At 43.8% G+C, this 72,089-nt stretch overlaps 2 protein-coding genes across 3 annotated transcripts; one reads left to right on the top strand and one right to left on the bottom strand.

The window, feature by feature from the left end:
* The first annotated feature begins 1,768 nt into the window (after nucleotides 1–1,768).
* On the top strand, nucleotides 1,769–3,205 carry LOC123184913 (peroxidase 2). Its single transcript, XM_044596949.1, has 2 exons — nucleotides 1,769–2,106; nucleotides 2,212–3,205. Exons 1-2 carry the CDS (start codon nucleotides 1,834–1,836, stop codon nucleotides 2,965–2,967), a joined length of 1,029 nt encoding a protein of 342 aa, XP_044452884.1. The 5' UTR covers nucleotides 1,769–1,833; the 3' UTR covers nucleotides 2,968–3,205.
* A 1,807-nt stretch (nucleotides 3,206–5,012) lies between these two features.
* Nucleotides 5,013–6,344, bottom strand: LOC123184914 (uncharacterized). 2 transcript variants are annotated; one of them, XM_044596951.1, is made up of 3 exons: nucleotides 5,796–6,344; nucleotides 5,604–5,689; nucleotides 5,013–5,510 (listed from the first exon to the last, which is right to left on the bottom strand). In XM_044596951.1, exons 1-3 carry the CDS (start codon nucleotides 6,100–6,102, stop codon nucleotides 5,148–5,150), a joined length of 756 nt encoding a protein of 251 aa, XP_044452886.1. In that variant the 5' UTR covers nucleotides 6,103–6,344; the 3' UTR covers nucleotides 5,013–5,147. The 2 variants fall into 2 exon arrangements, with proteins under 2 accessions (XP_044452886.1, XP_044452885.1); XM_044596950.1 differs by having other exon boundaries at nucleotides 5,013–5,689.
* Between the last annotated feature and the right edge of the window lie 65,745 nt (nucleotides 6,345–72,089).

Here is a 72,089-nt window from a genome sequence, read left to right on the forward strand (position 1 = left end):
TGAGCAGTCGAGTCGGATCTCCCGGCAACTACTTTGTCTTCTTCTTCGCGGGGACGCGTCAGCTCACCCGCCGGGTGTAGCCCCCGAGATTCGGGCCGACTGATGAGCAGTCGGACCGGGTCTCCCGGCAACTACTTTGTCTTCTCCTTTTTCTACTTCAGTCGGCTGGGCGGGCGGACCCCGACTGCAGTCGGGCTCTTTGCAGCCGGCCAGGCAGCCAGCTGTCGGACGCACATCTAGCAGTCGGACGCACATTTCTTTTTTTTTTGGCATCGGGCAGTCGGCCCTTTTCTTCTCTTCTCTTTTTGTCGGGCTCCACGTGGGAAGTCGGACCCTTCATTTTTTCTTTTGCTTCTTGGGCAGCCGGCTTGACTTTTCTTTGGGCAGCCGGCCCACCTCTTTTTCTTTCTTCTAGCACCCGACATCTCTTTTCTTCCAGCCGGACGCGGCTTTCTCTTTTTTCAGCCGGCCGTAGTAGCCGGCCTCTTCTTCTTTCCCACCAGCCGGGTCTTTCTTTTACTTGTTTCCTCTTTCCAGAACAGAAGGGAAGCGGCAGCAGCCGGCAGGCGCAGGGGAGCCGTCCCGAGCGCGGAGCCGGCACACGCGGACGTTGCGAGCCGGACTGCTGGGCGGCGCGGGGTGGACAGGCGGCAGGCCGGCCCTACGCGCGAGCCGGCCAGCGCGGGGCGGAGACCCGGCAGGCGCGCGGGGGCCTGGAGCCAGCGAGGCGGATGCTGGGGAGGCCGGAGCAGGCCGCGGCGCGGGCAGAGCCGGGCGGGCCCGGGTGCCGGAGAGGCCGGAGCCGTGTGCGCGAGGTGGAGTGGTGCATGAAGCGGGGAGCCGGCAAGGGGGTAGAGCACCCAGGTTCGTGGAGGAGGCGGGGGCGGCGCAGCCGGCCGTCTGGCGCGAAGCGCGGGGATGGGTGGAGCCGGACCCAGCAGCGCCGACGAGCTAGACGCGGGAGAGGCATGTGTAATAAGGGGGCGGGGGTGGGGGGGGGGAGGGGGGGGGACCTGGGTAAAACCTTCACTGCTTGAAATCTCATACCTGGATCATACCCGTGTGCCTGGTCTTCACTTGGAATTGGTTTTGAATTTTTCGTGTTTGCTCTTCTTTGGAGGCTTGTAAAAAATTCCCACGAAATTACGTCTCTTGGCTACAGAATTTTGAGTAAGGTGGTGTATTTGGCTCAACTTGTCACACGCAAGAAATTCTGATTTTCATGATTCTTGTATAGACTAGTTTTTCACATGCAAGAAATTCTGATTTTCACTGATTCTTGTATAAACTAGTTGAGACTAGAGACAAAACTGTCAACTATATTCGGGGGCAAAAAAATTTAACCCAACGACCAGAAAACCAATTTCCTGAACCACGCAAGAGAAGCAGGACATTACCCTCGGTCTCTGTCCCCAGCAAAAGAACAGAATTGCATCCTTCCCTTGGATGAGGCACACGAAACAATTATCAAAACCTATCGTAACTACTTGATGCCACCCGACACCCACATCAACGGGGAAATGGGCACGGAATGTCAACTGTGCGAGCTGTGACCAGTGAGGTTATGCTCGCCATGCATGTTCCCTGTTGACTTAAACGCCACAGCTTAACATGCATGCTCAAAGGATTAATCAAAATTCCATGCATGCATAATATCCATCTCATGGTGGTTGGCTCGTCGAGGACACAGGCTCATCAGCTTTGATTAAGCTATCCAGCTATAAATAGACCTGCACAACACCAAGTTTCCTTCACCCATGCATCCATCTTCGTCCTCTCTCCAGATATAAGCCGGCCTCTAGGCTCTAGCTAGCTGTAGAGCTCATTGCAACCATGGATAATGATAAGCTTGCTGCCTTGGTTGTGGTAGCATTGCTCGGTTGTATGGCGCATACATGCCAAGCGAGCTATGGGTATCCCAACCCAATGCCGCCCATCCCAAGCCCGACACCACCTACGGCACCGGCGCTCACCCTGAACTACTACAGCTATTCCTGCCCTAATGCGGAGGCAATTGTGAGGGAGGCCGTAAAGAACGCCACAGACAACAATCGCGGCATCGGTGCCGGTCTCATCCGGCTCTTCTTCCACGACTGTTTCGTCAGGGTACGTGCCAGCTTATGGTAAAATTCATGCTACGCCCATACGTGTGCAGTATAAGATATATGTGTTTGTGAGGTCCTAACGGGCGAGAGGTCCTTTTTGTTATAGGGTTGCGATGCCTCGGTTCTCCTAGACGCGACGACGGCCAACCCGGAGCCGGAGAAGCTTGGCATTCCAAACTTCCCCAGCCTCCGCGGCTTCGAGGTGATCGACGCCGCAAAGGCGAAGCTTGAGAAGGAGTGCGGTGGGGTTGTCTCGTGCGCTGACATCGTCGCTTTCGCTGGACGCGACGCCAGCTTCTTCCTCAGCAACGGCGTGGTAGACATCAAAATGCCGGCTGGCCGGTACGACGGGCATGTGTCTTTCGCCAACGAGACCCTCCGCGACCTGCCCCCTCCCTTCGCCAACGTCACGGTGCTGGAGGCAATGTTCAAAGCCAAGGGGCTCGACCTCGACGACATGGTCACCCTCTCAGGCGCGCACACCGTCGGAATCTCTCACTGCTCGTCCTTCGCTGACCGCCTCCCAGCCGACCCCTCGGACCCCACGTCCATGGAACCCGTGTTGGCTAGCTCGCTACAGCAGAAGTGCAGCCGCGGCGGTGACCCCGTGGTGGTGCAGGACGACGTTACCCCCCGTGACCTGGACAAACAGTACTATCAGAACGTACTTGACCGTAAAGTGTTGTTCAAATCGGACGCGGCGCTGCTGTCGCCGCAGACACTCAAGGCTGTGGAACACAACGCCAAGAACCCCGGGAAGTGGGAGCGAAAGTTCACGGACGCAATGGTTAAGATGGGCAACATCGAGGTGAAGACCAAGGCCAACGGGGAGATCAGAAAGCAGTGCCGGTTCGTCAATTAGCGACCTGTTGATGAGACAAAACCATACTTCATCTTGACTCCTGAAGCCGGAGACTGATCGAAATAAGCTCGTGCTTTTGTTCGTACTATGTGTTAGCTTAATTTCCGTTGCTGTTTATTTGCTACCAAAATTTGTATTATTGGTCCAATTTTGCCTCATATCTGATCTGTATCGAAAATATTTGGTGTACTTTATTATGAGATGTGACTGTCAAAGTATATTTAGTTTGCTGAAGAAACGAACCCATAACAAATACGTTTTTTTTTTCGTGAATACACAAAAGACTTGTGTATCATTGCATTGATAGATAGAAATAGTAGTAAGAGCAATTACAGGGAACCTTTGATGAGCACGAACACGCGGCGCGGCATGAGTCAAGAGGTGTATCATAACATAACAAACATGTTGACTGCCTTCCCGTAAAAAAAATGTTGACTGCCTTTTCGGCCATCTACATCTCACATTCTCGCTTCCTTTAGGTTTTGTGTTGAAACATACTTGCCTTGTGCATACGTTGTCTTATCGGCGTCTATAACACTTTCATAAGTCATCTGGTGCAGGACCATCATGCATGGACGATTGGATGGTGACTCTTGATTTTCCTTTCGCCCATGCACCATTAGCAATCCGGGAGGGAATTTGGGGCACGCAAGTACTTTGTTTTTTGGCTTCTGACTTTTAAACATTTATATCATTTGAACGAACAGTCTAGATTAAGTTTTGTTTTCATATATATATATATATATATATATATATATGGCGTCATATCTAGTGCATCCGGGATAGGTCGTGCATCCGTGTATCCGTCGACTCTCAGCCGGCCGATCCACATCCCACGTATGGGATCAAAACAACAGAATTTTGCAGAAACATGCCCGCCGCTGCTCCTAGTCCAGTATGCTAACTTGCTAATAACCCCCTCGTCAATCACACTTCCTAAATCCCCATTCTCTGTTCATCTCCCTCTCAATCTGGATCTCCTGCCCCAATCACTCCATGGCGGCGGCTTAGGTGAATCCTTCCACGGCAGCTGCACTTGGCCCGTCCGCCTCGAACGGCTCCAAGGTCCTGCTGATCGCTTCGACAGTGTTCGCGCTTCACCAGCATCTGCGTCTGTCCGCCTCAAATCGCTCCACGGCCTTGGTGATCCTTACGACGGCCGCGGCCAGATCCGCCATGTCTAGCCTACCTCCGTGCCCGTCCGCCTTCTTGTCGGTTCCCAACGCCAAGTTGGCCACCGGCCACAACCTGCGCACCATCCAGTCCACTGCGCCCACATGCAGCAGTTGCTCCTCTGCCTGACGATGTTGTCTGCCTGCAGCAAGAGGCTCGACAGACGCAGAGCCCGGCAACACTCCATAGCAAACAAGGACCACGTTTCCAGATTTTCTTGTTCATGTATATGTATCTAGTACTTAGCTATGTGCAGATTGTAGCTTGCGAGCTCATCCATTGATTTTTTCTTTGTTAAATGTGCATGTAGCTTCAGACATCAGAATGTAAATTGTACATTGCCGTTGAGTATTGTTTTTCAGAGACATGTGAATTTAGCTTGTTCCTGCTGATTTGAGGTCTTCTGCAATACATGATGTAATACAGCTCATCGAGGGCAACAATATCAGCTGGTGCTTGGATATTCCTGGTGATTCTGCATTCCTATGTTTCTTTGACATATTCAGTTATTCACAAACAAGAACATGTTGCTGCTACAAGCTTACAAACAAACCACTGTTTATTTTGAGTTCGTGAATAATATTGTTGAGGCTGATGTGGGTTTGCAAGCTGAGTTGTTCCCTGGACGCTACTGGCTAAATATTACACTTGATGGTACTGCTTGTAGTAATTAAGCAACTAGCCAAAATTGTTGATGAATCAAACGAGCTCAATGGTTATACTCTTGTAGAAGTAAATAAAGGGATGATGGCTCAGAGGCTGACAAAGATTCTTATACATGTATTCTCCTATATGGTAGATGATGATCTTTGTACAAAAAAACAGAGCATGCTTAAGGTTTATGTGAACATAATGTAACATGGTGCCCCTGCTGCTTCATACACTCTATTCAATATGCATCAATTCAGAGAAAATAAGAGGAAGACAGTTCAAGAAACTCAAATTTCCATCCATCAAAGAATTCAATACATTTTTTGCCCTCTCATTAACTTTACGATTTGATCTGATCAAGTGACGTTTATCAGGTGATACAAGGCCATGGCTATGGTACTCAACCCATGACTGTATCTTGTAGGTGTTGTCGCCACACAACTTGACGAAGATATGTGCATCACAACCGCATCGTGTGGTTGTATCTTACGGCTTTTCATTGATTGGTTTGATGGGTCTTTAATCTCCTTGTTCTTCTCAGTCCTAAATCCTCCTCTACTGCACATGAAACGCTTTGTCTGAACCACTTCTTTGTTCAACATTTTCTGTTGTCCGACACGAACTCCAAAACCCACATAATGTGCATACGACTTGTAGAAATCCTCCACAGCCTCAAGCCCTTCAAAATTTTCGTCGCAACTTGGCGTAAAAGACGAGCACTGAAACATCAATAATGAATCACAATAATCATCATTATGCATAAATCTCTGAACTGATAAGAAGCATGGTGAATCATAGTTTATTAAACTCACAAATAGGGGAATGCTTTCTTTCTTTCTTGGCGTCCTAAATTCTCCCTCGCTCATTTGAGTTTGCAAGCTTTTACCTGATTCTGTAGCTGCACATGCATCAACACGGTTATTCTCTACACAAGTACGCATGTACACCATAGACAAGTACTCATCAGGGTCATACACAGCATGGTTGAATTTTATGGATGTTACCTGAAGCTCCATCCACCATACTCAAGTTTGATTCATATTCTGCAGTACTAGTATTTTCAGCAGACGTAGCAGGGCACGTGAGATCGGCCGTACGATGGCTAGATGCAGAGGCATGCCGAGGGTCAACACTTGAATTATGGATCACCGCTGATACATGTTCAACATCTTTAACAGTAGAAGCCGCCGTCACGATCTGTTGCAGCTTATCACGCGATGAGAAATTTTCCACCAAGCTGATGGGGAGTTCGGAGATGCATCCCGTCAGGGCAGACGAAATCCGTCGTGGGGATTGTGCCTGCGGATGCATGCTGCCGCGGCCGATGCCCTCGTTGGGATGGAGGTTGCGACCGTGATTAGGGATTGAGAGAGAGACGAGATTTAGGAAGTGTAATTGACAGAGGGGGTTATTAGCAAATTAGCATACTGGACTAGGAGCAGCGGCGGGCATGTTTCTGCAAAATTCTGTTGTTTTGATCCCATACGTGAGATGTGGATCGGCTGGTTGAGAGTCGACGGATACAGAGATGCACGACCTATCCCGGATGCACTAGATATGACGCCTATATATATATATATATATATATATATATATATATATATATATATATATATATATATATATATATTTTCTCGAGAAGGCATGGTCAGCTAGTTTGTAAGGCTATTGTGCATGTTTCTGGCGGACAGCGGCAAAACAAAAAAAACTATTTGCACTAATAGAGTAATAAAATACCAAATACCAATGATGCACCATGATGACTTTCGGCACGTGCTAGATAGCATTATCTACTATGGACTCCACCCGACACCAACATTAACGTACACAGGGAATAAGCGCACGCAGTGTCAACCTATTCGAGCTGTAAGATTATGCCCTTTGTGCATGTTCTTGCTTGACTTTACTCTCCAAGATAGTGCAAAGAAACATTCTTCCACGGAAGAACATTTGTCGTGCTCCTCACACATTGTCCTCCCTTCTTTAGGGCATCTCTAACACGGACACACAAATAGCCCGCGGTCGTTTGGACCAACAGCTGTTCGGACATAGTTTACTATCCAATTGAACCCGTATTTGTTCACGGACGCGTCCGTGTGTCCGAATTCTTGCAACCCAGAGGAAGGTTTGCAGCGTCCGGATGGCCTCCATGTACATGTCCAAAAATGCGGTCCTACTCAAAACCATCTCCCATGCTTGCACCATCTCCCACGCGATCATACCTCCACTCCCCGACCCGCATTCATGCCGGCCTAGAGCGGACAGGGCCGGTTGCTGGAGCCGGCATTGAAGCAGTGCATTGGCCAAGAGCACCTCACGCGCCACGTCGGCTTGGTCTCCACGCTTGTTCAATGTCGGAGCGGCGGGACCAGACAGGACGACTTCTACCGCATTTAAGCCAGCTACCCGTCGGATCGTCCAGTTCCTATAGAACCTATCACTAAAATACCCGATTGGGCGTCTGTCTGCCGACATTAAACATGTGCAGCGGCCAAGAAACCGACATCGGCGCCCGCTTTGAAATAGCTTGCTGCTTAGCCTGGTTGGTGCCCGATATTTAAATGTGGCAGCGCATGACACAATCCACCTCACCGCCTCTGCTTCCCTTCCTCCTCCATGCACCTCCAACGAAATGCCATCGAGCTCTAGTGCATTGTTGGACAAGCTCTTGACAGAGCAGAAGATCGAGTTGACTAGCCTTGCGGCCGGCTGGCAGGCCCATTGTGCGCGATGGATAGAGGCCAAACTGCCTGCGAGCTCGCCGGAGAAGAGCGCATAGGATGACGGCTGGACGATGGAGTAGGCGTCCTACAATGAGCCCGCGCCCACGCAGGTTGCCGGCTTCACCATGGCGCAGGTGCACTACAAGGTCATCATGGCGGAGGAGCACCTGACGCAACCAGCGCTGTCAGTCAATTTCCGCGTTTCGGATGTTATAGGAGGAGCATAGGTAAAACCCGCGTCTCCTCGAGCAGCACCGGCTCATAGAGGGATAGATCCGCTGCGAGCTGGCAAGTGAGGATGCCATCATGGGCATGGCCGTGGAGAATCCGACCTTCGTGATGAGCGGTTGATGTACAAATCCTTGTGTAGCGCCCGCAGACAGCCGCCACAAGTGATGGAGGTGGCGAGTCATGGAGGAAGAGTACGACGCCTTGCTGGTGGAGATCAAGGCAAAGGCGAACGCGGAGGTGGCGCAGGCGGTCACAGACAGGAAAGTTGTTGCCGACGTCAATAGCTCGGCATCGCTCGCGCGGTTCGCTCCGAACTGTAACGACCATGAGGCTAGGCTATCCACGTTGATCGTCGACCTCACCTCGACCGGTGATGTCCACAGCCAAGTAGCGGACTCCGGCGAGGAAGACTTGGACATTGGAGACGGGCGTGGGCAGGTCCGTGTCCCATGTCCCATGTCTTGTCCTAACCGAACATGGGGAAGAAAAGGATGTGGAACACGGATGCCTCCACGGTCGGTGAAGATTTTAAATATGAACTTTTGCTAAGTTAAAATGTATCATGTCCGCTTTTGTTTAATAAAGTATGTCGAACTTTTCATGAATTTTCACTAGTGCAGAACCGGGCTATAGCACCGGTTCGTAAGGCCCTTTAGTGCCGGTTCGGTAACCGACACTAAAGTGTGGGCACTAAAGCCCCCCCCCCCTTTAGTACCGGTTCAGCACGAACCGGTGCTAAAGGGCAACCACGTGGCACGAGCCAGCTCCGGGGGCAGGGAGCCCTTTAGTACCGGTTGGTGACACCAACCGGTATTAAAAGGTTGGGGGTTTGGGGTTTATGATTTCTTTTTCATTTAATTTTGTGTTTTCTATTTAATTCCTTTTCGATTGCTGGTATTTTACGATACTACATATTATACACGTTATGCATATATAGCAATTTGGGACACCTAGGTGCCCAGGCACCTTGACTAGATACCGTTGGATCATATCTTGATCTGCTGTTGTGATGATTGCATGCACACCTCTAATGGAAACAAAAAGACTTTCCATGCATTGTATGCTCACGTACATGCACTGATGAGATTCGGAAAAAACGATGCATGTTAATTGTTTACCTTCCAAACATTGCTGCATGCATGATGCTATGGAAAGGGTCAAATCTAGTAACGGGTGCATGCCATTAATTGTGTCTTTCATGAGAGAGTAACAATTAATTAATTTTTCATACCCGTTGCCTTCTATGATAGCCACTGGTTAATAAATTAATGGAAAAAAGTGAGCACAGGTTTAGGTATGTCACGATTGTCTCACAATATCACGAAATAATATATTCATCTGCGGTATGCACATCACAAAGTAAAAAATAATTAAGATACATACCCTTTTGTTTCATTAGGTATATATATAGTGGGTATTATTTTGTTTAGGTATTAAGATCACAAAGTAAAAAGTGAGCACGGGTTTAGGTATGTCTGGATCGTATTATTTTGCCATACCTAATACCTTAAAAAATTAGAGGGTATATACATACCCTTTTGTTTCATTTGGTATATACATACTCTTGGGTATCTTGGAATGCAGCTATGATCAAAATGTTAGAAACATAAAGGATGCATGAATAACCAGAAATGTCATGGGTATACATATACGCACCATCTTTTTTCTAGAAGTCAATGGAGGTATGAGCAAAATATTTGTAATGAACGTATAATAGAGTGCACTATTATAGAAAAATACTATGCGGTTTTAGTTTGGAAAGGTAAATTTTTAGGGAACCAACAGTAAATCATCGACGATTAATGATTGGATACATGCAAACAAAACATGGAAAGTCATTATATCGTAGATTGTACACATGCATGAACAAATATGACTTGCCATAACGGGTCTACGTGCCCAGGCACCTAGGTGCCCCAGATAATTTACCTATATATATATAAACACTATTCTGATCACGGGATCAGAATAATATTCTGATCACAACCTGACCTGCCCCGCTAGTAGTACGTTGAACTTCCTTGTGAACTAGGTTGAACTTCCGCCAACATTGCCGAAATGGGGCTTACCATATACCGTTGGAAAGCTATGTACATTAGTATCATGACCCAACTTAAATTTATGGCAAAATATAAGTGGTTTAAGAGCAGCTTTGAAAACCGTTTTTTCTTCGCATAAAAAACGTGAATCGTATTTTCGATCGCATTTCTAAACCGTTTATCGGAATGAGGCATATAATATGGCGTCGGAAAGCTGCTGCAAAAACGCTCCTTCCACATGTTGAAAGTTTTCTCTAATTCCCTATGGTTAAAGAGTAATTTGAAAAAACGTAAAATTTTGTAAACCGAACAGCGGAGTTCGTTTTTTGATGTCATTTCTAAACGGCTAATCCAATGGAGGCATATGATACGGCATTGGAAAGCTTATGAAAATGCGCTACTTTTTCATCTTGAAAGTTTTTTTTTCTAATTTTGAATGGTTTAAGAGTAATTTAGAAAATGGTCCAAGTCCTACCGAGTTCGTATTTTCGAGCTAATTTTTTAACCGTTTGTCCGAATGCAGCAAATGATATGGCATTGGAAAGCATGAACAAGTGCGAAACTTTTTGGTATGTATTGTTTCACCCAATTCTTTAAGGTTTTAAGTCCGTTTCAAAAATGATGAAAAACGTATTTTCGCCGTAATTTCTACAAACTTTATCGGAATGGGGCAAATAATATACCACTGAAAAGCTATGGAAAATGCGAAACTTTTTCATGTTGATGGTTTTCCCTGATTCCTAGCCGTTTTCAAGTAATTTCAAAAACGGCGGGATCATGTGTTCTGCCTATATCGCGAAACAGATTCTTCGAAAATGCACCGCGTGAAGAACCTGAACTTCTCGGCCCGTGTACCTGAACTTTACTCTGTTTTTCACGCGATTTTTTTGCTCGTAGGTCTCCATCCACTGCTTGTAACTCTCCATCCACTCATCGAAATTGAGCAAGTGATATACCAGTGGAAAGCTGCTGTAAGCACTTAACTTTCCCGTGTTGATCGTTTTTTCATATTCGCGACAATTTTAAAAGTTTTTTATCTGAAATTCATCCATTGTAGTAATTGAACTTCCTGCTATTTTCAGTTGAACTTCTGTGACGTATTTTCTTTTGTAATTTTCTCATCCATCGTCAGTGTTACACAAATGATATTCCTTTTGTACAAACCCCGCTCACAATAATTTTTTTAACTTTCTTCGACCGAGGACTTGAAACTTATACAAATGATATTCCTGTAGTTTTTAGGTAAATTAGAAAATGGCGAGATCATGATTTCTGCGTTCATCGCAAACGAAATGCACTGCGTGAAGTAGTTGAACTTCACGGGCATGTCTGTTTGAACCTCACTCTGTTTTTGACGTGTTGTTTTTTGCATTGTGTGAAGTAGTTGAACTTCTGGGGCATGTCTGTTTGAACTTCACTCTGTTTTACTTTATTGTATTTTTATTATACGAAACACAGACCATGCAGTACGTGAACTTCTGGTTATTATCATTTTGAACTTCTCTCTGGTTTGAGAGAATTATTTTAAAACCCAAAAAACAACATATTTTTTACGTATTTTGGACATCTAAATACACGATGAACCTCTCTCACAATAATTTTTTGAACTTTTCTTCGCCGAGCACTTGAACTTCTAGCAACCATTTTTTCGTTTATGAGTTGTTTTTAAAAATGCAAAAAATGGCGTTGTGTTTTTTTAATTTTTTGAACAGGTAAATCCTAGGTTTTAATAAACTCCGAACTTCCGTGTTATTTCAATTTGAACTTCACCTTTTTATATTTTGATTAAAGCATGGAAATACATGGTGAACCTCTCTCGCAAGAATTTTTAAACTTCCCCGGACAGAGCACTTGAACTTCTTTCAACAAAAATTTTAAGCCTTTATTTTTCAATACTTCTATTCTCACCTGAAATGCATTGCTTGCAGTATTTGAAAGTTGTTTTCACTACGAACTTCTGTCACATTTTTGTGTGTACGTCGAATTACATACAATTGAAGGTCCGACGTCATTTTTTGTCATTTTTAAAACATGTAATTGGAGGTCGGACATGCCGCGATATAAATTATGAACCATGCACGGGGGTGCACGTAAACTTTTTGCAACAAATCTGAGTTTTTTATATTCTTCGAACTTCTATGTTATTTCGAATTGAACTTCTTAATCTTATTCTTACAAAATATATGTTTTCAAATAAACATCAAACACTTTTTTAAATTGAACCTCATACTTTTTTTCCTAGAAATGGAAAGAATTTGAGTTTTCTGTAAACATCAAACTACTCTTTTTATTTTAATTTGAACTTCTTTAATTTTATTCTTTACTAACAAAGGAAACCTATATTTTTTTATAAATATTGAACTTGTTTTTTATAATTTGAACTTCTTGGTTTATTTGAAATACTTTATTTTTCCATTTTTTGAAACCGTAAAACAATGTTCTTTTTATAAAAAACATAAGCATCAAAGTCATGTGTTATGTTATTTTGAACTTCTTGCTTTTCTTTAGATATAAAAAATTCTAATTTTCTTATAAACATTGACCCTGCTATGTATCTTAAATTTGAACTTCTTGGTTTAGTTTCAGAGACGGAAAAAATTGTCTATTGTTTTGTCTTTTAACTTGTAGGCTTTTCGGGGTTTTGTGAACTTCTAGAGTTTATTTTTGTGCAAAAGTTACACACACACACACACAGAGACATAATAGAACAACACCCACACACTGATGCTCACATGTTGTTCCCCCCTTCTTTTAGTATACACATTGAACGACCCCCAGTAGCTAGGATGAACTTCTCTCTTTCTGCCCGAGAGAAACACACGTACGCAAGAGAAAATTTATGTATCTGGGAGCACCCATTTTTTGACAGTGATGGAGTGTGTTGCATCCACCGCTCGGCCGACGGAAGAACCAGTATCTTCAGGTTCCATTTTTTCAAAATGCGTGTCTTGAAGAAATATTAAAGGCAGAGGATTGACCGCGATGATGGCCAGAAGCCGTGGGTCAAGCATGGCCACAACGGGGGTGGGAGGGCTTGTTCATAAATAACGAAGTGCCATTTTTTATTTAGAAACGATGAAAATCCTTTTTTATGATTTTTGAACGGCTCTATTTTTAGAATTTGAACTTCTTGTTTTTTTATTTTAGAAACGGTGAAATATTCACTTCAAAGTGCATTGTTATCTTTTGAACTTCTGTATTTTTCTGTTTGAACTTCTTATGATCTTCCCGTTAGCAGATTTGGATTTTCTATTTTTTATAGATCAAACTACTACGTTATTTAAATTTTTGAACTTCTTGTTTCCATTCTTTAATAACAAGAAAAATCCAAGTTTCCTATAATCATTGAATAGCTCCATCTTGTTAATTTGGACTTCTTGTTTTGCTATTTTTAATTTGAAGTTCCTGTTTTTTAAGAAGCAAGGTCGTTCAATTTTTCTATAAACATTGAACTCCTTGATTATTATATTTTGAACTTCTTGGTTGAAAATCTTTTTGACACGTGAAAAATCACAATTTTTAAATAGACATCAAATTCTTCTTTTTTACTTGAACTTCTTGGTCTTTATTTTAAGAATATGAGAATTTTCATGGATAACATTTTTTCATTATTACATTTTTTAACTAATTGCTTATCTCATATATGAGACTTTTTTCCTTTTTACATATGAATAAAATAGAAGGACACACCCATCACACAACCACACACAGAAACACGCGCGCGGGCACACGCACACACAACTACCACATACTTTTGACGTAGAAACCATCTTTCCTACAACCATAAATACATAACATCATACTAGTTTTTAACGACCATATACTAGCTTGATCGATGCCCTCAATATTGTGAAAGGAACATCTAAATTCTCAGCTCACTTCCCTGAAAAACACACATCATTTGTCATTGTTTCTTGCTCTTTTTTATCAAGTTTAAGCATTGACTGAAATTCCAAATTCAGTGGTGGAGCTATGCAATGACATGCACCAAAAACATGCACACAAATTCAGAGAGGTCAGAAGCTATGAAGTACAAGTATACGAGTACATGTGTATCCGTGTATCTGCGGTTGATTGTGTGGAAGAGGTGCTCACGGACAGACAAAGTCGACGCTCGACGGACGCATGGCCGTCACAGTTCTGACAGAGGCAGAATGGATACAGGCCAGGTCCGGGCAACCGTCCTGATGTGCCTTGTGCCCTGCTGCTGACCTTCAACAGGAAATAACAGAGAACTTGAGTCGCGGTGTATCAAGCATCATGTGTTCGATTTTTAGAGCATCCTTGCTTGTAAGGTGGAGTACTAATCAAATATCAAAGGGAACTTAATATTTGGAAATATAATTCTAAGTATCCGTAGGGAGAACTCAACTAGGACTGCTCATCCAGCCAGACCATTCCTTCCTTTTCATAATTTTTCATACAGAAAAAATAAGAAATAGATGCCATGACCTCTGCTTAGTGTGGACCAAAGGAAATTACTCTAGCATCTGCAAGAACAAGTAACTAAATTACCCTATGCTACTGACGGACTGTCGGGAGGATTTTTTTAGTGCGTACGACCATTTTTGCATCTCCATCCAGCCGCAATTGACGCTGCGACCGCCAGCGATGGGAAATTTGAGCGGCTGTGTCAGGAGGCTTGCAGGCAGCGGTGGTGCGTAGGCATAAACATGTACGTACATTTATAATGGAAAGTCAATCACTGTATGAACAACATTCTTCTGAATTTATATGCAAGAGCTATCTGAAGTTTTCTTCCTCTGTTGTACCTGAACTTCAATTCCAAAAAAATGGAAAGTGGTCACCGGCGAGTAAAGGGCGATGAAGGATCTTGCCAGATCCGATGACCACCGACGTGCTCCGGGAGGTGGTGCGGCGATGTCTCCCGATCTGTTGGAGGCGGGGTGTGGTGTGTCGCCGGTTGGGGTCGGGGTTGCAGCGCGTCTGTGGCTAGGGCCGGGCCGGACGCGGAGGCGCCTGCTTGGGGATGGGCGGCGGCGGTGTCACCGGCTGAGGGAGGAGCGGCGGCGGGGTCGCCTGGTGGTGGTGGGTGCCGCGTTTGGCTCGGGGAAGCTGGGGGCGCGGTGGAGGCAGGCCGGTGGCGCAGTGGAGGAAGCCTGGCGGCGCAGTGGAGGGAGGTCGGCGGTGCTATGGAGGGGAGGGAGTCAGGAGGAAGGGGATGGATCGAAGGGGCAGGAGATGCGTCTTGGTCGACGTCGGGGAGTGACGGCCGGGCTAAGGGGGGCGGCTCGCGCGGTTGGCGGGGCCGGCGGCGAGTGGGGCTTCGGCGACGGAGAGTCCAGACCGGGGCGAGTGGATCCATGGCGAGATCGCCGGCGATGGGATCGGGGGGAGGTGGTGGGGGTCGTGGTTGTGGCCTCGTGGCTGGGTTTTTTTTAGCCGGGACTGGTGGGGTAGTTCGTGGAGTTCAGAAAGATCTACGCGCCTCCTTATAGGGCGAGATGTGATCCGAATAACTATTCTGATCCCAGGATCAGAATAGTGCTTCTCTATATATCACCCCTCTCTATTTTGACATAAATACACCATATTTTGACGTTTCGTAAATTTTGCCTTATTTCATACATAAAAAGAGAACGTAAGAAAGTATGTACTCACCATAAAAACTATTTTATGATACGTAAAATTACGAATGTAAAAACATAGTGTAAAATATACATAAAATGTGATTTTTATGGTCTTATAACCTATATTTTTGTTTTTTATACCATATTTTACATATTGAATCAATATGCATATAACTATTTATATTCCAAACGTAATTTATTTGGGAAGTGATCGTAAGATTTCCTAGGATAGTGTTACTATTCATCATTCAGGGTGCAGAATAAGTTATTCTTCACCCGATGTAATCTTACGATCATTTAATAATTAAATTACGTTTGAAATTCAAATAGTTACATTTCTATTGATTCACTACGTAAAATTTGACATAAGAAAATAAAAATATAGGTCATAAGACAAGAAAATTTGCAGTATGTGTATTTTAGACTATGTTTTTACGTTTGTAATTTTGCATAACATAAATATTTTTTACGGTGATTATATATTTTCTTACGGTCTCTTTTTGCGTCAGAAATAAGACAAAACTTACGGAACGTAAAATTACGGTACATTGATGGTAAAATAGAGGGGGGGTGAAGAATAACTAACTATTCCTCACCCAGGGTGACGAATAGCGCGACCCTATATATATATATATATATATATATATATATATATATATATATATATATATATATATATATAAACACTATTCTCATCACAACATGAACTTCCCGAGTAACGCGCCTGACCTTCCCCGAGTACTAGGTTGAACTTCAGCTAAAAGGTGTCTAAATGGGGCTTGCGATATACCGTTGGATAGCTATTGACATCAGTATCATGACCGAAGTCAAATTTTTGGCAAAATGTAAGCGGTTTAAGAGCAGTTTTGGAAACCATTTTTTCTTTATACAAAAAACATGAATCGTATTTTCGATCGCATTTTTAAACCGTTTATCGGAATGAGGCAAATAATATGGCGTTGGAAAGCTACTACAAAACCGCTCCTTCCATATGTTGAAAGTTTTCTTTAATTCCCTACGGTTAAAGAGTAATTCGGGAAATCATAGAATTTCGCAAACGGAACACCCCGGGTTTGTATTTTCGATGCCATTTCTAAACGGCTAATCCAATTTAGGGAAATAATATGGCCTTGGAAAGCTTATGAAAATGCGCTACTTTTTCATGTTAAAAGTTTTTTCTAATTTTGAACGGTTTAAAAGTAATTTAGAAAACGGTACAAGTTCCACTGAGTTCGTATTTTTGAGCTAATTTCTTAACCGTACGTCCAAATGTAGCAAATGATATGGCGTTGGAAAGCTTGAGGAAATGCGAAACATTTTTGTATATATTGTTTCTCCTAATTCATTATGGTTTTATGTCAGTTTTGAAAATGGTTAAAAACATATTTTTGCCATAATTTATACAAACTTTATTGGAATGGGGCAAATAATATATCGTTGAAAAGCTACGGAAAATTCGAAACTTTTTCATGTTGATGGTTTTCTCTGAATCCTGGCCGTTTTCAGGTAATTTCGAAAATGGCGAGATCATGTATTCTGCCTTTATCGCGAACCGGATTCTTCAAATATGCACCACGTGAAGAACTTGAACTTCTCAGCGTGTGTGCTTGAACTTCACTCTGTTTTCACGTGTTTTTTTCTCGTAGATCTCCATCCACTACAAGTAGCTCTCCATCCATTCACCAGAATTGAGCAGGTGATATACCAATGGAAAGCTGCTGTAAACATGCAAGTTTCCCGTGTTGATCATCTTTTCATACTCGCGACGATTTTAAAAGTTTTTCATCTAAAATTTATTCAGCATAGTAGTTGAACTTCCTGCTATTTTCACGTTGAACTTCTGTGACATATTTTTGTTTGGAATTTTCTCATCCATTCGTTAGTGTCACATAAATAATATTCCTTTTGTACAAACGTCTCTCACAATAATGTTTGTTTGAACTTACACAAATGATATTTTTACCGTTTTGAAGTAAATTAGAAAATGACGAGTTCTTGATTTCTGCCTTCATCGCGAATGGAAATGCACTGCGTGAAGTAGTTGCACTTCTCGGGCATGTCTGTTTGAACTTTACACTATTTTTTGACGTGTTGCTTTTTGACGTGCTGTTTTTTGCACTGCGTGAAGTAGTTGAACTTCTAGGACATGTCTATTTGAACTTCACTCTATTTTTAACGTGTTGTTTTTTGATGTGTTGTTTCATGCACTGCATGAAGTAGTTGAACTTCCAGGACATGTATGTTTGAGCTTCACTCTGTTTCACTTTATTGTATTTTTGTTATATGAAATACACACCATGTAGTATGTGAACTTCCAATTGTTATCACTTTGAACTTCTCTCTGGTTTGAGAGAATTATTTTAAAACACAAAAAACAACATATTTTTAAATGTATTTTGGACATCTAAATACACGGTGAGCCTCTCTCACAAGATTTTTTTGAACTTTTCCTTGCCGAGCACTTGAACTTTTAGAAACCATTTTTTCCGATTATGAGTTGTTTTTAAAAGTGCAAAAAATGGCATTGTGTTTTTTATTTTTTGAACAGGTAAATCCTAGGTATTAATAAACTCTGAACTTCTCTGTTATTTCAATTTAAACTTCACCTTTTTATATTTTGAGTAAAGAATTGTATTCGATTTTTATACGGAAAAAATCAAACATGGTAATACAAGGTGAACTTCTCACAAGAATTTTTGAACTTTCTTGAGCCGAGCACCTGAACTTCTAGCAACAAAACTTTTTAGCCTTTTCTTCTTCTTATTATTTTTAATACAAAATGCATTTAGTACATGAACTTCTGGCAGTTATCAATCCGAACTTATCTTGGTTACGCGAAAATATCTACGTTTTTTATAGACATTGAACCGCTCTACTTTGTTTATTTGCACTTCATTGTGTTTTTTTAGAAATGTGAAAATTGGAGGATTTTTTAGAAATATCCAACTTCTTCATTATTTCAAATTGAACTTGTTAGTTTTATTCTTTAGTAATTAGAAAATTCCGATTTTTCAAATCAATATCAGACTAGTCCACTTTTTTCAATCGAACTTCTTGGTTTATTCTTTAGTAACTCGAAAAACTAAGGTTTTTATATACATTGAACTACCTCATTTTCCGAAATTGAACTTCTTGGTTTTAATCTTTAACATTTGGGAAAATCCGAGTTTATATGAACATCAAACAACTTCATATTTTTTTAAGTTTGGACTTCTTGTTTTTATTCATTAGTAACAGGAAAACTCCTAGTTATGTAATAAATATTGAACTACTGAATTATTTAAAGTTGACCTTCTAGGTCTTATTTTTAAAAGAAGGAAAATATGTTTTTATAAACTTTTTGAACTGCTCGGTTTTTTCAAGTTGACCTTCTTGATAATGTAATAAATATTGAACCTCTAGTTTTTTTCTTGAAATGGAGAAAGTGTCATTTTTTGTATAATTTTTGAAACAATTTGCTTTTTTATTTGAACTTCTTGGTTTATTTTTTTATTAAAGGTGAAAATCCCAGTTTTATAATTAACAAAGAACTTCTCCGCTATTTTAATTTTGAACTTCTATTTTTTGATACGGATGTTCAATTTTTGCCTTTTCTCATATATTTTTTACTGTTCGCTTTACTTAGATAATGTTTTACAATGGAACATTTTTTATAAAACCCTAGATTCACACGGTTCACTTGTCAACTGAGTTTTTTCATGTGTTCAACTCACTTTTCTTGGACACCCAAGGTATTTTGTTTTTTCAAAAGCGATTTTTTGAACTATGAGCGACAGAAACTATGAACTTCTCACCCACAAAACGTTTTTAGTACACCCCACACATACGGCACACACAACTGAAATATATCTTTGTTGAAATTTGTGAATTTCTGCAATTGGCGCACACACTGAACCTTCACAAGGATAAGGCTGGACTTCCTCATTTTTAATTATGCACATGTTGAACCACTTTGTAACTTTAATTTGAACTTATATGTTTTTTAGAAATGGGGTAAATCCTATTTTTAGAAACTTTTGAATTGCTTGTTTTTTTTAATTTCAACTGCTTGTTTTTCTATTTTTATCTTTTGCAATTTCCACATGAATTACTCAAGTTTGTTCCATGGATTTGTCACATTTTCCCTAGTGATCTCCCGTTTTTTCTATTTTGAACTTATGTACATGCCATCAAATGAAATCAACAAATAGATTTCACATGTGTGGCCGGTAAGAAGCACGTACCCTGCTACTTAGTAGAACAAGTGTACTGGATCGCATATATCCAATGGAAAAAACTTTTTTGCAAGTCACATCAAGTGAAATCAACAAACAGATTTCACATGTGTGGCCGGTAAGAAGCACGTACCCTGCTACTTAGTAGAACAAGTGTACTGGATCGCATATATCCAAAGGAAAAAACTCTTTTGCAAGTCACGTAAAAGTTAAAGCAGCAATAGCAGCAGCACAGGGTGTGTAGCAGCTAGTGGCACCTTGTGGGCACAAGACGGCACGCACTACTTCTCATTCTATAATTACTGAACGTCACCAATAGAAATGTCTGAACTTCAACAACCATCAACTAATTTTGCCCAATTGAAAATGCTTCTTTTACACAAATTATTGTAGCACACTCACGCACATAGCACGCATGCACACATCCATGGCAGAGAAAGCCGAGGGGGGAAAGAACCAAGACAAAATGTATGTACTCATAGTCATACCAACAAGCACGTACATAGTAGCGGACCTGAAATATCATAGTTTCAATGTAGAATTGTTGCAGTTTTTTGTTGAACTGCTACTGAAGGACAACATAATAGGCTTATATTTGATGGGCGGCTGACAATATGCCACAACTGCTTTTACACCCCTCGCAGATTTGTGGATGGAACACCGGTGGCTCGGTGCTTGTAGGGGCTCGTTGTTGTAGGATGTGAGACATGCCAAACCCACATGTATTTTCTTTAGGATCTCTGGTGACAGGTTGTGAATTTCATGACCTTGACAATATGAACTTCAAACACACACTATAATAAAGCAACTGTCGAACAAGACTGCTCATAAAAAATAGACTACTAATACCAGATCCTAACGGATAATGAAATTAACAAATATACAGATACAAACAGTCTCACGTGTATGTATCACAAAAAAATTATCAGACATGAGTCATCCAAACTTCTGAACTATCCTGAACTATATTATGTGAGCTTTGAGGTCTTGACAATATGAACTTCAAGAAGATACACTAGAATTGTACAATATGATTTTTTTCGTGAAAGAGGTGCAAAAACGAACTTGATGTAGAGGTATTCCCACAAGACTGATATAATGCACATGTATGAATATTTGTTGCTCACAAAAATTTGGGCAAAGGACAAAAGTCGTTGCTATTTATCAGAGACATAACCACAAATAGTTGAGGGCATCAAATCAGCACAACTTTCATGACACTTGTACAAAAAATTTATCCAAAGAAACAGGGGACTAGGGGACTAGCCGTTCACTCTAGATGCAGCAATCACAGGAGTAGATGCATAGAAATGGCAGAACCTGGACAGGGACTAGCAGTGTAGTTGGACTGATGCAAAGCCGTCCTAGGTGTGAGCCAGCCACCTCCTCTCTAGGTCCAAAGCATGGAGTCGGGCCAGCACCATCCTCGCGTGCGTGCGAGAGACGACCAGGACGTGGAGGAGATGGGGTTGCAGGGTGTTGGGTTTGGGAGGAGCCACTAGGGGCGGCGTAGAATCTTGGTGGCAGGCGGCGGCTCGGGTTCTTGGAGGGCGGCACCGGTGTTTGTTCCACAGGGCCGACGATGTATTCAACGTGGGCGGAGGAGGTGATGCAGGGGCGGAGAGGGGTGGAGTTATGTCGGAGACCCCTGGATGGCTGGGATTTGGGCGCTAATGTGGTGAACATCCATGAGCGCCACGACGGTGGATCCCCATCGGGAGGAGGCTACGTGAGTGAGGGGGCGCAGGCTTGCTCGTCTTTAGTTGAGGAATGGCGGCGGTGCGCGGGATCCAGAGCCAGGCGTCGGCGCCCCGGATCCATGGCCCGCGGCGGCGCTCAAGGCCTATGGGCGGTGGATGTTTGGGGCGGCGACGCGCATCGCCGATGGGCGGCGGTGGGGGTTAGCCGGTGGGCGGCGGCGCGAGGCCGGCAAGGAGGGGCTACGAGAAGCCGGTGGGTAGGGCGGCACGGTGCGGTAGGCAGGGGAGGGCGGCGCGGTGGTTTGGTCGATGGGGATCGGGGGATGGTGTAACGCCCTCGATGCGGCTATAGCTCCCACGTGTCGAGGCACGGCTTAGAGACATAACGGCATTGAAAGCAATGTCGCAAGTCAGGCAATCATTACAACATCCCATGTAATATATATATAATAAAAAGGGGAAGATACATAGTTGGCTTACACTCGCCACGTCACATCAAAGTACATAAATAACATCCATCAGACAAACACTCATGGCCCGACTACGGCGCCAAAATAGAAGAAAACCCAACATGCGACAAGGCCCCGAATCAAACCCCAACTAGGCACCACTACTGATCATCGGGAAAGGAAACATAATAACGCTGAGAGTCCTCGTCGAACTCCCACTTGAGCTCGTACTCGTCATCTGGAGCGGAATCACCTGGACCTGCATCTGGAGTTATATTATCTGTGAGCCACAGGGACTCAGCAATCTCGCACCCTCGCGATCAAGACTATTTAAGCTTATAGGATTGGGTAAGGCAAATATAAGTGGAGCTGCAGCAAGCGACTAGCATATATGGTGGCTAACTTATACGCAAAAGAGAGCGAGAAGAGGAGGCAAAGCGCGAGCGAGAATCTAGAAGAACAACCTGCGCAAGCATTACTCCAACACCGTGTCCACTTCCCGGACTCCGCCGAGAAGAGGCCATCACGGTAACATACTCAGTTGATTCATTTTAATTAATTAAGGTTCAAGTTATCTACAACCGGACATTAACAAATTCCCATCTGCCCATAACCACGGGCACGGCTTTCGAAAGTTCAATCCCTGCAGGGGAGTCCCAACTTAGCCTATGACAAGCTCTCACGGTCAACGAAGGAATAGACCTCCTCCCAAGACGTTCCGATCAGACTCGGTATCTCAGTAACTCAAGACACTTCGACAGGTTAAAACAAGACCAGCAACACCGCCCGAATGTGCCGACAAATCCCGATAGGAGCTGCACATATCTCTTTCTCAGGGCACACTCAGATAGGTCAAGCTACGAGTAAAACCAACCCTCAAGTTTCCCCGAGGTGGCCCCGCAGGCTGCCCGGTTCGGACCAACACTCAGAGGGAGCACTGGCCCAGGGGGGGGGGGGTTAAAATAAGATGACCCTTGAGTCTGCAGAACCCAAGGGAAAGAAAAGGCTAGGTGACAAATGGTAAAACCAAGGTTGGGCATTGCTGGACAAGCTTTAATCAAGGCGAAATATCAAGGGGTTCCCATTATAACCCAACCACGTAAGGAACGCAAAATCCGGGAACATAACACCGATATGACAGAAACTAGGGCGGCAAGAGTGGAACAAAACACTAGGCGAGAGGCCGAGCCTTCCACCCTTTACCAAGTATATAGATGCATTAAGATAACATAGCAATATCATGATATCCCAACAAGTAAATAAATGTTCCAACAAGGAACGGCCTCCAATCTTCACCTGCAGCTAGCAACGCTATAAGAGGGGCTGAGCAAAGCGGTAACATAGCCAATCAACGGTTTGCTAGGACAAGGTGGGTTAGAGGTTCAACATGGCAATTGGGAGGCTGACAAGCAAAAGTTAGGCATCGTAGCATTGGCATCGCAAAAGAGCGAGCAAACTAGCATAGCAAAGATAGTAGTGATTTCGAGGGTATGATCATCTTGCGTGCACTGTTGTCAGAGTTGACTGGATCCTCACAAGCAAACTCAACGGGCTCCTCGATAGCGTACTCGTCTCCCGGCTCTACCCAAACAAGACAAACAAGCAACAAGGATACAATTAACCACGTGCAAGACCAAGCAATAAGATGAAATGATGATATGTTATGCGGGATGCGATGCAGGATGCAGAATGCAAGATATGACAGGAAATACATGAACCTGGCCCCAACTTGGAAAAACCAAGTGTGCCACTGGATAGAGGGGATGAAATCGCTTGAAAACGATATAAAGATCATCGGAATCGGAGTTACGGTTTGGAAATGGCAAGCGTTTTAAGATATGACACCGGTCTGCAATTTACAGCAAGTAGGCATCTAAATGCAATGAGATGAACATGCTACAGCCACCGAACATGACAACAAAATACATGGCAGGGATGCACACAAGATGCTTAACAAAAGACTAGCACTGAGCTACGGCCAATTCATCCATTATGAGGTTCAAACAAGCATGGCAAAAACGCAAATGCAAAACAGATTCCAGACTTAGTGAAATTAACACTTGTCTAAAATTTCAGATCACGAAGCCCTCTTCGGAGCAGCAAAACAACATGATACATGACCTGATCAAGACAAGTAATAACATGGCATGGAGCTACTCAACAAGTTTAACAAAAGTCCCAAAGTGACCTGAGGCCAAAAGAGATCACAAAAGATACTAACGGGCACACGAACATAGCTAAAACACAATCAGTTTTCAGACTTAGTGAAAACTGAGACATGCTGAAATATAACTCACGAAGGCATGTAAACGAGCTCGATGCACTCACCACGGTGCAAGTCATGGCAAGGAAAGCATACATCCATTAAGAAGGCACAAAATACAAGCTAGACATGGCAAGAACAATGGCATAGCATGCACGGATCAACTACAATAATATCGGCAAAATCGCAAACGAGTTGACGATCTGCCCAGATTCACAACGAAGAAAAAGTAGAGCTCGGTTGACTCAAGCTAGGGTGATCCATAATTGCAAACAAAGACATGGATGGATAGAGCATAACATGATTAACAAAACTCCTTTACTGATCATCCTTAAAAGAGGCACGGATCACTAGGAAACAAGCTGAACATATGGCATCATGAACTAAATAATCCCAGACTTAGTGAAAACAACTAAGTCTCTGAAAACAGATTTCCTGGGTGCCTCACTTTGCAAGCTTGCACAAGTCACCACACACATCCTAAAAATGCATGGGTTGCAACTCTGTAAAGAAGAAAAAATGCTTAACAAAACATATGAAGGACTCACAGGCATAGCATGCACACAATAATCATGGCAAAAATGACAAAAGTCTAAGATGAACTAGCAGATCTGACAATTAACTCACGAGGCCTCCTTCTAACAGCATTTTGGGCATCAAGATGAGCTCAAATAAAAATGATGCAATGCAACGAAATGATGTACTCGTCGAGACGAACATTTTGATATATTATATGCCCAAAACGGAGCTACGGATGCGGAGATACGGCTGGTCAAAGTAGGCATAAAAAATCAGGGGAGAGGGAGAAAAAGCCAACCGTGCGAGATCTAGGGTTTACTGTAGCAGCCCGGTGCACTGTAGCGAATCGCACGTCGCCGGAGTTCGTCACTGGAGATGGGGGCTCCGGTGGCCGGACTTGGCGAGGGGGAGGAGTAGGCGGCCGGATCCGGTCCCTAGGGCGGCGGAGGAGCTCCGGGCGGCGAGGTGGGGCGGCGCTGGCGAGGGCGGCGGCGCCGGTGGGCGGCGGAGGCGGCGATCGGGCGGCGAGCCGGCGTGCGGCGGCGGAGGCGGCGACCGGGCGGCGAGCCGGCATGCGGCGGCGGGCCACGCCGGTGATGGATATGAGGGCGCGGGGTGGCGCGGTGATGGCTTCGGGCGGCGGCGGGCAGAACGGGCCGCGGGGGGCGGCTCCGGGCTCCCCGGCCCGCGGCGGCGGCGAGATGGCGGGGGCCACATGGCGCGCTCTCACTGGACGAAGGCGGCGGCGGAGAACTGTCTGGTGATAGCCGGACGTGTCCGGGCGCGCGAGGGGAAAATTAGGGTTTCGGGGGAGGAAGGAGATCCGAAAAATGGGGGGTGTATATATAGGCATAAGTGGAGCTAGGAGAGTCCAAATGAGGTGCGGTTTTCGGCCACACGATCGTGATCGAACGCTCTAGGACATGGAGCAGAGTTTGGTGGGTTTTGGGCCAAATTGGAGGGGTGTTGGGCTGCAACACACGCGAGGCTTTTTTGGTCCCTCGGTTAACCGTTGGAGTATCAAACGAAGTCCAAATGGTACGAAACTTGACAGGCGGTCTACCGGTAGTAAACCAAGGCCGCTTGGCAAGTCTCGGTCCAATCCGGAAATGTTTAATCCCCACACATGAAAGAAAGCTAGAAATGGCCACCGGAGGGGAACGAAGCGCCGGAATGCAAAACGGACAACGGGGAAAATGCTCGGATGCATGAAGCGAATACGTATGAAAATGCAATGCACATGATGAAATGATATGAGATGCATGACAACGACAACAACACACGGAGACGAAACCTGAACCCGAGGAAATAAATATAACTTAACGCCGGAAACGGCAAGAGTTGGAGTACAAATAGGGAAAGTAACATCCGGGGTGTTACAGATGGTGAGGCGTCGTCGAGGGAGAGGAGAAGGTCATGGGTGTGGTAGTGGGCCGTCCGGGGTGTGTACAACGGGCCAGTTTTTCCTCTGTTTGCGATCTCAGGAAATCACATCACGCCCTATATAGCGATGTTGTGATCAGAATAACTATTGTGATCCTAGGATCAGAATAGTGTTACTCTACACACACACACACACACACACACACACACATATATATATATACAATTAGCTAGCTATGTACAATTTCTCCTAATACACACAGAATGTCTCACAACCACCATTAATTCACACATATATACACACATGCATATATATATATATACAATTAGCTAGTTATATACAATTTCTCATAATTGGTGCCTTCGGAGCCAGTGGCATTAGCCTAATTGGTGCCTTCGGAGCACGATGACAATTAGAAGTGGTTCATGGGGGCGGTAGCAGGTAATAGTATTCTCCTTTGGGATCTATGACCTGGTCGAGCAAAAATCCCGCTATTTCCTCTTGAATTGCTTCTATGCGCTCCTTTGCTAGGAGTTGTTCCCGCACCTCTCTGACCTGTTAAGAAGGAGATCAATATGCATGTGTATTAATTGTGTGACTAGATATCGATAATGGTGTAAAAATTGTGAATAGTGTTCTGACAAACGTACCCAATCCTGTCTTTGAGATTTGCTCCTTTCGGACGCCATCATGCGAATGTTCTCGCAAATGTAGTATGCACACAGATTATTCCCCGGCGCCTGCTTCAGGGCCTTTACGAGAATGGAATTTGATCAGATAATAATTAATCAAGCATGATAATTAAAAAGATGGCAGCTAGCTAGCTAGTACTACTTAATTACTTACCTTGGGTTGATACCATTTCAGCTTTCGTTTCCATTGGCCTGTAGTGACACTGATGAACTTTGCCCAAGCCCTGCCCGCTGACAAAGAAAATGAATAGAGGGGTTATTAAATAGTTCATATCAGGAAATGACGAACTAAATAGGCCAAGATATAGTTAATAATGATTGAAATTACCTGTTGACTATCCTAAACAAGATGGTGTAGTCACTTTCTTTTTTAAGTAGTGAGTCCAGTATTTCAACTGTTCCTTCATCAACTTTAATGATTAACAAGATCCAGTGAAATCTGCATGCACACACGTTTGCATGTCTTAATTAAGCGGGCATATGTAAGCAAAAACATGTAGCTAGCTAGTAGGCAAAAACAAAATTTGTAGTACAAGACAGTGTGACTCACTCGAAGTTGTAAGGAAGTAGTATATCTTCATTGTATTTGAGGTACTTGAAGAACTCTAGCATGCTTTCCTCTACACTTTTTTCATAATATGCATCTAATTTCTGTGTGTATTCATTAATGGTATTTGGGTCAATGAACCCAATGCCATAGCGTCCACCTTTTTTCATTTCATACATCTTCATCCTGTATAATACCACAGAAAAGAATATAGTGAGAATAATTATAAGTAACGATTGATCAAAATGATCACTACAGCTAGCTTGAGACTTAAATTACAGAAAGAAATCACTTATAGACAATAGCAACTGACGATAGATTTGTCAAGTGCGTCTTGATTGTATAACTGAAATAGTTCTGAATACTCAACGAACACATCTTTCTCATGGAAGTAATAATCCTTCTTGACATTCACCATGAGGGACTCTCGATTGGAAATCTTGGTAATGTCCATGTACCATTGATGCAATTCATACATTCTCGTTGGGAGCTTCTTGACCGCGTCTAGCTCGACCAAAGGTTGGCCCCGGACATATTTCTGTTTTATTTCCTCCTCTCTAAGCAGAGACATGGGTTCGATGTCGAGGAGTTGTCCAACAGCGACCATGAGCCTTTCAGCCTGCTCAATATGCTCCTCGGTTATTACCACATTGCCCAGCCCGGGAACGTTAACGGTTTGCCCACAATAATATTGGGCGCACGTACTCTCATGTGTTGTTGGCACAACAAGCGGGGGGGTTGATTGCACCGCCTGTTCTCCCAGCTGGGGAACGGTTTTACAGCTCCTTTTGCCAGCTGATTTGCTCGAGCTCGCCTCTTTGTGTAGACGTGCTCGATTTAACTTCCTAAGGTGGCTCTCATAGTCTGTGTCAACAGGCTTGGGAGCTGGTGGTCTAGCCATACAAATGAAGTGGTCAATCTTTTCCTCAGGCACTTTCTCCCTTGGCGGCGGTGGCGGTTTCGGTGCAAAATGGGCTTCCACCTCGACCTTCAATATGGCTGCGTTTTCCGCCTCGGACTTGTCGTAAGGCCTCTGCAGAAGAGGCACGAGGCTGCTTGGACCGTATTGAAATCGCTTGCCTCCACATGTACATCCAGTACTACCTCGACTTGTACTGCTATGCACCATAGTTGCGGCGGCTCTCTTCCGTGATTGCTGAGTTGGCGGAGACGATTGACGTGGCTGAGTTGGAGGAGGAGGAGTGGCCTGAAGCTGTGCCGGACTTGGAGGAGGAGTGGCCCGACGCTTTGCCGGACTTGGAGGAGGAGGAGTGGCCTGAAGCTGTGCCAGACTTGGAGGAAGAGTGGCCTGACGCTTTGCCGGACTTAGAGGAGGAGGAGTGGCCTGACGTGTTGGTGGACTTGGAGGAGCGGGAGTCTGCTGACTCGGTGGCGGACTTCGACGAGGAGTCGGCTGACACGGTGTCGGTCGCCTTCGAAAGATGATGCAATCCTTTCTCCATAGGATGATACGATGTTTGGCCTCTCCCAGTGTGTGCTCCTCGTCACCTCCAGGAATGTCAAGCTCTAGCCCCGAATATTGGTCCACCACCTCATCAACCAAGACACGAGCATAGCCAGCTAGAATCGGGTTGCAATGGAAGGTTGCCTCGGGGGGATTTGTAAAAGCAACATCGTCCGCCACGTTCATGGATATGTTCTTCATTTTGAAGTGTAGCTCGCAGTTAGTGTTCTCCATGATGTCATCCACGGGTTATCTATCTAGCATTGCGTCGCCCGTGGTGGAACCCATGCTGCTTCTCGGCATGGATGGGACGGTGCTATCTAATGCTGGATCATCCGCTAGTTGTTGCAGCTGCTGAGACCCCCTTTGCTGGCTAAGTGAGTCGATTTGCTCCTACTGTCGTTGGAATTTGACTGCCAAGTCCACGTGCGCTGATTCTAGGCCTTGAAGGTGTTCATAGTCCAGCTTCCTCTGCTCCTCCTCCATCTTCCTCTTCTTCTCCTCCACAATCTTATTTCTCATACGGGTTCTATAGTCGGCGTTTCAGTCTGAAAACCCCTCATACCACGGAATAGCACCCTTGCGTCGTGTTCTTCCCGGGTGTTCATGATTTCCCAGGGCACGCATAAGCTCGTCGTTCTCTCTGTTGGGCTGGAACACCCCTGATCGAGCCTCTTCTATCGCAACAAGTAGCTTATCTTCGGCTCCGTCCAGACATGCCTTCTTCGAAACTTTGCCTGTCTTCGGGTCCAACTCCCCCCATGTGCATAGAACCAAGTCCTGCACCTGGAGGGCCAGCTCAATGTTTCTGGAGTGACACCTGCATCCTCCATCTCTTTCTCAGCCTTATCCCACTTAGGCATTGCCACCGCATAGCCACCTGACCCCAGCTTATGGAACTTATCCTTTTTTGCGGCATTGGCCTTGTTTATTCTCGACCGTTCCTTAGATAATTCCGATTCCTTGAATTTCACGAAATCATCCCAATGAGCACTTTGCTTTTCTAGTGTTCCCTTGAATAATGGAGTCTTTTTCCTCCCTTGACGTACTGGTCCCATACAGGATTCTTGTGGTTGTTGAATGCAACCGCCATCTTCCTAAGAGAAGCGTCCTTGACTTTCTCCACATCTGCATCTATGAAATGATCTGGTAGGTTTAAATGTTCGATGAGCGTTTCCCAAAGCAGAAGTTTTTGTCTATTGTCCACAAAAGTAAGATCTGTACGTGGCTTTGCTGGCTCTCTCCATTCTTGAAGGGAGATCGGGAGTTGGTCCTTCACAAGAACTCCACACTGACGAATGAACTTTTCTGCAATCTTCTTAGGCGCTAATGGTTCGCAATTAGGTTTGATGGCCTCGATATTGTACTTTACGCCCTCCTTCAACTTTTTGTTCGGGCCTCGTACTGTCCTGCTGCCTGAAGATTTGCTCGATCCGGATGGCTAAAAGATGAAAGATCTATTCGTTAATATATATCTTCAAGTCATTTAAAACATGTGATGATCACCAGATGACTGCTTATATAAATATACCTCGCCGGTCTTTGTTGTTTCAAGATCAACATTTTCTTCGTCATGTTCATAGTTCATGACTTCATCAATTCGATCGTCACGATCGAATATCATATCACCCTCCTCGGTATTGTTTAGATATTCGAAGCCGTCATAATCTTCTTCATTCTGATCATCATCTGGCCCGCGAGGATTGCGTATGATATTGAACAGGGCCTCTTCTCCCTCTTTGCTGGTATTGTCCGCCATAGGTTTTATTTAACTAATCCAAAAGAAATATATTCAAATTACAATGCATGGATGCAATCAATTAATAAGGAAAAACTGAATCAATCATAGTACATAATAAGCATCATCGAATATAATCTCGAATACGTCGTCTCGAATAATAGATATAATCTCGAATACATCGTCTCGAATAATATATATAATCTCGAATATTATATATCGAATACATCACTAGCTAGCTAGCTAATAAAGATCAAGTACTAGAGAGTAATCTAGGCCACTCGCTGTTCCTGAGGCGCGGGAGGTGGACAACCAAAGTGAAGGAACCATCACTGGATCATAGGTCGGGTGATCTTCCGAAAGAACCTGCCAGGTATTGGAGAACCTGACGTCCATAGCAGCCATGTAGCGATGGACGTGCTCGTCCTCCTCCCTGACACGGCGACGTACCACCTCCGGCAGGGCCGGCTCCCTCCGCACCGAAAGTGGCCCACGCGAACGCCAAAGGAGATCAGGGTCGACGACGGGATCCAGGGCCGGGTTCCTCACCAAGCGTCGCGCCCTGAAGGTAGCACCTCCCAGTGCCAGCCCGGCGGAGCCCAGTCCCGGACATGGGTCCTCTGAAGCAGGACGTCGTCGCGAACTGGTCGACGGTGAGGATACGGGCCGGGCATCGTCGACAACAAATACTATATGCCGCAAAAGTAAAGTAACATTTTTTAAATGATGGATTGTGATTTCATATATGCAAATTCTAAATTTTATAACTAAAACTAACATTTCTAATATTTCTATAACTAAAACTAACATTTCTAATATTTCTATAACTAAAAAGCATTTCTATATAACTAACATTTCTAATATAACTAACATTTCTATATAACTAACATATCTAATATTTCGATATAACTAACACTAGATCATCGAAGGCGCGCGTTGCCGCACCCGTCTATTTGGAAGGTTGTATGGTACAGTTTTGCTAATTTTTTTAGAACCGAAAGAAGGCGTTGCAAATTTTTGTACAACCGAAATAAGTCATTGAGTTCCCTCCCAAAAAAAGGTCATTGAGGGGTGCGCGCATAGTGAATTACATTCCAGCATTCATCTTAGTGGAAGAAAAGAAACTTAATTTATACCAAGCACCAATTGAGCTTCTTACCCAACATTCATCTAACAGCCAACTACTAAAGTCTCTTCAACATGGTATTATTTATAAAATAAAATGAGTATGAGTAGGAAATAATCAATATGAATGGGATAATATATGTGAAGTATACACTATATAATTATCCACATGAGCTTGAGATAAATTCAAGAAAGCATTCCCATTAATACTATTTGGTGGTATTATTTTTGTAGTATGTCGAACATGAAAACAGAGAAGAGGGAAATGCAGGATGCGAACAGTGCAAAAGTATAATACAAGAGACCTTTATGATGAAAGATGTAGCAGCTGCTCACCCGTAAAAAACAGAAAAAGGCTGATAATAGGATAACTATCTCGATAAATTAAAGGAAACACATGTATATACATGGATAGGAAAGCATTAGAATAATTGGACATTTCTACAAATAGGATCCAGATTTACCACAGTAATAGAAATAGAGATGCGGGATCATAATGTAGCAAAGAACAACAACATCACTTTAGAGGATAAATAAGGGTGATTGTAGCGATGCAAGTCTTGTATAATTCAATTCAGACAGGAGCAATGGTTCTCTGAAAACACAGTACAGATAAGTTGGATTTGGCAAACACAAAGTCTTATCACGTAAATCGGTGATAGTTGTCACAGGAAGACGACATCAGTAAAATGTCCAAAAAGGGTGGTCACTGGTCACACGCAGAACGTCTCCATTTATTTAATACTCCCTCCGTCCGAAAATACTTGTCATCAAAATGAATAAAAGGGGATGTATCTAGACATATTTTAGTTCTAGATACATCTTTTTTTATTCATTTTGATGACAAGTATTTTTGGACGGAGGGAGTAGCGCCCAAAGTAGATGAGCCAATCTTTGCTCAAGGAGATGAAATTTTCTTTTTCGAAGCAGAGGTCTTGATTGTATCAGTTGCAGATCTGTAAATCACAAAGATAGGTGTTAATATATATGTGCATCAAAAGATAGAACCTTGAACAAGGAGTTTAGTATAATGTGGCTATCTACCTTTTTTGCTTTTCTTGTTTGTGAGCATTATTGACAAGTGCAATTTGGATCATCTGGTGTCTGTGGCTGGCTGGCAGTGGCGTTTTTTGCCCATAAATTTTTGAGATATGTTGGTGCAGTGAAGAAATAAAGTACTTTATAAGTTGAGAGGACTATACTGGTGTACTAAGTATGTGACCATTTGCACGAGAGATCAACATATCTCAGTTCTGTTGGTGCTAGCTAGTGTTCACCGGTCATTGGAAAAGTTCAGAGATCACAAATGTAGTTACTTTTAGTTATAACTTGTCGCCGACAATTATGATAATGACTCTGTAGTCGGTAATGTGAGACCTGATTATATACACTAAGTACATGCAATTCAGCTAATATAGTGAGAGATAGTCTTGTGACTCTTATGAAAGTTGGAAGATAATAGATGGCCTCGTAATTTAGATGAGAATTCTTACTCAATATATGTTATCTGGAGGTTACTTTTGTCAGAATCCTGGGCTCAAGCAGGCAGTCAAACCTTAAAAGAGATATGAAATCACTGAAACTATTCCGACATCTGTACATTGAAACATGAGCATGATAATGGACCAGAAAGATAGTAAAGCAGCAAAGTGGAGGAAACAAACAAATAATTGTGCCTGCACTAAAATAGATTTTCCTTGCCTATAAAGGAGTCTGTCTTTCCAACCATAGAGGGTAGAGGTATAAAATCGGTGAGTGAACATGCATAATCAGGATAATTAATAGGGACATAACGCTGCGCCTAAACCTTCGACCATGGAGTTATTTTCATGGAACTTGCTTCCACAGCCTTATACATGTTCTTTGCTAATTTCACAAATGATTTGTTGATGAGGAAAACTTGCCCTCCTTGAGTTTTCCCTGAATAGTTTTTGTATTCATCACATGTACCTCTCCATACATATTGTTTCTATATAAGATCAGTATTAAACACAAGGACATTACATTATGTACAAAGAATACACCTAATAAGTTTTTAGTAGGCATGTTCATCAACAAAGACAATGTCAAGATGCGTTCAATGTCCATCTAGGGACCTCATACAAGAGCTACCTGTGCAAGCGCAGTGACACGCCGAGGGATGGCTTCAGATCTGATAGGTGCAAATTGGCCCGAAAACCAACTCACTGAATTCTCTTCTTCCTGTTGGGAAGGGAGTTAATCAGAATTGGATATATTTCCACAAAGATGAGTTACCTGTGCAGAAGCCATGGATGATGGTGAGTAGCCGAAGTAAAAAAATTGCGAGTACAGTCTCCAAGAACTGCCCAAATCAATCGACCATAGCAAGCATGAAACACCTGTATGTATAGTTTTTGGAATGAGAGAAAATCAGGGCAATTCAATTGCTTGGTGGAAGAATGAATCATACATTCATATACTGAACTGAAAAATATATAGTGAAACCTATCCAATCATCATGTGGACGGATGTTATGCTTGGGAGGAAACGGTGAGTGAGCGGTAGTAAGGGGGGAAGCATATATATACACGTACTTGTACCGTGAGGCAGCGGAAAGGATGGGCACATCACCAGCCATGATTGTGTGTAGAGAAACTGAAGATTTATTGCGTCTTCAAATCGCTGCGGAGCAGTTTCCTCATACCAAGAGTCATGGCGTCGACCTCCTGCGTCCGTTGGGTCCCCTCCTTCCGCCAAGCAATCGAGGCATCCCCTTTACCTCCCCAATCTCTCTCACACGGATCCCCTTAAAATCACAGCATCGAATCCCCTTAAATCACAGCGACCGACGCCCTTCCCCCTTCTCTGGAAATCGTAGCGACCGACCCCCTCTGGAGACGACCGACCTGGTTCTCTTCTGCCTGTCTATGCTACTTTTTCTTCTTCGGCAAGGTTTTCCATCAATCGGACAGGCTTTTGCGGGGATAAGCAAATTGGCCTGCAGAAAGGCCCAGTTCACCAGAATGCATCAATTTTTCTTCTGGAGCAGCAGCCCTCTAGGACAGCTGGGCCAGAAAATTTAACGTCTCCTGCAGGCCGAAATAGACAATGCATCCAACGGCTGAGATTCTCTAAATCAAGCAAATGGACGGCCAAAAATGCCTAGTGCGTGAGAGGGCAGGAAAATGGTGCAGTTGTATTGTCCTAAATTTCTATATAACTAACATTTCTAATATTTCTATAGCTAAAAAACATTCCTATATAACTAACATTTCTAATATTTCTATAACTAAAAAATAGAAAAACTGCTAACATTTCTATAACAATGTGTGTGTGTGTGTATGTGGACATGGCGGCCGGGGCAGGAGCTCACCGGTGAGGCGCGGCGATGGGGGGCGACGACGGGGACGGAAACAGGCGGTGACGACGGGGTCGGGGACGGGCCGGGTGGGGATGACGGGAGGACGGGGCGGGGCGCGACGATAGGGACGGGGGCGGGCCGGGCGGGGACGATGGGAGCACGGGGCAGGGCGCGGTGACGGGGACGGGGGCGAGCCGGGCGGGGACGACAGGAGGATGGGGCGGGGCGCGGCGACGGGGACGGGGACGGGCCGGGCGACGACGAGGGGCGGCGGCGACGGGGCAGAGGAGAAAGAAGCAGAGGGAGAGATGAGAAACTGAATTTTTTTGAAGTGTTTTCTTATATTGTCGTGGAATTGTCACGGCAGATGTCCTCTTGCAAGGACTTAATCGTGGGGCCATCGCAGCTAGGAAGCTTGAAGGGGTTAACCGGAACAAAGGACACGCGAGGTTTATACTAGTTCAGCCCCTTACGGTGAAGGAAGGCGTACATCTAGTTGGGTTGGAATTGCTTGAGGTTTCGATGACCAGGGAGCGAGATACGCTATGCCCGGTTCACGATTTTGTTGTTTCTTACCCTAAGCCGCCAGCGGGTCGTCCCCTTATATACACAGGTCGACGCCCTACGGCTTACAGAGTCCCGGCCGGCTCATAAGCAGTGTCCGGCTCGGTGACTAGTTACTTCTACCTTACAATACAAGTCACGCCCTCATGGTGGTTTATCACCATGGGCCATAAATCGCCTATGGGCCTTTAGACCCTTTACTGAACCGCCATCTTCACGTCTTGGTCTTGGGCTTCAGATGGGCTTCTCTTTGCGTAACCCGGCCCCTCCTGGGCGGCTTACATAAATAGTTATATCCCCAACATTAGGCCCCAGATTGATTTGAACCGGTTCATGTCAATCTTTAAAAATCTTATGAACTGGCCTTCAGTCTTCTGTTTTGTGCGGAAACTTTAACCCGCCGTGACGTCATCATCTGGATCCGGGTTAAATCTCCGTGACGTCATCTTCAATAAAACTCATATTTTATTCCATCATATCCTCCAACGGATCTTTGCCTTTATTGACCATCCGGAAAATCGAGGCGTCGGGGTTGTTGTAAAATGATATTCCGTCTCCTTGTTTCTCGCGCCGTCTTGGTCAGCCCCTCCTTATAAATAGATGCGACCTAGGTCTTTTTCATTTCCTTCAGTCATCTTCCTCCTCGCACCTCCTTCTTTGCTGCTCAAGCTCCGCCGCCGCCGCCGCCATCGACCCCCTCGTCTTCACCGACTCAGGCCGCTGCATCACCCTGATCTTGACCAGAAAATGACAGCGACCCTCCGCAGTTCTTCCGCATCTGTGAGTTCCTCTTTTCCCTCTTCTCAGATCTGCATTGAAACCGTCTTGAGTTCGTCGTCGTTCATCGCCGCCCGACGCAAACCTCCATTAGCTCTCACCTCCAATGCCTTGTTTAGATTATAAAAACAACTTAGAACTGCTGTGGAAAATGTTTGTGCTTATCCTGTATGAGAACAGATCTCATTTCCCTTGTTTTGGAAGCCTTCCGCAAGTATATGAACTTCTCTGTACTGTTTTAGATCTAGAAATATTTTCCTTTCCAGAGCATCGTTTGTCCAAAATAATGATTGCAACTTGTGAAACTTGTTTGTTCCACACTTAGCCAAAAAACTGCGTCTGTTGACTCTTTTTCAGCCATAGTAGTCCGCGTAGCCGGTTTAAGATAATACCGGCTGTCAGCACCGCTTGCCTCTGGCGACTTAAGAAAACCTTAATCATCTTTAATACCTGCAGCTGTTAAACATTATCACATAGTTACCTGCATGTCATTAGGCCCCTTCTTAAGCCGCCATCTTAAATAACCCAATAATTTTTATTCTCCGGGTTATAATAAACCGGAAAAATTTCCTTTATCTTGTTGTAGGCTTCAATTTACCCAATGGCACCCAAAGCTGTTAAACCTCCGGTTACCTGCAACTGGGTCCCATCCATTGTTACAGAGAACAAACTGTCCGAGTTTGTAAAGTCTGGCCATCTGCCCAAGAAGGATGTCATGTCTTATCGTGCTCCTGAACCGTCTGAAGAGAAACCTCAACCCAAGGAAGGGGAGGTGATCATTTTACCGATCACATGAGCCGGGATTTGCTCCTCCCGGTTCAAAATTCTTTAGAGACGTTCTGCATTTCTTTGACTTAAGACCTCAAGACATCGGGCCCAATTCCGTGTCAAATATCTGCAACTTCCAAGTTTTCTGTGAGGTCTACCTTGGAGAAGAACCCAGCCTACTTTTGTTCAGGGAGTTGTTCTATTTGAACCGGCAGAATGAGCGCGCCAACGGACCCAGTCTAGAACTTGGTGGCATCTCGATTCAGCGACGGAGAGACTGCCTTTTCCCTTATGCTGAACTGCCGAGTCATCCAAAGGATTGGAACCAAACGTGGTTCTACTGCCAGGACACTTCTCCGGCTGGTGAAAACCCGCTGCCCGGCTTCCGCGCCTTGCGCCTTGAATCCAACCACCCGCTGCCGGACAAGTTGACTGCTATTGAGCGTCTGTCACTCACCCCCACTATTAAGAAAATCAAAGCTCTTTTGGGGAATGGTTTAGATGGCATCGACCTGGTCCGAGTCTGGGTTGCTTGGCGAGTGATTCCGTTAAGCCGCCGCCCCGGCTTAATGTGTACTTACTCAGGCGAAAAGGATGACCCACTGCGTCATAGTCCTGACGACTTACCAGATGATGCGGTGGAAGCTACAACCCAGTCTTTGCTGAAAGAGGGCACGGTGACTAGTAATGCATTTGGCTTACTTCCTTTCTGCAAGAAGAACCCGGCCCCTCCAGTGAGTTATATCCTCCACAATTATCTTTATTATGTTATACCTTACCTTTACTCATAACCCTTTATCCTTATTCATAGGCAAATAGCGACTTCTGGAAGGTCAAGTATGACCATGAGGCTGCCAAACAAGCCAGAGCAGCGAAAAGAGCCGAAAGAAGAACCGCTAAGACTGGAACTTCAAGAAAGAGGAAACCCAGTGCCTCAGATATGATGAAACTGGATGATACTGAGGATGATGAAGAAGAGGTAACTCCTAATTCCTCTGACTCTTTTATCATCATGTTATTGACATTAATTCCTTTCAGGAGGATACAGGCAACAACCAAGCTGTTGAAGATGTAACTATAATCTCCTCCGACTCAGAGCATTTACCAAGGTTGAAAATCCGAAGAGTGACCCGGAAAGTAAGATTTTCACATCCTTTAGCTTACCAAGACCCTCAATTTCTTTTGAAGCGACCGATTTATGAGAGCCGGAGGCAAACCCGGACCAGCAAAGTCGCGGAACTCTCCTCTGGCTTACCTGATGTGACCAGGAAACGCCAGGCTGAGGTTATCTCCGATTTACGCCTTCTTTTTCCTTTGGCGGGTTTCATTCGTTAGCCTCTCAATTCTTCTGACTCCAACTACCAGGATATTTCACCTTCCTCCGGTGAGTCTATGCAGTCCAACATGCCAACCTTCAAAACTACTCCTGGGTAATATGAACTTGTTGTACCTTATGCCTTATTTTACTCATATTTTTTGTATTTAACCTGTCTACCTTTTCCACAGTGTGCAAGTAAAGCCCAGCAAAAGGGCAAAAAAGAATAAGCCGCCCTAAGAGCCGGTTGTGACTGAACCAGAGCTGGGCACAGCTGCTCCTGACGTCTTTGCTCACGAGACGCCGCCTCAACCATCTCATGATGTTCCTATATCTTCCTCTGACCCGCCTACTGAGAAAACCCTCAACGATTCTGGTAACCCGGAGGCTCCTAGCCCCGCCAAGGCAAATGATCCAGAAGTTGAGATTCTCAAGACTCAGTTTGTTGAGCCGGCACAGCCAACTGTACTTGCCAAGTGTTCTAAAGAGGAATTGGTAGAACGCCGAAAGGCCAAGCTGGACGTCACTGACTATACTCATTTGAGTATTGGAGAGATCGTCTCCGGCTATATCAATCAAGTACATAGCAGCCGTGACCTGGAAATTGACATGGTGAAGCAGATACAACAAAAATCTGAGGTATGACTTATGCTAGCTTTCTTTAACCATACTTACTGTACCAGCCCCCAAGTCTATTGCTTATAAGTAAATATGCTGTAGACTTTAGAAAATTGCCTAGCACAACTTATCCGGCTTAGGAAAAAGATATTTAACCCGGTTGTAGCACTTGCGATACACATTAGCCCCCAAGTGCCAAACATCTTTGCTTGCAAAGTGCTTGGGACTTAATTTCCATGAGCCGGAGTAGTAATTGAAAGTTCTTCAGTATACATTAGCCCCCAAGTGTCAAGTACCTTTGCTTGCAAAGTGCTTGGGACTTAATATTATTTACCGTAATCTTGACTACTATCCGGTGCAATGCAGGCCATCATAAGTCAATTTGAATCGGAGATTGTTGACCTGAAGAACCGCGTGGCAGCCCAGGAGATTGAAACTCAAAAGGCTAACTCCAAATTTGAATTCAGCGTCTCTGAACAAGAGAAGCTGAAGAAAATTTTGAATCGGAGAAGAAAATTTGGGCTGATGAAAAGGCCGCACTGGTGACCCGGGCCGAGACAGCAGAGGCATCGCTTGCGGAAGCAACGGCCGAACTGTCCGACTTAAAGCGCCAGATATCTCGAATGGTCTCATCAATCTTTGGTGAGTGACTTACTCAAACCTTAAATGACCATTTCAGTTGTTTCCTCTGACTCACCTTATGCTTAATAACGCAGGCCCCAGGAGCACAAATCTCAAGCAGAACATGGTGATCAAGCTGAAGGCGGTTTATACTCTGGTGGAACAGCTCTACACCGGGTCACAACGTGCTCTGGCCGTTGTGGCTTTATCAAATGATGTTCCCTATCTCCTGCAAGATGTGCTGAAGCGGCTTGCTGTGCTACCTCAGCGAATCCAAGAGTTAAGACGAGCATCTGCAAGAGCCGGAGCTATAGCCGCATTGAGCCGGGCCAAGGCGTGGCTTCCAGAACTAGACCCCGCTGATATTGCTCTTGGGTATCCAAGTTTAAAGGAAGATGGCACCGTGTTTAATGATAAGGATTTCACCGCCTGTGTGAAGGATATACGTCCGGTGGCTACTCTTATTGGGAACGACACTGACCTCACCAAGTGTCAGCCGGGTTATGACAAGGAGAATCGGAGAATCCCCACGCCGCATTATGACGATGTCAGCTTGATCCCTCCAACCCGTAAGCACACCTTTGCTCCTGAAGTCGACCCAACCGGTTTAATAGATGATGAAGCTGAGTTTGAGGCCTTGAGTGGCATTGACTGGGCCTCATCATCCTTCCAGGACAAAGCAGCCGGCGGAGAGACGGAGAAGGATAACCCGGAGGCTTCAAATCAACCCCAAGAGTAGATTGTCAGGCGCCACCTGCTTATGTCGTTGTAGAAAAACAATGCCGCATCATTCAGACTCGGGGAGTCTTGTAACAGAGTAAAAAATACCTTGAGTTTTGCTATGCCTTTGCGCATGCTTATGGCCCTTAATACTTGCATAAGCCGCCGTCACTATGCACTTTGTAGTTTATATGAATCTGTTATGTCCTTTGCAGAAATACCTTGCATTGCCCTGTGATGCTTACGGCTGCTTTTCCGGCTTATATAAACCAACCCCCGAGGGTAAGTTTAACTCCTGAAAATTGGCACATACAAGTTCACCTGGTACTTAACAACCTGATGTAACCAATATTAATCCTGGAGGATTGTAATGTATTCCATTGTATTTTCAAGAGGGTCACAAGATATCCAATGTTGACACTTGTAAAATATGATGAACAAAATTCAAGGGTTTCTGATTCGAATACGATCAGTGAACCGTTCCAAAGGGGTTGAGCTAAGATTCGGATACGATCTGTTAGCCCCCAGTGGCTGTGGCGATGCCGATCAAGTGGGTATCGACAGCTATGTTCTCTTTGGTTCGAATACGACCTATGTTTGAACAGGAAGCCCCCAAGTGACCATAAGAGTTGTTTAATGACGCTGATTCGAATACGATCCACGTCAGACCCAAAAGGGGTTAAGCTATGATTCAAATATGATCAAGAAGCCCCCAAGTGGGTTTGGCAGTATGCCGATCAAGTGGGTATCGACAGCTATGTTCTCTTTGGTTCGAATACGACCTATGTTTGAACAGGAAGCCCCCAAGTGATCACGGCTAGATTCAGATATGATCATAAACCGGACCAAAGGAAAGCCGGATTCAGATATGATCCGCTTCTCCTTGGTTATCTCCACCACCTGACAAAGAAAACACATAAACCTTTTTTGGGAGTGGAAAAAAGGACAGAGGTCCTGCTTTATTGCTTTATGTAATATACATAGTATAAGTATATACACATTAGAGCCGACGGCTCAAGTATAATAAGGCCGAAGATGAGCGATATTCCACGGCCGACGGGTCTCCTCCTCCGACTTACGTGAGTCTTTGTGTTCCCGAACGTCGATAAGGTAGTATGATCCGTTGTTCAGATTCTTGCTGACCACAAAGGGTCCTTCCCAAGGAGGGGATAGCTTGTGCATGTCAGATTGATCCTGGATGAGTCGGAGCACTAAGTCGCCTTCCTGAAAGGTTCTGGACTTAACCCGGCGGCTGTGGTAGCGGCGCAGGTCTTGCTGGTAAATCGCCGAGCGGGCTATTGCCAAGTCTCGCTCTTCATCCAACAGGTCAAGTGCGTCTTGCCGAGCTTTTTCGTTGTCTTCCTCAACATAAGCCGCCACACGGGGTGAGTCATGACGGATGTCACTTGGCAGGACCGCCTCTGCTCCATACACCATAAAAAAGGCGTGTAACCCGTAGATCTGTTAGGTGTAGTATTGATGCTCCAGAGTACAGAAGGTAACTCCTCCACCCAACAACCCGGCGTCCGCTGCAAGGGGACCAAGAGCCGGGGCTTGATACCCCTCAAGATTTCTTGATTAGCTCGTTCTGCTTGACCATTAGATTGAGGGTGAGCCACAGCTGAAACGTCAAGCCGGATATGCTCTCGTTGACAGAACTCTTCCATAGCTCCTTTGGAAAGGTTAGTGCCATTATCAGTTATGATGCTGTGTGGAAAACCAAAGCGAAAAATCACCTTTTTCATAAACTGGACCGCCGTGGCTGCATCACACTTACTGACTGGCTCCGCCTCCACCCACTTTGTGAACTTGTCAACCGCCACCAAGAGGTGAGTCTTTTTATCCTTAGACCTTTTGAAAGGCCCGACCATATCAAGCCCCCAGACTGCAAATGGCCAGGTAATTGGAATCATCCTCAATTCTTGAGCCGGCACATGGGCTCGTCGTGAGAATTTCTGACATCCGTCACATTTACTGACCAGGTCTTCCGCATCAGCATGAGCCGTCAGCCAATAAAACCCATGACGGAAAGCTTTGGCCACAAGAGATTTTGAGCCGGCGTGATGACCACAATCGCCTTCATGAATCTCACGAAGGATCTCCTGACCCTCTGTAGGTGACACGCAACGTTGAATCGCTCCAGTGACGCTGTAATGATGTAACTCGCCATTGACAATTGTCATGGACTTGGACCGCCGGGCGATTTGTCTTGCCAAGGTCTCATCTTCAGGCAACTCTCCCCGGGTCATGTAAGCCAAATAAGGCACTGTCCAATCCGGGATAACGTGGAGAGCCGCCACCAGCTGTGCCTCCGGGTCTGGTATTGCCAGATCTTCCTCTGTAGGTAACTTAACAGAAGGATTATGCAAAACATCAAGAAAGGTGTTAGGCGGCACCGGCTTACGCTGAGACCCCAGCCGGCTTAAGGCATCAGCCGCCTCATTCTTCCTTCGATCAATGTGTTCCACTACGTAACCCTTGAAATGTCCAGCCACAGCATCGACTTCACGACGGTAAGCCGCCATGAGGGGATCTTTAGAATCCCACTTGCCTGACACCTGTTGAGCCACAAGGTTTGAGTCTCCTAAGCATCTTACCCGGCTCAAGTTCATCTCTTTGGCCATCCGGAGACCATGGAGCAGGGCCTCGTACTCAGCTGCATTGTTAGTACAAGGAAACATAAGCCGGAGCACATAACAAAATTTGTCACCTCGAGGGGAAGTTAATACAACTCCAGCCCCCGAGCCTTCCAACTGTCTGGACCCATCAAAGTGAATAATCCAATAAGTGTTATCGGGCTTCTCTTCAGGTGCCTATAGCTCTGTCCAATCATTGATGAAATCCACCAAAGCTTGAGACTTAATGGTAGTGCGCGGTACGTACTTCAGACCATGAGGCCTGAGCTCGATGGCCCATTTGGCGACTCGTCCTGTAGCCTCTTTGTTCTGAATAATGTCTCGCAATGGGGCAAAACTTACCACAGTGATAGGGTGACCTTGGAAGTATTGCTTCAGCTTCCGGCTTGCCATGAACACCCCGTAAACGAGTTTCTGCCAATGAGGATATCTTTGTTTTGACTCGATGAGTACCTCACTGACATAATAAACCAACCGTTGAACCGGATGTTCCTTACCAGCCTCCTTGCGCTCTACCACAATTGCCACACTGACGGCTCGTGAATTAGCAGCCACATATAACAGCAAAGGCTCTTTGTCAATGGGAGCCGCAAGAACCGGCGGCTCAGATAACTGCCTCTTCAAATCCTCAAAAGCAGCATTAGCAGCATCACTCCAGACAAAGGTGTCTGCCTTCTTCATCAATTGGTACAGCGGTAGGGCCTTCTCACCTAACCGGCTTATGAACCGGCTTAAAGCGGCAACACGACCCGCCAATCGCTGAACATCATTGATACATGCCGGTTTAGCCAAAGAAGTGATTGCCTTAATCTTCTCCGGATTAGCCTCGATGCCCCTGTTTGAGACCAAGAATCCCAAAAGCTTGCCTGCAGGCACACCAAATACACACTTCTCCGGGTTAAGCATCATTTTGTAAACCTGGAGATTGTCAAAGGTTTCTCTGAGATCAGATATCAAGGTTTCCGCCTCTATGGATTTCACCACTATGTCATCCACATACGCATGAACATTGCGCCCAATCTGATTGTGGAGACAATTCTGTACACACCGTTGATAAGTCGCCTGGGCACTCTTGAGCCCAAAAGGCATAGACATATAGCAGAAGGCTCCAAACGGGGTGATGAAAGTCGTCTTCTCCTAGTCCTTAACTGCCATCTTGATCTAATGATAACCAGAATAAGCATCCAAAAAGCTCAAACACGCACAACCTGTCGTAGCATCAATGATTTGATCAATACGGGGAGAGCAAAAGGATCAGCCGGACAAGCCTTATTTAAGTCCGTGTAATCCACACACATCCGCCAGGTGCCGTTTTTCTTGAGTACGAGCACCGGGTTAGCCAACCACTCCGGGTGAAAAACTTCGACAATGAACCCAGCCGCCAAGAGCCGGGCGACCTCTTCTCCTATAGCTTTTCGTCGCTCTTCATTGAATCGCCGCAGAAACTGCCTGACCGGTTTATACTTCGGATCAATATTAAGATTGTGCTCAGCGAGTCCTCTCGGTACACCTGGCATGTCAGAAGGTTTCCATGCAAAGATGTCCCGGTTCTCACGGATGAACTTGATGAGCGTGCTTTCCTATTTAGGATCCAAGTTGGCACTGATGCTGAATTGCTTAGATGAATCGCCCGGAGTAAAATCAACAAGCTTAGTCTCTGTAGCCGATTTAAACTTCATGGCCGGGTCATGCTCCGTAGTCGGCTTCTTGAGAGAAGTCATATCCACCGGGTCAACGTTATCTTGATAAAATTTGAGCTCCTCTGCTGCACAGACAGACTTGGCATAAGCTGCATCGCCTTCTTCGCATTCCAGGGCCACCTTTCGGCATCCATGCACGGTGATGGTACCCTTGTAACCCGGCATCTTGAGCTGTAAATAAACATAACATGGGCGCGCCATGAACTTGGCATAAGCCGGCCGCCCGAACAAAGCGTGATATGGACTCTTGATTTTTACCACCTCAAAAGTTAACTTTTCTGCCCTAGAATCATGCTCGTCTCCAAAGGCCACCTCTAGCTCAATCTTACCCACAGGATATGCCGATTTACCAGGCACCACTCCATGGAAGACGGTGTTGGAAGTCTTTAAATTCTTGTCAGTTAAGCCCATGCCCGAAAGGTCTCGTAATAGAGGATGTTGATGCTGCTACCTCCATCCATGAGCACCTTAGTAAATTTATAACCACCAACCTGTGGTGCCACTACCAAGGCCAGTTGACCCGGATTATCAACCCGGGGAGGGTGATCCTCCCTGCTCCAGACAATAGGCTGTTCCGACCACCTCAAGTAATGAGGGACTGCCGGCTCAACAGAATTCACAACCCTCTTATGAACTTTCTGATCACATTTACACAAACTTGTGGTGAACACATGATACTACCCACTGTTTAGCTGTTTTGGATGACTTTGATAACCCGACTGTTGCTGCTGCTGACCTCCTTGACCAGACTATTGTTGATTATAACCACCCTGGCTTCCCTGAAAGCCAGATCCTGAACCGCCGCCCGGGCCATGAAAGCCGCCAGCTCCTGAGCCGCCGCCTGGGCCTTGATTGCCATCAAACATACTAGAATTCTTGAAAGCCTTCATGATTACGCAATCCTTCCATAAGTGAGTCACTGGTCGTTCCCGGGTGTCGTGTTTCAGGCAGGGCTCATTGAGTAATTGCTCAAGAGACGTGCCTGACCTACCAAACCGGGTTGGCTTTCCTTTGCGCTTCTGATTGTTACCCTATGCATTGGCCACAAATTCCGGGTTACCATCCGCCTTACGCTTATTACCTCCTTGACTCGCCGGGTTATGCTGCTGACCCTTTCCATTGCCGTTCTTCTTTCCCTTCCCTGTCTTTTCCTCATCAGACGCGGGATCCTTGGTACTATCAGAATCGGCATACTTGACTAAAGCCGCCATTAGCGTCCCCATATCATTGCAATCACGCTTAAGGCGCCCCAGTTTCTGTCTCAGAGGCTCAAAACGGCAATTCTTCTCCAGCATGAGAACTGCTGAGCTGGCATCCATCTTGTCAGACGAATGTATTATATCTTTGACCCGGCGTACCCAGTGAGTCATAGATTCACCTTCCTCCTGCTTACAATTTGTTAGGTCCACAATCGACATAGACTGCTTGCAAGTGTCACTACACCACATCCCTTGATTGGGGGCAGTTAACTGCCGGGAGAAATACCTGGACAAGGGCATATTATCTGCCGGCGATCATATAACTGCTGGCAAAAGCACGTAAAGGGAAATAAACTGCCCGTAGAACTAAACAAACGAAGGCAGATGTACTGCCGGGAATAATGAATCCTTTTCGGGTCATCGTATCAGCCGGCACAAGTAAAGCCCGACCCATTACCTGCCGGGGACTGTGTATATGGCGCGCGACCTAAATAATTGGGCCCAAAGCAATCCGCGGCCTGGCCCAAATAGCGCCTCCCCCAAATCCACCTGCCCTAGCTTCCACCCCGACCACTTCCACCGCCGGGCACCTTCTGTCGCGCCCAACCACCGTACGCCACCCCCAGCAACCCACCGTAGTGCTGGATCCCTCCCCGACTATTGTCACCAGTCCATCAGGCCGGGCGCCGCTCGGGGGCCCAGAGATGCGAGACGAGGCCGTCGTAGCATCGGGCGGCATTGACCAGAAGGAGGTGAAGGAAGGAAGAGAAGGAGGACATCGGAGCAGCCCACACCGCGAATCTAATGTGGGGATTCGGGAAGGAAGGACACAGTTGTGCGGCCCCCGAATCTGGCGAAGGACGTGCACGAGAGGCGACCGACAGGGCGTGGGGAACAACTCTAGATCCGGACGGCCCGAGCAGAGCATGAAGCTAGGAAAGAGGGGCGGGGGTTTGGATTTGTTGAGATTGACACACACACAAGCTTTGGCTGGCCGCCGCTGCCCTGTGAGCGGCACTGGGGTGAGCGACCTGGAACTAAAGGATGCCCACTGTCTTGTACTCAGATCAGCAAACCCGTCTTCGCATTTCCATCACTGAAACCAGGTACCATATGGATTTCTCCTCGCCTCTAGTAGATAATCCAAATTTCTTTTGTCTTTCGCAAGCTTTTGTGCTGATGTGATACGCAGAACTTGGACACATATCAATTGTTTGACCCATGGGCTAGAAGGATCTAATGTAGTTTGTGTGCTATACCTGTTTACATGTAGAATTTTTCATCGGTTGTAATTGAATATTGGAATGAAGGTGCTAAAGTTTAGCAAGTCATACATTTTATTTCTTCATTTCTATAAGTTGTGCCTTTTGGGTTTTGAAAGTTATCAATTATTACTTTTGATATATAGTTGGCTTATTTCTGGAGCGAGGTAAATCACTTTACAGTTTGCAATTCTCCTTTATATGTGATTTCCACATGTAGTTTATCTTATTCTATTAGTTATTCCAAAGTGTATCCATATGCAGGTTCATCTGCTCAGGTTCATAACTTCACTTTTGTTCTTGTGTTGTTCCCTGTTGCAGATCATGATGTATGATGAAATGGTATCAAGGTTTGCCTTTTGAAAAAACACATGTCAAAACTTTCCATCATGCCAATCTCGAGTACTTACTTCCCATGCCAATCTCAAGTTTTGGTATGTCAACTTCAGTTTCACATGACATATTTCCCATGCCTTAATTTTGCTATTGGTTGATTACTGAGGTTTTTAGATGAAGTGATACTCCAGTACTTACTATTTTTTCAGTGATTCTAGAAGCCATATAGAGCCTTCATTGCTTGAATAACAGAAGTGTTTGATACTCCCCACTATTCTCAATGTTTTCATTGGTATGTAAAACAAAGTATAACCGACCTTATGTTTTTCTCCTTTGTTTATCACATCAATATCGTGTAAATACTTTATGGTTTCTCCCCAAATTAACAAGGAATATCTCTAGTGGATGTGTTCAATAAGCGTAGATAGACATATACACGTTTGCCCTTTGCCTTGCCTGTTACAATTTATTTCTACTGGAATTCACATACATGTATGCTGTGATTTCAGCTCGCATGTTGTGTGCAGATTTCTAACCAATTCTTTTTAATTTGTTTAGGTAGAAATGCACATTGGTGGCTGTACAGATACTTATGCAAGTGCATGTGAACTAACTGATAGAAAGAAGGTTTCTCCCGGTACCCAACCAATTAGCCTTCGTACATTCTCGTCAAAGGGCACAACCCACGTGTTTTCTTCGTCTGATAGACCAACTATTATATACAGTCGCAATAAGTTGTTGTACAACAATGTCAATCTGAAAGAAGTTAATCACATGTGTACTTTAATACAGCTGCTTTTCCTAATAGGTCTCTCTCTCTCTCTCTGGAATGACTGTTTTTTCAGTGTAGTACTTTCCATATTAAGCTCTTAATGCTTGTACGTAGTTGGTCCAATTTTCACAGGAGAATTACGTTGCATTATATCTTTGCCTATCTCCTTGATTGGATAGTTCATTGTTTTCAAGTATTTTTCTGCCGTTAGAATCAAAATATTTGAACCTATCTTGTTTACAATATGATGAAACCTGACATATTCTGTGCTGATAACAATGGTGTTAATAATTTGCTTTTTATTTTCCCATACAGTATGTTCTTGATGCATACAAGACAATGTGATGATTATTATTCAACATTTAGATTCTTACTCTGCACAAAATTTTATGGAGTAACGCAAATGGCTGCTAGTGCTAACCTATTCTACTAGATGATATCGACCTCTCACATTGTCCTTGTGTTCCATTTCATTAATTTATTGGTAGCAATTATTTGGAAACAATAAGATTGTTTTAAATCAGCTCTTAAGGTGGTTTGTTTTGTGTATATTACAGCCTTGCAATTGCGAAACAAGGTGAACTTTTAATTGGAACTATTGATGATATCCATAAGCTTCATATTCGCATGATTCCGTTGAATAAACAAGCACATCGCATTTGCCATCAGGAACAATCCAGGAAATGGTGTTCTGCAATTTTAAGTACATCCATAATAGTATTGAGGAAAGCGAGTATCATTTTATTTGTTTGATGAATCATCAAACTTTTGAGTTTGCACCCTACTTGTTCAGATCTGCAGGTTCTAGGTTTGAATTAAATTCCATATATTCCCGTACCACAAACATCTGCTTTGTCCAATCTTGAGTGTATGCTTTAAAAGTCTCTAATTCGCACTAGAAAAAACTGGAACCATTACATACTGAAACATCTAAGAAAATCCTAACTAATTGTACCTACAACAGTCCCTAACATCCAAACTATTCTGGCCTTAATGTGTTGATTTAAAATCTAGAACAAGAGCTTCATTAATTTGAGTTTCCGGCCTTTTGCCGGTTTCCCAAAGATACGTAGGTTGATTGAGGTTTGAAAGATCTACAAGTTGCTAAAGATTTGGAAGACCTACAATTAAGTTGGTGGCTGGTTTGGCATATAGGACATCGTATGCTCATTTTGGTTGTATGGCACACCTAGAACATATGTACTTTTTCTTTTGCGGCACAACGTCCATACATATGGTTGTTTCATGCATGTATCTAGAAACATATGTATTCGGTATATTATGTTTATTGAATGAAGTTTAAGGTTTTGGATGAGGCCTACATGTAACTTTCATTGAAGTGTATGTATAATTTGTGATCTGTCATGATTGCCTAAACATAGTAAATATTAAATTAGTTATATAATGCTAGAGCAGTTTGCTAGTGAAACTCAATGTCCTGGCATATAAAATGCCGGGTAAACATGTATCTGCCCGCAGTTACACTCCCTATAACTGTAGTACCTATGCCACAACAAGTCTGCCAGGAGGAAATAATCTGCCGGCAAACACATGGGTTAGGGCAGACGAACTGCCGGGAAAATTCTAACTGCCGGGAGAACTAATCCCCGGCAACCGTTCTCATGGAAGTTCTATCTGCCGGGAGAACCACACTACCGGCAGTTTGTCTACCCTCTTAAGAGCTTTCTCCCGGCAGATTACATGCCATTGCATCAATGTTGTGGTGTAGTGTGTCCTTGAAGTTCTGGATGAAACGGGCCTTTAGCTCTGCCCATGAACCAATGGGATTGGGTGGCAAACCCTTTAACCAAGAACGGGCCGTTCCGTCCAACATCATGGTGAAGTATTTAGCCATCGCTTCATCACTAACCTCCAGCAGCTCCATAGCCATCTCGTAACTTTCAATCCACGCCCCAGGCTGTAAATCGGTCGTATAATTCGGCAACTTTTGAGGTCCCTTGAAATCCTTGGGCAGAAGTACATTACGTAGAGCCGGTATCAGACAAGGAACTCCTCCGGTTCTAGTAGCAACACCCGCCTCAACAGAAGTCGTCGGGTAAGACGGTGAGTATTGTTGGGCTGCTAGCTGAGCCGCTAGCTGAGCTGCCCGCTCGTCCACCTGACGCATTCGATACTGAACCGGGTTATACCCGCCGGGCTGGTTCCGGCGCTGAGCGCTACTTGACAAGGCCTCTGACTCCATGTGTCTACTGTAACTCGGGCTCCGGTTTTGACAAGGCGGAGCTAACCAGGGCGGAGGAGTTGAGTGAATCCTGTCCCGGCTGTAGGAGTAGGTCTCTTGCTAAGCCAGGGCTGTTTGGACAAGTTCCCTGATCTTCCGGGTTTCCACCGCTGTCGGATCATCACCATCTACTGGGAGAGCCGCCAAACGTGCGGATGCTGCGATTAAGTTCTCCATGGGGATGGAGAAGTGACCCTGTGGTATTGGCACGTAATGGGGCGGTGCCATATTGCCGTGAAGAGGCGCCGTCACCGGAGGCTGGACTGGGCCTCCCGCTCCGGATGTCATAAACTGATTTGCACCTGGCGGGTTACTTGGGCCAGCCCCGGGTGTAGCGAAGAGATTCCGAGGATCATAAATCTGAGGTAAACGGGACTGAGTTTTCTGATGTCTCCTCCTCATTACCTCATTAGATGCGTTTAAGCTCAACGTGAGCTGCAAGGCCTCTGCCTGAAGTTGCTGGCCCGCACGTCCAAAGCCGCCCGCTCTGTTGCTAATCTAGCGTCTTCAGCTGCTAAGGTTTCCTTGGCCCGGGCGATCTTGTCGCGAACCTGTGCCACCTCTGCCTCATGCTCAGATTGGTTCCCAAGGATGACTGTAACAGTTAACAAAGCCGTAAGCTTATCCATGAGATCCATCAGCACCTGAGCCGGTGAGCGCATAGGGCCTCCTGCCCTGGCTGCTCCTAACCCAGACGTTATCGCCGCTGTGGCCGTAGAATTTTGGCCGGGTTGAGTACCAGCCATGAAGACTCTTGCCCAGTTTGGCGACTCTGAGGGGTCCGGAATAGTGCTGCCATCGGAACAGCCCCCAAGCACACCATCTTGAACTTGATACAACGAATCTGTTGAGCCGGCGGACGAATCACCGTCAGAGAGGACGGCCGGCTCACCATCACCTTCAGATCCTTCAGGAAGTTCACCTCCGTGGATGCAACCCACAAAGGCACGCTTCACGACGGGTTGAGCTCGGGCGGGTTTTGCATGCTGAGCCATCTCGACGAGGTCGGTGCAGCTGTCCGGCTCAGGGCCCGGCTCACCAATCCGGCCGATGAAGACGTGAATTCCGCCAAAGGGGACCCGGTATCCGTACTCAATTGAACCGGCTTCGGGGCCCAAGCCTTCGTTGTCGATGTAGATCTTGCCGCGACGACTCTTGGTCATCCGGCCAACTGCGTATCCCTTGAGCCCTTCGAAGCTGCCCTTCAAGAACTCAAATCCACCGTGCGCTGGCCCCATGGTGGGCGCCAACTGTCGTGGAATTGTCACGGCATATGTCCTCTTGCAAGGACTTAATCATGGAGCCATCGCAGCTAGGAAGCTTGAAGGGGTTAATCGGGACAAAGGACACGCGAGGTTTATACTAGTTTAGCCCCTTACGGTGAAGGAAGGCCTACGTCTAGTTGGGTTGGAATTGCTTGAGGTTTCGATGACCAGGGAGCGAGATACGCTATGCCCGGTTCTCGATTTGTTGTTTCTTACCCTAAGCCGCCAGCGGGTCGTCCCCTTATATACACGGGTCGACGCCCTACGGCTTACGGAGTCCCGGCCGGCTCATAAGCAGTGTCCGGCTCGGTGACTAGTTACTTCTACCTTACAATACAAGTCACGCCCTCATGGCGGTTTATCACCATGGGCCATAAATCGCATGTGGGCCTTTAGACCCTTTACTGAACCGCCATCTTCACGTCTTGGTCTTGGGCTTCAGATGGGCTTCTCTTTGCGTAACCCGGCCCCTCCTGGGCGGCTTATATAAATAGTTATATCCTCAACATATATAGAACCCACCTTTAGTACCGGTTGGAGCCACCAACCGATACTAAAGGTCTGTTTTGGCCAGGCGAAGCGGCGGGAACCGCACCCCCTTAGTACCGGGTCGTGGCGCCAACCGGTACTAAAGGCCCCCCTTTAGTACCGGTTGGAGCCACGACCCGGTACTAAAGGGTGTGCGCTGCCAGGCGAGGGGCGCAAAAGTTTAGTCCCACCTCGCTAGCCGAGGGGCACTCGCACCTGCTTATAAGCCCCGCCGCCGCTGCTGTCTCGAGCTCCTCTCTAAAGCAGGCCTTCTGGGCCTACCTCTACTGCGATGCCCTGTTGGGCCTACTGGGCTAGCGGGCCTGCATCCTGGCCCAACTAGAATTTGGGTTTCTAGTCGTATGCAGGCCGCTGTGGCCGAGTAGGTGGGCTTTTTTTCATTTAGTATTTTTTTTCTTTTTTTCTTTTCTACTTTATTTATTTTGTTTTATTTATTTTTAGTTGTTTTTGCTGTATTTTGAGTTTATTTGTGAATATTTTTGCTTTAGGTACAAAAAATTACAAACTTTCTGTTAGTGCCGGTAGTTTTCAAATTTGAATAGTTTAAATTTTGAATTATTTGAATTTTGTGTGAATCACTAGTTTGTGAACAACTTAACTTTGAAAATAGGTTTTTTAGTGATTCTTTTTTCTTATGTTTAATATTAGTGTGTTTTATCATTATATTCAATTTGGTAATGCTTAGGTTATATAAAAAATGAAATGCCTTTGTAACGGATGAGTTTTCGTCCGAAACCTTGATACTTCGAAAGGGATTGTCCATTTTGTACATGAAGTGCATCCAGTTTTTGCGGTAACCCTCTCTACTTTTTTGCACATGCTATGTGGGTGAAATTATGATACCATGCCAACTTTCAACCTTTTCTGAGTTCATTTGAAATGCTTTTCAATTTCAGGGTCATTTAGCTGGAAAAAATCAGTAAATGTATGAAAGAATTTGTTTGCACATAAAATTTCTTCGCGTTTCAAATGCCAAAACACATAACTACCCTAACTATTACAGAGATTCCCTCCTGGGTGTGAAACACAGAAGAAATTGATGATAGTGAAGCCGATCACATCCCAGATCTTTGGGTGTGAAACTTTTTCTTCGCGTGTGTCCCTTTGCGCCGTACACATGGAAAATCTTCATCATTTAACTGGATGCTCGGGTCAATATTCACTGTGAATGGAGCAATTTCATCAAACTTTTCAGAATCTTCTGACATGTCTGTCTTGTCATCCACTCCCACGATGTTTCTCTTCCCAGAAAGAACTATGTTGCGCTCTGGCTCATCGTATGATGCATTCGCTTCCTTATCTTATCTTTTTCTCGGCTTGGTAGACATATCCTTCACATAGAAAACCTGTGCCACATCATTAGCTAGGACGAATGGTTCATCTGCATATGCAAGATTTTTGAGATCCACTGTTGTCATTCCGTACTGCGGGTCTTCCGTTACCCCGCCTTGTGTCATATTGACCCATTTGCACCGAAACAAAGGGACCTTCAAACCACGTCCATAGTCAAGTTCCCATATCTCCTCTATGTAACCATAATATGTTTCCTTTCCTGTCTTGGTTTCTGCATCAAAGCGAACACCACTATTTTGGTTGGTGCTCTTCTTATCTTGGGCGATCGTGTAAAATGTATTACCATTTATCTCGTACCCTTTGAAAGTCATTATATTCAAAGATGGTAACTAGGACAACGAGTATAGGTCATCTTCAATAGAGGCGTCATGCATGGTATGTGTCTGCAACCAGCCGACGAAACTCCTGGTTTGTTCACATGCAATCCAGTCATCAGATTGCTCCGGGTGTTTGGAGCGTAGAAAATTCTTGTGTTCGTCCATATACGGAGCCACCAAGGCAGAATTCTGTAGAACTGTGTAGTGTGCTTCAGTTAAAGAATGTCCGTCCATATATATTATTTGATCCCCTCCTAGCGTGCCTTTTCCATCCAGTCTGCCCTTATGCCGCGATTCAGGAACACCAATCGGCTTAGGGTCAGGAATAAAGTCAATACAAAACTCAATGACCTCCTCATTTTCATGGCCCTTGGAGATGCTTCCTTCTGGCCTAGCACGGTTATGAACATATTTCTTTAAGACTCCCATGAAACTCTCAAAGGGGAACATATTGTGTAGAAATACAGGACCCAAAACGTTAATCTCTTCGCATAGGTGAACTAGGACGTGCGTCATGATGTTGAAGAAGGATGGTGGGAACACCAATTCGAAACTGACAAGACATTGCACCAAATCATTCTCTAACCTTGGTATGATTTTTGGATCGATTACCTTCTAAGAGATTGCATTGAGGAATGCACATAGCTTCACAATGGCTAATCGAACGTTTTTCGGTAGAAGCCCCCTCAATGCAACCGGAAGCAGTTGCGTCATAATCATGTGGCAGTCATTGGACTGTAGGTTCTGGATCTTTTTCTCTGCCATGTTTATTATTCCCTTTATATTTGACGGTACCTTAATACTGAGCAGGCATTCAAAAAACATTTCCTTCTCTTCTTTGGTAAGAGCATAGCTGGCATGACCTTGATGTATGCCGTCTTTTCCGTGCATACGTTGCTGGTCCTCCCGTGCCTCAGGTGTATCTCTTTTCTTCCCATACACGCCCAAGAAGCCAAGCAGGGTCACGCAAAGATTCTTTGTCACGTGCATCACGTCGATTGCGGAGCAGACCTCTAGGTCTTTCCAATAGGGCAGGTCCCAAAATATAGATTTCTTCTTCCACATGGGTGCGCGTCCGTCAGTGTCATTCGGAACAGGTTGTCCGCCAGGACCCTTTCCAAAGACTACCTTCAAATCCTTGACCATATCATGTACATCAGCACCAGTACGGTGGCAAGGCTTCGTCCGGTGATCCATGCTACCTCTTGAGCACTGCGTTGGATTTCCCCGAAGAGGAGAGGATGATGCAGCAAAGTAGCGTAAGTATTTCCCTTAGTTTTTGAGAACCAAGGTATCAATCCAGTAGAAGGCTACGCGCGAGTCCCTCGTACCTACACAAAAACAATATCTCAGCGCAACCAACGCGCTTAGGGGTTGTCAATCCCTTCACGGTCACTTACGAAAGTGAGATCTGATAGAGATGATAAATAATATTTTTGGTATTTTTGGTATAGAGATGCAAAGCGAAAAGTAAAAGGCAAAGTAAAAAGCAAAGTAATAATAAAGTGATGGAGATTGATATGATGAGAAAGAGATCCGGGGGCCATAGGTTTCACTAGTGGCTTCTCTCAAGAGCATAAGTATTCTACGGTGGGTGAACAAATTATTGTTGAGCAATTGCCAGAATTGAGCATAGTTATGAGAATATCTAGGTATGATCATGTATATAGGCATCACGTCTGAGACAAGTAGACCGACTCCTGCCTGCATCTACTACTATTACTCCACTCATCGACCGCTATCCAGCATGCATCTAGAGTATTAAGTTAAAAATAGAGTAACGCCTTAAGCAAGATGACATGATGTAGAGGGATAGTTTCATGCAATATGATAAAAAAACCATCTTGTTATCCTTGATGGCAACAATACAATACGTGCCTTGCTACCCCTTCTGTCACTAGGAAAGGACACCGCAAGATTGAACCCAAAGCTAAGCACTTCTCCCACGGCAAGAAAAACCAATCTAGTAGGACAAACCAAACTGATAATTCGAAGAGACTTGCAAAGATAACCAATCATACATAAAATAATTCAGAGAAGATTCAAATATTATTTATAGATAGACTGGATCATAAACCCACAATTCATCGATCTCAACAAACACACCGCAAAAAGAAGATTACATCGAATAGATCTCCACGAGAGAGGGGGAGAACATTGTATTGAGATCCAAAAAGAGAGAAGAAGCCATCTAGCTACTAACTATGGACCCGCAGGTCTGAAGTAAACTACTCACACTTCATCGGAGGGGCTTGGATGATGATGTAGAAGCCCTCCGTGATTGATGCCCCCTCCGGTGGAGCTCCAGAACAGGCCTCAAGATGGGATATCGTGGATACAGAAAGTTGTGGCGGTGGAATTAGCTTTTTGGCTCTGTCTCTGATCGTTTGGGGGTATGTGGGTATATATAGGAGGAAGAAGTACGTCGGTGGAGCAACAGGGGGCCCACAAGGGTGGAGGGCGCGCCTGGGGGGGGGCAGGCGCGCCCCCTATCTCGTGGCCTCATGTTAATTTTCTTGACGTAGGGTCCAAGTCTCTTGAGTTGTATTCAGTGAGAAAATCACGTTCCCGAAGGTTTCATTCCGTTTGGACTCCGTTTGATATTCCTTTTCTTCGAAACCCTAAAACAGGCAAAAAACATCAATTCTGGGCTAGGCCTTCGGTTAATAGGTTAGTCTCAAAAATAATATAAAAGTGGATAATAAAGCCCAATAATGTCCAAAACCGTACATAATATAGCATGGAGCAATCAAAAATTATAGATACGTTGGAGACATATCAAGCATCCCCAAGCTTAATTCCTGCTCGTCCTCGAGTAGGTAAATGATAAAAACAGAATTTTTGATGCGGAGTGCTACTTGGCATAATTTTAATGTAATTCTTCTTAATTGTGGTATGAATATTCAGATCCGAAAGATTCAAGACAAAAGTTCATATTGACATAAAATGATAATACTTTAAGCATACTAACTAAGCAATTATGTCTTCTCAAAATAACATGGCCAAAGAAAGTTCATCCCTACAAAATCATATGGTTTAGTCATGTTTCATTTTCGTCACACAAGAATGCTATCATCATGCACAACCCCGATGACAAGCCAAGAAATTGTTTCATACTTTAGTAATTTCAAACCTATAAACTTTCATGCAATATATGAGCGCGAGCCATGGACATAGCACTATAGGTGGAATAGAATATAATGAGGGGGTTATGTGGAGAAGACAAAAAAGGAGGAAGTCTCACATCAATGAGGCTAATCAATGGGCTATGGAGATGCCCACCGATTTATGTTAATGCAAAGAGTAGGGATTTCCATGCAACGGATGCACTAGATCTATAAATGTATGAAAGCTCAACAAAAGAAACTAGTGGGTGTGAATCCAACTTGCTTGCTCACGACGACCTAGGGCACTTGAGGAGGCCCATTGTTGAATATACAAGCCAAGTTCTATAATGAAAAATTCCCACTAGTATATGAAAGTGATAACATGAGAGACTCTCTACTATGAAGATCATGGTGCTACTTTGAAGCACAAGTGTGGCAAAGGAAAGTAACATTGTCCCTTCTCTCTTTTTCTCTCATTTTTTTGGGCCTTCTCTTTTGTATGGCCTTTCTCTTTTTTTATTCCTCACTTGGGACAATGCTCTAGAAAATGAGGATCATCACACTTCTTTTTATTTACATCTCAATGATTAAAACTCGATACTAGAACAAAGATGACTCTATATGAATGCCTCCGGCGGTGTACCGGGATATGCAATGAACCAAGAGTGACATGTATGAAATAATTATGAATGGTCGCTTTGCCACAAATACTATGTAAACTACATGATCATGCTAAGCAATATGACAATGATGAATGTGTCATGATGAACAAAATGATGGGAAGTTGCATGGCAATATATCTCGGAATGGCTATGGAAATTCCATAATAGGTAGGTATGGTGGCTGTTTTGAGGAAGATATAAGGAGGTTTATGTGTGAAAGAGCATATCATATCACAGAGTTTGGATGCACCGGCGAAGTTTGCGCCAACTCTCAATGTGAGAAAGGGCAATGCACGGTACCGAAGATGCTAGCAAGGATGGAAGGGTGAGAGTGCGTATAATCCATGGACTCAACATTAGTCATAAAGAACTCACATACTTATTGCAAAAATCTACAAGTCATCAAAAACCTCAGTACTACGCGCATGCTCCTAGGGTGATAGATTGGTAGGAAAATACCATCGCTCGTCCCCGACCGCCACTCATAAGGAAGACAATCAAATAACACCTCATGTTTCAAATTTGTTGCATAACGTTTACCATACGTGCATGCTACGGGACTTGCAAACCACAACACAAGTATTTCTCAATTTCAGAACTACTCAACTAGCACGACTTTGATATTATTACCTCCATGTCTGAAAACAATCATCAAGCATCAAACTTCTCTTAGTATTCAACACACTCATAAGAAAGTTTTATTATTAATCTTGCATACCAAGCATATTAGGATTTTAAGCAAATTACCATGCTATTAAGACTTTCAAAATAATCTAAGTGAAGCATGAGAGATCAATAGTTTCTATAAAACAAATCCACCACCGTGCTCTAAAATATATAAGTGAAGCACTAGAGAAAAATTATAAATCTCAAAAGATATAAGTGAAGCACTAGATTAAAACTATAGAGCTCAAAAGATATAAGTGAAGCACATAGAGTATTCTATCAAATTCCAAATTATGTATGGCTCTCTCAAAAGGTGTGTACAGCAAGGATGATTGTGGCAAACTAATAAGCAAAGACTCAAATAATAGAAGACGCTCCAAGCAAAACACATATCATGTGGTGAATAAAAATATAGCTCCAAGTAAAGTTACCGATAGAAGTAGAAGAAAGGGGGGATGCCTTCCGGGGCATCCCCAAGCTTTGGATTTTAGGTGTCCTTAGATTATCTTGGGGGTGCCATGGGCATCCCCAAGCTTAGGCTCTTTCCACTCCTTGTTCCATAATCCATCAAATTTTGACCCATAACTTGAAAACTTCACAACACAAAACTTAAAGTAGAAAATCTCGTGAGTTCCGTTAGCGAAAGAAAACAAAAGATCACTTCAAGGTACTGTAATTAAATCATTATTTATTTATATGGGTGTTATACCTACTGTATTCCAACTTCTCTATGGTTCATAAACTATTTTACTAGCCATAGATTCATCAATATAAGCAAACAACACACGAAAAACAGAACCTGTCAAAAACAGAACAGTCTGTAGTAATCTGTAGCTAGAGCAAGCTCTGGAACCCCAAAAATTCTAAAATAAATTTCTGGACGTGAGGAATTTATCTATTAATCATCTGCAAAAGTAATTAACTAAATATCACTCTCCAAATAAAAATGACAGCAGTTCTCGTGAGTGCTAAAGTTTCTGTTTTTTACAGCAAGTTCAACAAGACTTTCCCCAAGTCTTCCCAACTGTTCTATTTGGCACAAACACTAATTAAACACAAAGAAATACAACCAAAACAGAGGCTAAATAATTTATTTATTACTAAGCAGGAGCAAAAATCAAGGAATAAAAATAAAATTGGGTTGCCTCCCAACAAGCGCTATCGTTTAACGCCCCTAGCTAGGCATAACAAGCAAGAATAGATCTAGGTATTGCCATCTTTGGTAGGCAATCCATAAGTGGCTCTCATAATAGATTCATAAGATAATTTAATTTTATTTCTAGGGAAGTGTTCCATGCCCTTTTTTATTGGAAATTGAAATTTAATATTCCCTTTCTTCATATCAATAATTGCACCAACCGTTCTAAGGAAAGGTCTACCGAGAATAATATGGCAAGAAGGATTGCAATCTATATCAAGAACGATAAAATCTACGGTCACATAATTCCTATTTGCAAGAATAAGAACATCATTAATTCTTCCCATAGGTTTCTTAATAGTGGAATCTGAAAATGCAAGTTTAGAGAGCAATCATCAAAATCACGGAAATCTAGCAAATCACACAAAGTTTTGGGAATATTAGAGACACTAGCACCCAAATCACACAAAGCATAAAACTCATAATATTTAATTTTAATTTTAATAGTAGGTTCCCACTCATCATAAATTTTTCTAGGGATAGAAACTTTCAACTCAAGTTTTTCTTCATAAGACTGCATTAAGGCATCAATGATATGTTCGGTAAAGGCTTTATTTTGACTATAAGCATGAGGAGAAGTTAGCACGGATTGCAACAAGGAAATACAGTCAATCAAAGAGTAATTTTCATAATTAAATTCCTTTAAATACTATATAGTGGGTTTAGCATCATCTAGGGTTTTATTTCTTTCAATCCCACTTTTATCAATTTCACCATCAAGATCTAAATACTCCGAATTTTTAGAACGCCTTCTAGGTAAAGGTGGATCATATTCAGTCCCATCATTATCAAGATTAATATTGCAAAACAAAGATTTAATAGGGGACACGTCAATAACTTTTAGATCTTCATCATTATTTTCACAGGAACTAGAAGAACACGCTTTAATAAAGGCATCTTTCATAGCACGCGTCCTAGCGGTTCTTTCCTTGCACTCATCAATGGAAGTTCTTATGGTTTTGAGAGACTCATTGATATCATGCTTAGGAGGAATAGATCTAAGCTTTAAAGAATCAACATCAAGAGAAATTCTATCAACGTTCCTAGCCAAATCATCAATCTTAAGCAATTTTTCTTCAATCATAGCATTAAAATTCTTTTGCGAAGAAATAAATTCTTTAATATTAGATTCAAAATCAGAGGGCATATTATTATAATTTCCATAAGAATTGTTGTAGGAATTACCATAATTATTAGAGGGATTACTAGGATAAGGCCTGGGATTGAAATTTCCTCTATACGCGTTGTTACCAAAATTGTTCCTACCAACAAAATTCACATCCATAGATTCATTATTATTCTCAATCAAAGTAGACAAGGGCATACCATTAGGATCAGAAGAAACACTCTTATTAGCAAATAATTTCATAATTTGATCCATCTTTCCACTCAAAACATTTATTTCTTCTATCGCATGCACCTTTTTATTAGTAGATCTTTCAGTATGCCATTGAGAATAATTAACCATAATATTATCTAGGAGTTTAGTAGCTTCTCCTAAGGTGATTTCCATAAAAGTGCCTCCCGCGGCCGAATCCAAAAGATTTCTAGAAGCAAAATTCAATCCAACATAAATTTTTTGTATAATCATCCACAAATTTAAACCATGAGTAGGGCAATTATGTATCATTAATTTCATTCTGTCCCAAGCTTGTGCAACATGTTCATGATCAAGTTGCTTAAAATTCATAATATCATCTCTAAGAGAGATGATCTTAGCGGGAGGAAAATACTTAGAGATAAAAGCATCTTTGCACTTGTTCCATGAATCAATACTATTTTTAGGCAAAGATGAAAACCAAGCTTTAGCACGATCTCTAAGAAAAAAGGAAATAGTTTCAATTTAACAATATCATTATCGACATCTTTCTTCTTTTGCATGTCACACAAATCAACGAAGCTATTAAGATGGGTAGCGACATCTTCACTAGGAAGGCCGGAGAACGGATCTTTCATGACAAGATTCAGCAAAGTAGCATTAATTTCACAAGATTCAGCATTGTTAAGAGGAGCAATCGGAGTGCTAAGGAAATCATTATTGTTGGTATTGGTGAAGTCACACAATTTGGTATTATCTTGAGCCATTGCGACAAACAAGCAATCCAACACACGAGCAAACAAAAGGCAAACGGGCAAATAGAGAAAGAGAGGGAGGATAAAGAGAGAGAGAGGGCGAATAAAACGGCAAGGGTGAAGTGGGGGAGAGGAAAACAAGAGGCAAACGGCAAATAATGTAATGTGGGAGATAGGGATTGTGATGGGTACATGGTATGTCGACTTTTGCGCAGACTCCCCGGCAACGGCGCCAGAAATTCTTCTTGCTACCTCTTGAGCACTGCGTTGGATTTCTCCGAAGAGTAGAGGATGATGTAGCAAAGTAACGTAAGTATTTCCCTCAGCTTTTGAGAACCAAGGTATCAATCCAGTAGGAGGCTACGCGCGAGTCCCTCGTACCTACACAAAAACAACAGCTCAACGCAACCAACGCGCTTAGGGGTTGTCAATCCCTTCACAGTCACTTATGAAAGTGAGATCTGATAGCGATGATAAATAATATTTTTGGTATTTTTGGTATAGAGATGCAAAGTGAAAAGTAGAAGGCAAAGTAAAAGGCAAAGCAATAATAAAGTGATGGAGATTGATATGATGAGAAAGAGACCCGGGGGCCATAGGTTTCACTAGTGGCTTCTCTCAAGAGCATAAGTATTCTACAGTGGGTGAACAAATTACTGTTGATCAGAATTGAGCATAGTTATGAGAATATCTAGGTATGATCATGTATATAGCCATCACGTCCGAGACAAGTAGACCGACTCCTGCCTGCATCTACTACTATTACTCCACTCATCGAACGCTATCCAGCATGCATCTAGAGTATTAAGTTAAAAACAGAGTAACACCTTAAGCAAGATGACATGATGTGGAGGGATATTTTCATGCAATATGATAAAAAAACCATGTTGTTATCCTCGATGGCAACAATACAATACGTGCCTTGCTGCCCCTTCTGTCACTGGGAAAGGACACTGCAAGATCGAACCCAAAGCTAAGCACTTCTCCCATGGCATGAAAAACCAATCTAGTAGGCCAAACCAAACTGATAATTCAAAGAGACTTGCAAAGATAACCAATCATCCATAAAAGAATTCATAGAAGATTCAAATATTATTCATAGATAGACTGGATCATAAACCCACAATTCATCGGTCTCAACAAACACACCGCAAAAAGAAGATTACATCGAATAGATATCCACGAGAGAGGGGGAGAACATTGTATTGAGATCCAAAAAGAGAGAAAAAGCCATCTAGCTACTAACTATGGACCCGTAGGTTTGAAGTAAACTACTCACACTTCATCGGAGGGGCTTGGATGATGATGTAGAAGCCCTCCATGATCGATGCCCCCTCCGGCGGAGCTCCGTAACAGGCCCCAAGATGGGATCTCGTGGATACAGAAAGTTGCGGCGGTGGAATTAGGTTTTTGGCTCCGTCTCTGATCGTTTGGGGGTACGTGGGTATATATAGGAGGAAGAAGTACGTTGGTGGAGCAAAAGGTGGCCCACGAGGGTGGAGGGCACGCTTGGGGGGGGGGGGGGCAGGCGCGCCCCCTACCTCGTGGCCTCTTGTTAATTGGCTTGACGTAGGGTCCAAGTCTCCTGAGTTGTATTCGGTGAGAAAATCACGTTCCTGAAGGTTTCATTCCGTTTGGACTCCATTTGATATTCCTTTTCTTTGAAACCCTAAAAATGCAACAATAATTCTGGGCTGGGCCTCCGGTTAATAGGTTAGTCCCAAAAATAATATAAAAGTGGATAATAAAGCCGAATAATGTCCAAAACAGTAGATAATATAGCATGGAGCAATTAGATACGTTGGAGACGTATCAATCCGCCTCACCTTTGAAATGCTTGCCTTTCTTTCTTACGGCATGCCTGCTCGGAAGAAATCGACGATGTCCCAGGTACATATTCTTCTTACAATTAGCCAAATATATACTGTCGGTATCGTCCAAACAATGCGTGCATGTGTGGTATCCCTTGTTTGTCTGTCCTGAAAGGTTACGGAGAGCAGGCCAATCATTGATGGTCACGAACAGCAACTCCTTTAGGTCAAATTCTTCCCCCATGTGCTCATCCCACGCACGTACACCTGTTCCATTCCACAACTGTAAGAGTTCTTCAACTAATGGCCTTAGGTACACATCAATATCGTTGCCGGGTTGCTTAGGGCCTTGGATGAGCACTGGCATCATAATGAACTTCCGCTTCATGCACAATCAAGGAGGAAGGTTATACAAACATAGAGTCACAGGCCAGGTGCTATGGTTGCTGCTCTGCTCCCCAAAAGGATTAATGACATCTGCGCTTAGACCAAACCATATGTTCCTTGCGTCATCTGCAAACTCCTTCCCATACTTTCTCTTGATTTTTTCCACTACGACCCATCAGCGGGTACTCTCAACTTTCCGTCTTTCTTACGGTCTTCTCTGTGCCATCGCATCGCCTTGGCATGCTCTTTGTTTTGGAACAAACGTTTCAACTGTGGTATTATAGGAGCATACCACATCACCTTGGCAGGAATCTTCTTCCTGGGGCGCTCGGCCTCGACATCACCAGGGTTATCGCGACTGATCTTATAGCGCAATGCACCGCATATCGGGCAAGCGTTCAAATCCTCGTACTCACCGCGGTACAGGATGCAATCATTAGGGCATGCATGTATCTTCTGCACCTCTAACCCTAGAGGGCAGACAACCTTCTTTGCTTTGTATGTACTCTCGGGCAATTCATTGTCCTTTGGAAGCATATTCTTTATCATTAACAGCAACTTTCCAAATCCCTTGTCAGATACACCATTCTCTGCCTTCCATTGCAGCAATTCCGGTGTGGTGCCCAGCTTTTTCTTGTCACCTACCCAATTCGGTTACAATTTTTTTTTTGTGATCCTCTAACATGCGCTGCAACTTCTTCTTCTCCAAATCACTTGTGCAATTTCTCTTTGCATCGGCAATGGCCCGACCTAGATCATCAACAGGCTCATCCGATGCCTCTTCTTCAGCTTCTTCCCGCATTGTCGGCTCAGCTTCTTCCTGCATTACCGGCTCAACTTCTTCCCTCATTGTTGTATCATCGTATTCAGGGAACCCATGTCCAGGATAGCTATCGTCGTCCTCTTCTTCTTCATTGTCTTACATCATAACCCCTCTTTCTCCATGCTTGGTCCAAACATTATAGTGGGGCATGAAACCGGACTCAAACAGGTGGACGTGAATGGTTCTTCACGTATAGTAATTATGACCATTCTTACAGCCAGCACATGGACAAGGCATAAAACCATCTGCCCGTTTGTTTGCCTCAACCGCAAGTAGAAAAGTATGCACGCCATTAATGAACTCGGGAGAGCATCGGTCATCGTACATCCATTGCCAGCTCATCTTCAATACACAACACCGAAAACACCAAATTAATACAATACATAAAGTTCATATAACACTTAAATGCAACAAACAAATAGCTCTCTAGCTAAATAATTTAAATGCAACAACAAATGCGATCAAGATCGCAACTAAGGTAACAATTGATCTATCAGCATAATGATACCAAGCCTCACTATGAATGGCATATTTTCTAATCTTTCTAATCTTCAAGCGCATTTTCTCCATCTTAATCTTGTGATCATCGACAACATCGGCAACACGCAACTCCAATTCCATCTTCTCCCCCTCAATTATTTTCAATTTTTCTTTCAAATCCTTGTTTTCTCTTTCAACTAAATTTAACCTCTCGACAATAGGGTCGGTTGGAATTTCCGGCTCAACTACCTCCTACATACAAATATCTATGTCAGCTTGATGGGCATAATTTGTCATAAACACGAAATGCAACAAATAGTTTTAAATAGTTTTAAAAGAGAATATACCACATCCGAATCATAACAAGGACGAGGGCCGACGGGGACGGATATCAAAACCATGGCACAATGTATAACAAACAACGTATGGGTAAGATAATTATACGAGTAACTATATATCCAAATCACACAAACATCAAATTTTTATATAAAATTTCATAAACAAGAGGCTCACCACAAGGTGGTGCCGGCGACGGGACGGTGCGGGCGATCGACGGTGGTTATGACGGAGATTTAGAAGGCACTAAGTAAACCACACCTACATATGCAAACTAAGTGTTATTTTGACCTCAATTTGCATATAAATCAAATACTACCACATATAATTCCTCCCAAATTACTAAAACCCACAATTAATCACTATATAAACCAATGCAAGAGCTAATCTAGCAATGAGAGATGAAAGGACAAAGTTGCTAACCTTTGTGATCATTTGAATGGATGGGGCCTTGCAAATCTTGACAAATTTGGGGCAAATTTTGTGATGAACTCGAGAGGAAGAAGGGAAGAACAGAGGAGAGGGAGAGGGGAAAGGGGGAAGAACAGAGTGCTGGTGGATGAAGGGTTTATATAGGACGGCCTTTAGTACCGGTTCGTGGCACGAACCGGTACTAAAGGTGCTAGAGGGGCCCCACTCTGACAACATCCTGCCACCACTCTCATTAGTACCGGTTCGTGGCACGAACCGGTGCTAAAGGTTCGCCACGAACCGGTACTAAAGATCTACTCCCGCCAAGCCGTTGGAACCGGCACTAATGGACACATTAGTGCCGGTTCTGTTACAAACCGGGACTAATGGACACATTAGTGCCGGTTCTGTTACAAACCGGGACTAATGTGTCTCACATTTGACCCTTTTTCTACTAGTGTTTGTCCAGTTTAAATAAAAATTGTCTACTTTGCATGAAATTTGTCTTGTTTGTTCAAGTAATGTTTGATATGTGTGTGGACTATGTTGGATGGCTAGCTTCTATATCAAAGTCCGCGAATGCGTCCGCGGACGAATACTATGTCAAACCGAGAATAACGTTGGAGATGCCCTTAGGCCGAATATGACAGATGGTTAAGATTGCCGCATTGGCCCCAGTAACGTTACTTGCTTGTATGGCACGGATGTGCCAAACGATGCCAATGTCCATGCCACATGCAGACTAAGCACATTTTTTAACATAGTACAATTGTATATGCTCATACACTAGCCCATAGTTCACAACTAAGTACATATTCAGATGTAGGAAGTCAACTCAATTGTTACATCTCCATCATCATGTTAGTATTCACCACTTCATCATAGCAACCTCGCGTCATCGTTCATGCTCACTTCAGCTAGCTGGAGAATCTTCAGCTCCTTCTTTGCCTCCTTTCATGGATTAGGACACTCGAGTATAGTGTCCTAACTCCTAACAGTTATAGCAAAAAACTTTACATATGTCGATTAAAAAACAGAGATCAAAGCCCCCAGCCTCTGCATCATTATTATGCATGCATCCATTTTCACTAAAGCTGATGCAAGGCAATAAGGTTAAAGACATCAACAAACATAGTACAAAACTTAGATAACTATGGTAACACCATTACAATATATGAATATAGCGCATATGGCTAAGTAGATTTTTTCCACAACAACACCTTCAAGAAGGGATACCTGCTCTCACGCCACCGTCGCATGCCCAGCTAGAAACGACAATGACAAGAATTTTATCCTGTTTGCCGACCTCAACCAATGAAGGTCAAGAGATCCGCAAGTAGACAACACCTTCAATAAGATAACAATGAAAGTTTGTCACTTTATGTCGAACTTATAGTACTTCTGCGTATCTCTGTCTTTGGTACCGGCAGCAGCAAGTAGCAGCAAACCGCCAACGACGAGGGCTTCTAGCGGGAAATGATAGCTAGGTGTGTTATTTACCTATAATATATCATCAAATTGTGTAATTGAACACTGATTGTGTTGGTTTCAACCATGTATGTTTAATGACAAAATTTGGCAAGCTATTTGGTATTGTATTGTATGTTTTTATCACTTCTATGATCTATGAACCATTAGTGCGTATATTGCACATGATGTTTTATGTTTATCAAAATATATGACACTTGTTGTGTTTGATAGACAAATTAAGTTTTAGCTTATGATGTGCCCATGCTTTCGCAATTTGCTAACTCTGTCATTGTATGTTTGTTTGATGAGTGCCCGCTTTGTTATACTCGGCAAATGCCTTTGCAGAGTGCACAGAAAAAATAACTCTGCAAACTTGCCTTCGCCGGAAGGAGTCCAGCCGAGTCACCTTTGCCAAAGATGGTTTTGCTCATTGTCGAGTGCCCCTGGCACTAGGCAATGATGGCGGTTCTGTTAGTGTCTCAAATTCGCTCGCTTATTAAAACAGTTCTTCCAGTTCTATGGAAGAGATTTTCTTTTCAATTGTCATTTTATTCATTTTTATTGAAAAGGGGGGCCTCCCTGGCCTCTGCATCAGAACGATGCATACGACCAACTTTATCAAATAGCAAATAGGTTCAACAAAGGTCTTAAAGTCTCAATGAAAGCAAAGAAAAGATCACAGAGAGGCAATAAAAAAGTAGCCATAAAGCCACAACCGGTTGGCAAAAGAAAGATGGGGAAACTAATTGTCTATCCTATTACATGACCGTCATCCAAACCGGTTGAAAATATTCCGTGCTACCATCTCCCACCGGATAGATCTAGTAACCAAACGCTCCCTGGCCTCCGTCGGAGTGAGTAGCGACTACATACAGATCAAAGCCGTAGCTCGGAAGATAACCTGCAAAAAGTGAATATATGTTGTTCTGTTAAAAACCAAATTATTTCTATAGTTCCAGGCTGCTCACAATAAAGCACATACTCCTACGCGAATGTGTCTCGCTATTTCGGCCTCTATCCCATTAAGCCACATTCCAAATAACGTGCTGACAGAATTCGGAGGAGTAATACTAAAGGCTATGTGCACCATCCGCCATAGCACTTTTGCCAACGGGCATTCAAGAAAAAGGTGTTTGATAGTTTCATCCAGATCACAAAAACTACATCTAGTAGGTCCTGTCCAATTACACTTTGCCAAATTGTTCTTGGTTAAGATGACTTGTTTATGTACAAACCACATAAACACTTTAATTTTCAAAGGAACTTTGACTTTCCAAACATGTTTGGAACTAGGAATGGAGCTAGAGTGGATAACATAAAGATACATTGATTTAACAGTAAACTTCCCAGTCCTAGTAAGCTTCCAGCACAACTGATCGGGATGTTGAGACAGCTGGACCTCCATCAGTCTACTCACTAAATGGAGCCAAGTTCCCAATGATTACCGGCTAGCATCCTCCTGAATTGAATATTGAGGGGGATGGACTGAAGTACTGATGCAACATAAGCATCGTGTCTTTGAACAATACTATAAAGAGACGGGTATTGACGCGTGAGGGGTGTCTCTCCTAGCCAAGTATCCTCCCAAAATCACGTGCTGGTGCCATTTCCGATTATAAACTTTGTCCTATTGAAAAAGGCTAATTTGACTCTCATCAGCCCTTTCCAAAAAGGCGAGTCCGTCGGCCTTGCTGTCACCTAGGGCAAAGTTTTGGAATGAAGATACTTACTACAGAGAATCTGTGCCCATGTGGCCTATGTCTCTACAGATAACTTAGACAACCACTTGCTGAGAAGACATCTGTTCTTGACTTCAAGATTTTCAATGGAAAGATCCCCTTGGTCTTCTGGTCAACAAATAATATCCCATTTGGCGAGTCTGTATTTTATTTTTAGTTCATCAATCTGCCAGAAGAATCGGGATCGATAGAAGTCCAGCCTTTTCCTAACTCCAACTGGAACATCAAAAAAAGACAAGAGAAACATAGGCATACTCGTGATAACCAAATTAATAAGAATTAATCGGCCTCTATATGACATGAGCTTACCCTTCCAGCAACTCAGTTTCTTCTCAAATCGATCCTCAATGCACTTCCATTCTCTGTTGGTCAGCTTACGATGGTGAATTGGTATACCTAAATACGTAAAAGGTAGAGCCCCCAATTCGCACCCAAACAATTGCCTATAAGCCTCTTGTTCCTCATTGGCTCTTCCAAAACAGAACAATTCACTTTTATGAAAGTTAATCTTTAACCCGGTCAATTGTTCAAATAAGCATAACACCAGCTTCATATTTCTCGCTTTTGCCAAGTCATGCTCCATAAAGATGATAGTATCATTGGCGTACTGTAGGATAGACACACCACCATCAACTAGATGAGGCACCAAGCCACCCACCTAACCAGCCTCCTTAGCCCTTCCTATTAGAATGGCCAACATATCAACTATAATGTTGAACAAAATAGGAGACATCGGATCACCTTGTCTCAGGCCCTTATGTGTCTGGAAATAATGACCTATGTCGTCATTCATTCTAATTCCAACACTCCCTTTTTGCGTGAAAGATTATACCTGGCATCACTAGGCTTCATCAAAACCTTTCATACGCAAGGCCTGTTGAAGGAAAGGCCATTTGACTTTATCGTACGCTTCCTCGAAATCAACTTTGTGAACAACTCCATCTAGTTTTTTCATGTGAATTTCGTGGAGCATTTCATGAAGGACCACAACACCTTCTAGGATGTTTCTGTCCGGCATGAAAGCAGTTTGGGAGTGCTGCACCACAGAATGCGCAATCTGCGTGAGCCTATTAGTCCCGACCTTGGTGAAAATTTTGAAACTAACGTTAAGAAGATAGATCGGCCTGAACTGCTCAATTCTCACAACCTCTGTTTTCTTAGGAAGCAGGGTTATCGTTCCAAAATTCAGGTGAAATAACTGAAGTTGTCTAGAGAGTAAATCATGGAACATCGGTATCAAATCCCCCTTAATTATATGCCAGCACTTTTTATAGAACTCCGTCAGAAATCCATCCGGCCCTGGACCCTTATTATTTTTCATCTGTGAAATGGCTTCAAACACCTCTTTCTCCAAAAATGGGGCAGTCAAAATATCATTATCATCTGCAGCTAGCTGAGGAACATCCTCAATCCTAGACTCATCCAGCGATACACAATTATCCTCCGGAGGCCCAAACAACTGCTTGTAGTATTTGGTTATGTATAATTTTAGGTTTTCTTGTCCTAGAACCGTTCCTTCGTCTTGCTCAAGCTGAAAGATTATTTTGTTTCTATGCTTCCCATTACCGATCATGTGAAAGAATTGAGTGTTCGTGTCCCCCTGGACAACTTTGCGAACCTTAGCCCGCAGCGCCCACTTCAATTCCTCTTCACGGAAAAGCTCTTTCAATCTCATCTCTGCCTCAAGTTTAGCATGAAGCTCCGTGGTCTGTAGGATTGTGGACTTGGCTTTTAAATCTAGGGACTGAATAAGTGTAAGGAGCCTTTGCTTTTCAACCTTATAAATCCCACTAAGATGCTTAGCCCACCCACACAAGAAACTCCTCAAGTGCCTTATCTTATTCTGCCAGCGCTCAACCTAAGTCATACCTCCTGCATCCTTAGCCCATTCCGTGGCTATCAGATCCAAGAAGTCTTCTCGTTCAAACCAAGCTAGTTTGAATGAAAAAGAGTTTTTGTTCCCCATGTGGGTTGCCTCACCAGAGTCCACCAGTAAAGGCGTGTGGTCAGAAATTCATAAAAGTGCAACTTTACTTTCATACAAAAATGTAATTTGCAACTGGATGAGAAAAAAATTGCAAGTTACACCAACTTACACTTTTCTGAATGGGTTGTAATTTTAAAAAATCTGAGTGAAGTAAAATGGTTTTGTTTAATCTATGGATATATAGATGGATGCCTCTCGGTCGACCCCGGGGAATGACAATCCGCTGGACAGACATGCAGTACAATTACCAGACAATGCCAACAGCAAACCGGTGTAGTAGTACACACGCATGCATGCCAACAACTTCGTCCTAACTCCCAAGGAAACAAATGTCCATGAATATCACCCCTTTCATTGTGGCACACCATACATCATCTGCATCGGCCATGGCGGGGGCGGGAGGCAAGCGGGCGGTGGATGGGCGGAAGGCGGATAGGGGGCAGTTACGCGAAAACGAAAAGAAATGGCAGTTGGTGGTTCGCGCGCGGCTGCCCTTTTTACATCTCGAGTCGGCAGAGATGCAAATTTGCAACGGAGATGTTGTATTTTACATCTCCAGAAGGTGGAGATGTAATATTACTTTTTTGCATCTACAACATCTATTGAGGAGGGGTTTTAGGCCTCGGAGATACAAAAAGTAGTTATTTTTGTATCTACATCTTCTATTGGTGATGCTCTTAGGGACAGATGTTCCATTCTTAACTTTCCTGATTTAATAGAACAGTTTTACAAATTCTATGTGGACGTACTGACATTTTTTTTTCAAAATTGATTTGGTTCAGATAAGTGTAACTTTACGTTATAAAAATTGCAACATGCAACTGGGTAAAAAAATGCAAGTTACAGGCATGAAATTACACTTTCCCAAATCGATTGTAATTTAAGAAAATCTCAGCCAACTAAAACTGTTTTGCTGAACACTTGTATAATTGACAAAAATGCCAACTGCAAACTGGCAGCCTTGTCGATCCCAACTCCTAGGATAAGAAATGTCCATCCAATCATCCTTCATCCCTGTCATTGCGGCACACGATACCACATCAATTATCAAAAACCTATCGGTACGACCTTTCGCTCTCCCTTAGCTAGCTCCCCCCTCCCTCCTGCGCTGCTGGCCGCTCCGGCCGCGGCG

Source organism: Triticum aestivum, chromosome 2A (assembly GCF_018294505.1).
Source record: "Triticum aestivum cultivar Chinese Spring chromosome 2A, IWGSC CS RefSeq v2.1, whole genome shotgun sequence".
Lineage (NCBI taxonomy): Eukaryota > Viridiplantae > Streptophyta > Magnoliopsida > Poales > Poaceae > Triticum > Triticum aestivum.

Bases quoted from the DNA above. Each gene is read 5' to 3' on its own strand.
- LOC123184913 (XM_044596949.1), top strand. From the start codon at position 1,834: ATGGATAATGATAAGCTTGCTGCCTTGGTTGTGGTAGCATTGCTCGGT. The intron at 2,107-2,211 runs GTACGTGCCAGC...TTTTTGTTATAG, and splicing joins TCCACGACTGTTTCGTCAGG to GGTTGCGATGCCTCGGTTCT.
- LOC123184914 (XM_044596950.1), bottom strand. From the start codon at position 6,102: ATGCATCCGCAGGCACAATCCCCACGACGGATTTCGTCTGCCCTGACG. The intron at 5,690-5,795 runs GTAACATCCATA...ATGCATGTGCAG, and splicing joins TATGGTGGATGGAGCTTCAG to CTACAGAATCAGGTAAAAGC.